Genomic DNA, 69,274 nt, shown 5'->3' on the forward strand with positions numbered 1-69,274 from the left:
TGGGAGTGGTGTAATCGGTGGGAGTGGTGTTATCGGTGGGCGTGGTGTTATCGGTGGGCGTGGTGTTATCAGTGGGAGTGGTGTTATCGGTGGGCGTGGTGTTATCGGTGGGAGTGGTGTTATCGGTGGGAGTGGTGTTATCGGTGGGCGTGGTGTAATCGGTGGGCGTGGTGTAGTCGGTGGGCGTGGTGTTATCGGTGGGAGTGGCGTTCGGCAAAGCTAATGATCTGCGTCTGCTAAGCCTCTGTTCTGGATTCACCATTATAAACATCTCTTGAGTGGTGGATATCGAAGGCAAATGAAGTACAATCCCATAGCGGTAAAAACTTTTATGATGCAGTGAAAGCCATCTACGGCCCAAAAAACTGCTCTGTCTTCACCCTGGAGTTTGACGAGGATCTGTCTTCACCCTGGAGTGTGACGAGGATACAACCCTCATAAAGGACCAGAAGCTCATCACAAAAAGATGAGCAGAACATTTTGAAACAATTTTGAACCAGCCCTCCTCAACAGACCCTCAGTCTTGGATGAACTACCTGTCCGCCCCACCATCCAAGACCTCGATCTTCCACCAACTTGTGATGATGTTCAATGTGCAGTAAGGTCTCAGAAAAACAAGACCCCCGGCGATATCCCTGTAGAAATCTACTTCAGCAGATCTCTAAAGGAAATAGAACACAACAAAGAACAAGAAATGGTGAGAGCACAGACCTCCGCCCATGAATACATTTCGTGGCTCTGTGTGCGAGCATGTGTGCAAATAGTACGTTTGGTATTGCTACATTTGTTAGGTCAAGAGCTTTATGCCAGTCCAAACTCTATGTGACCTTCCCACGTTGAAATATGACCGTTTCAATCCCCCTTATTGACAATGAGTGGGGGGAATTTGTCATTCCTGAGCCTGAGTCAAAAAAATGAATTGAGGTGAATGGGTGGCCGTGATTGGGCAGCTCTGTGGCACCACCCTGAGCTCTCCCCCCACACCTCCCAGTACAAACCCCTGTGTCTCTAGCACCCAACACACAGGGAGCTAAATGACTTCACTCAAAGTTTTGTTTTAATTTGCGGACCTGCCCCATGATTCGGATCCGCTCCTATCCGATCTGGTAGTTTTTGCATAAACCTGCTAACAAACAAACCAATAAATGGACAAACCAATAAACAAACACACTTCACTGCCATACTTACAGTCACAAAATGTGATTCAGTGTCTGGAAAAGCTCTTGTCCAGAGTGATTTCTCGTTCTGAATGTGATGACAGAATTAAACTGAGCAACATGATTGGTAAGGGGATAAACTAATTGCTGAGGACCCGGACCCCTTTGGCAACACCCATCTTGGAAAACAGCTGCAATGGGAGCCTGTTCAGACTGGATAATGAAGTGAAACAAAATTCAGTCTGTCAGGCTAGGACTAGACAGTCTGTTCAAAATCAGGCAAAACATATTTTCCATTTACTATCCATTTACCCCAAAGATTGAAAAAGGCTTTTATTGTATTATTCTCTTGCGTGAAACACATTCAGGACAAAGAAAAGACACAAACACATCATTTATTTGATCATTTGATCAGGAGATTGTTTAGGTAGAAGATGATTAGGAGTGCAACTGTTTTTGCAGTCAATCAGCAAAGCTTTTGAAGCTTCTTTCTCAAATGGAGTGATTGCAAATATTGTTGAAACACAATCAAGAGGTGCTTTTACCTACCACAAGATTTCTGGAAGAACTGCTTTTGACTCTCTCTCTCTCTCTCTCTATGGACTTCTCCTTTGAGGAACCATAATTACACATGGCTTCAAAGCGTATATCATCCATTCATGTCTATACATAAAAGTAAGAGGGGAGGATGTCCAGCTAATTGTGTCGTCCTAACACCAGCTGGATGACATTCTGTTGTTGGAAGAAAAAACTTGGGGAGATTCCTAACTAGAGTCATCATCCCTGTTGGCCTCATTTGATTAACATTGACAAGGTGCCTGTGTGTGGTGTCCATCTTAATTCCCCAATAATGACAGGTGTTTGGCTCAAAGGTAATTCTATTCCATGAATTATCTATAAAGACCATCTTTGACAGTCAGGGTCAGTTGGAGGCGCGGTTTCAATCAGTGAACTGCGCTGGTGCACTGCCTAACCTTCCCCCTTTTATTCCCTAGAGTTATTCACAGACAGGATGTGGAAACACAGGGAATCATAATTATGTGACTCTCAATAGATCCGGGGCAGATAGGAAGGGACATAATTATCACCACACAGGCAAGCTCAGATCAACATAAAGGTACACTTTGATTTACAAAAAAAAGTGTTGCAAACATAGGCTAATTTACTACATGCCATTTTCAAATCAGAAATCCACTCATATTTTTCAAGGAGAATGTGTGTTTTTCCTTCCATTATGTGGGTTGTTGAAAGCCTGAATTACAATTGTGTCATATTCTGTAGAACAAAACTAATGTGATTATGTAATCACAGCTTCAAATGTAAACAAGAAAAAAATAGTGAGTGGAAACAAATTCACTCTGACGAATATTGTGCTTAGTTCACCAGCCGCAGGAGGGTAAGCACCTCTCCATCTCCCTCGCAAGTTGTGTAAGATTCATGAGGCATAATTGATGCCCTAAGATGCCAAACAGCAGAATGCTTGTCAGTTTGTTTGTTTTTTTTCATTCAGAAGTGAGAGGAGCATTGCTGAATAGAGTCTTAATCCATTGGTTTATTTACCATAATAGGCTATGTATTAAAAAGCACACAAAACATACAATATAGTACATACTGTAAATACATACATACATACTGTACATACATACATACATACATACATACATACATACATACATACATACATACATACATACATACATACATACATGCACATACACATGAAAGACCAGCTTAGGCATTCAAAAAGACTATTAAACTAATAGAAAGTGCCAAATGCAAATGCATGCCCCAAGCGAATATGTACTGATTTATATGCATTAATTATTTCCTGGAATTAATGTTGATCCCTGAATTCTACATGGAGATTTACACCACTTCGACCGTCCTCGCACCCTTTTCATGATGTCCAATCATCCTATGCCCCCATACTGTAGTAGCAAATCTTCATGGACATGACAACCAATACTGTCATAACCCACAGTTGACCTCTCATTAACTTATCAGACTCTCATACCCCACAGTTGACCTCTCATTAACTTATCAGACTCTGTGAATATTTCTGCATTTCCTATGTTGTGTCCAACCCCTCTGGCATTTATTAATTTTTCTGAGAGAAAATTACTGTATAATTGCATTTTGTATCTTAGAATCTCATAGTTCTATCAGCAAGAATATTGTGGTAATTTGGGGCTCCAGGTGAACACAGCCGACACAGTGAAGTGACTATAGAGATGTACAGTAATAATCTTTATATAATTACCACACCTTGGGTTTATACAGGCCTATAGCACATCTTAGACCACACGCTGCGCTGCTCCCCTCCCACCATTCAACCCAGCTCCTCAATGGCACAGCTGTCACATCATGAAATTATATATTTTTATCTAATTAGAGGCAGACATTTCACAGAAGTTAATTTGTTCCCAGTTCAAATGATCCATGTTAACCTTCGGCTTTATCTATTTGTCTTTTAATGTCACCTTCAGAGCTATGGTGCAGTGGTTGGGAGTGGGAGGATATGTGAATATATTATCATTATTGGCATGAAAGCCTTTGCACAAACTGCAATTACATGAGACTTTATCCTTGACATGGCTCCTCTCCCCAAGGAGACTGCGAGCGAAGGTTTAAATGAAATTGTTTGGTACCAAACCCCCCCCCCCACACACACACACACACACACACAACTCTGCAAATATTTGAAAATGTCTGCTGACAACTCAGAAAGTCCTTCTTAGTTGGAGAGAGAGAGGTGCAGAAAGCTGACACATTTGCAGATTGCAGCGCCTGACTCAGTGACTTTATCCCTTATAATCCAGCAGTTTATGTGTGGGGAGAAACATGATTTATACATGGCCCCTGATTGGCCCTCAGCAGATGTCCCAATTCTGAAAGCCTTGCTGATTGGAGGGAAGAAAGGGTGAGACACAACAGTTCTAGAGACATCAAAGCCTGAATAGCAGAACTATCCCAACACCAGCCTGGGTAGCAAACAAACATCTTTATTTGTCAAAGAGTGAGTACGTACACATCACACGGTGTAGGCGGCCACACAGAAAGGCCCGGAGACCTTCTTGCTGTGAGGCGACAGTACTAGTACTGCCACCGTGCCACACCTGAGCAATTTTGGGGTTCAGTGTCTTGCTCAAGGACACTTCAGCGCACTCCGGAAGCTGGGATCGAACCGGGGACCTTGTGATCCCCAGCCGGCCGCTCTACCTCCTACCTCTACGTGCTGCCCCAGGTGTGAAACTGAATCCAGTTCATATCCCTCAGAGTTCAAACTCATCCCCTTCAGGTATGTGAAGAAGAGAGCCGTCAAAAAGACATTAAATGGAATGGGGGAAGAACAAATATACATTATGACAAGAGTTCCAGTCAGGGTAAATGGTTTGATACACCAAATGAAAAGCTGTGACACTGGCCTACAGCCCCCTCCCCCCCCCCTCTGTGGGGAGAATAGATTAGCCCAGTGTCAATGTGATTTATGTATCCATTTATGTATCTATCTATCTATCTATCAACAGAAAACCTACTTATGGTGTATTTGTAAACTTGAATGTCTGTTACGCTTGATGCACTATCACTACTACTGAGATTTAGACTGGAATTATTACCAATTGGACAATATGCTACCAACAGTGAAAATCAATACTTCAATACACATAAGATGAGGAAAATAAAGTTTGTGTGTGTGTTGGTGGGGAAGGGGTATTCAGTAACTCAAAAAAGGAGCGATAAAAATATTGATGTTTTGGCCTTGAGGATTGATGACCCAGTGTCACCTTCTCCAACAGGGGTGTGTTACCAGTAAATAGATGGGCAGAGGACACCAAGGTGATAAATGATGCACAAAAAAAATCTCTGATTACTGTCTCAGAACAAACTCATCAATCACAGAGGAGGCATACAAATCTGAATATCTATAAAACACTAAGCAGACAACTGCAATGTGTAGCCCACTTCAACACCAAGGGCATACATCACATACTTTTTAACCAGATTTATTTGGGGAGAAAATATGTATAGCATCTAGACTGTATGTTAGATGATTTTCGGTGATGAGATGTCATGTAATAATAATAATAAGAAGAAGAAGAAGAAGAAGAAGAAGAAGAAGAAGAAGAAGAAGAAGAATAGTAACAATAATAACAATAACAATAATAACATGATAATATAATAATAATAATAATAATAATAATAATAATAATAATAATAATATGTAAACCTTGATTCATCTGATATAGGCAATACAAAGAACTAGTTTATCCTTGGGATGCAGCACGCACCTGTCATTTCATCATTGAGTCAGCCTGCAAGTGAGCCTTCAAAAACACAGGATCCATATCGTTATATAGCCTAATGGAAACTGACAAGACTAGGACTTTTCTATCGGATTCCATACTTTGATTTGAATATGAATGAATCAGTGTAAGCTCTAGATGATCGAATGCCAAGCCTCAAACGAGAGCCAGATTATAGTAGAGGATAATGCATTTGTATATTGATTCGTTGCGTTCCATTTTAATAAAACACTTATTTAAATACGATGAGCCCTTCCTCATCACATGGCATATTTGAAGACTGGAAAAACTGATGTTCCCCCGAGCTGTCCTCTATTTTAGGGTGAAAAGGAGAGACGTTTGATTCTGCGTAAAGCGCGCGTCAGTGCAGGTCCAGCAGACAAAATATCATTACACAACCCAAACATTTATTTGACTCCGTTACTGTTCTTACCAGACTCATTAACACATACGCTGTTAATCAGTTTATGTAGGCTATGGACTAATGAAAGTAGCGGCGTTTTCTCGCGTAAAGGTGTGCCATGGACTGTTTTTCTTCATTCAATTGTAGCTTGTAGTCATAGTTAAAATGCAGGCTGTATAAACTACGTTGACCGTTAATCAAACAGTTTCTAGAAAAAAAGAATCTAGAAAGGCTATTTCATTCCTTACACGGCCTGCTCTCTCTATGCAGTGTTTTCCATACGCTAAATGAAGATGTTCATGCAACCGTTATGTATTAACTTAATATCGGCTAATGATCTCGAATGTATATTATAAGTATGATCCAGAGTGTGAAGTGTTAGATGGGTGACGTCAAGAGAGAGAGAGCAGCGGCAACGCGCGGACAGATAGCAGTACCGTCAATAGCCTACAACCTGCACCGGTGCGTTTCACTGTCCGTCTGCGCCGTTTACAACTTATCCCTGCTCCAACGCGACAGAACCGGGACAACATCGGAAAGCTCCATACAGACGGAGCGATGAGCCAACAAAACAAGTCGGCGAATTTTAACACTAATCCGCCCCCCGTCAACAGCGGTTCCGGGACCGCGGATGAGCTGGTAATCACCTCGACTTTCGGGACGGTGCTGTCGCTAGTGTACATTATCGGTGTGTCGGGAAATGTGTACACTCTAGTCGTGATGTGTCATTCAATTCGCTTCGCCACCTCTATGTACATCTCCATCATTAACCTGGCTCTGGCGGACCTGCTCTACCTCTCCACCATCCCGTTCGTGGTGAGCACTTACTTTCTGAAGGACTGGTACTTCGGGGATGTGGGCTGTCGCATCCTCCTCAGCCTGGACCTGCTCACCATGCACGCCAGCATCTTCACTCTCACCGTCATGTGCACCGAGCGCTACCTGGCCGTCACCAAGCCCCTGGACACAGTCCGGCGCACTAAGAGCTACCGCAAAGCCCTAGCCTGGGGCGTCTGGCTCCTGTCCCTGTTACTCACCTTACCTATGATGGTGATGGTCACTCAAACAACTAAGAACTCGCCCGATGGGGATGTGAAAAGGATGTGCGCGCCCACCTGGGCACCCCAAGCGTACAAAATTTACCTGACCGTCCTGTTCAGCACTAGCATCATGGCACCAGGACTTATAATCGGCTATCTGTACATGCAGTTAGCCCGTACTTATCTAGAGTCTCAGCGGAACACCGTCATTAATCAACGCAATAAGCGATCCCCGAAACAGAAAGTTCTAATCATGATATTAACCATTGTTCTGGTGTTCTGGGCGTGCTTTCTCCCGTTCTGGATCTGGCAGCTGTTGCCGCTGTACCACAACAAGCCCCTGAACCTGGCCTCTCACACGCACACCTGCATTAACTACCTGGTGGCCAGCCTGACCTACAGCAACAGCTGTATTAACCCTTTCCTCTACACCCTGCTCACCAAGAACTACCGGGAGTATCTCAGGAACAGGCACAAGACTTTTTACCGCTACACGTCGTCGTTTAAGCAACGCCCACCCAGCTTGTACTCCTGGGGCAAGTCGGTATCCTCCAGCAATCAGTTCGAGCTGAACTCAGAGACGCTGGTCATGGGGACACTGAAAAGACAGTAACCCTGATGAAGAGAGAGAGAGAAAGAGCAAGAGTGGATGAGAGAAAGATATAGAGAGAGCGCCATCGGACGGCAACAGGTAAATACAAAACTGTCTCCTTTACGCACCGTGCGCTGCTGCGCCTAGTGGGAACAAACCTGGGTCACGTGATGTTTATCTTGACTTTGCATGATGAACGGTCTTTGATATATTTCTGTCTGTTGCATAATTCCATGTTCTAATCACCACATTCGTTTTTCTCGGTTGCTTACATGCATTCATCTAAAGTTAACATAATTCTCAAAACAGTTAACACTGCCCAAAACCAACAACTTTTTTTTTACATAATGCTTGCGCAAAACCTACAAAAGTTCCATGGGCCTATCAAATGATTCCAGAACTATAATGTAACTGTAAACAGTATTAGCTTGGATAACTATTCTTTTACCTCTGCATAATGATTTTGGGCGTTACAGCAGCGAGAATGCTCAGAATAGATCAGGGTAAAGAATATACAGTACATAGAAGAGTACAAATCTCTCTCTCTCTCTCTCTCTCTCTCTCTCTCTCTCTCTCTCTCTCTCTCTCTCTCTCTGAAGAACAATGTTTGAGGAGTTTATATAACTCCTCAAAACTAAACTCCTCAAAAATAGTTCGGAAACAGTATTTCGGTCGACTATTTCTCACCTTTTGGTATTGTATTTTATATCGTTGGAAAGCCTGATTAATCACCATTACAATGAGGTACAACTTGTAAGGATCATGCATTTGTGGAATGAGCAACACAGCTAAACATGTGGGTAGTGCCCCCAACGTGCCAAAATCCCCTGCAATACTCTTCTGTTGGTATTCACTCACTCATTCATTCACTTCACTGAGGAACTGTAGGCTTTCTTCCAGAGATTTACAGGCAATATTTGCACAACGGTACCACAGACAGATCTCTGATCAGATGGTGAGGAGCAGACTGCACATGGCCAGTTTTCGTGCTTGTAAGGCTGCCAGGAAGCCTGCAATGACTGCCCTTCAACACCAGGCCCGTTTGCGCTGGTGTCGACAGCACCGACAGTGGAACCTAAGAATGTGGGGCATGTTCAGTGATGAATTAAGGTTCCGTCTGCAGAAACTGGATGGCAGGATCAAAGTATGGGGACGGCGTGGAGAACGCTATACAGATTGCTGCACAGATTGCGTGATAGCATCTTTCAATGGGGGCAGTATTATGGTGTGGGGCAGTATCTCTCTCACAGGCAAAACATAAGTTGTCATTATTGAAGGCAATATCAATGCAGTGAGATATCGGAATGAGATTCTGGAGCCAGTGCCGATCCCATATCTCCAGAATCTGGGAGCTAACTCCATCCTCCAGGATGACAACGCTAGCCCCCACAGAGCCAGGATCATCACAGAGTACCTCCAGAATTTGGGAGTGGAGAGGATGGAATGGCCTGCCGTGAGTCCAGACCTCAACCCAATTGAACACGTGGGATCAGCTTGGGAGTGCTGTACGTGCTAGAGTGACCAACACAACCACGCTGGTTGACCTTCAACAACTCCTGGTTGAGGAATGGGATCCCATCCCAGTGATCCCACAGCAAAATGTGACCAGTCTGGTGACCAGCATGAGGAGGAGGGGCCAGGCTAGTGACTAGCATGAGGAGGAGGTGCTGTTGTGGCTGCGTATGGATCTTCCACACGCTACTGATGTCCCTGACAGTGTAAAATGAATGAAGTGTAAAAATGGCAATATGTGTTGTTTTTTCCTTATTACTGTGGGAGAGTGCAATCACCCAATCCACCAAGCAACTCAAAACAAGAGTGAATACCAATAGAAAAATATTGCAGGGGATTTTTGGGAACATTTTTTGGGCCGCTACCCACACATTTAGCTGTGTTGCTCATTCCACAAATGCATGATCCTTACAAGCTGTACCTAGTTGTAAAGGTGACTAATCAGGCTTTCCAAAGATATCAAATACAAAATAATGTTTCTAAACTATTTTTGAGGAGTTTATATATATATATATATATATATATTATATTATATTATATTATATTATATATACATACTAAAAGTTGTGAAGTGGCATAAGGTGACAGGTCACATGGGGGGGACACTCATGCGCTGTTATGAATCTGATGGCGGCTGGCACAAAGGAATGCCTGAACCGCTCTGTTTTTCACCTGAGTGGGATGAAGGTTCTCCTCATTTGCCACAGCTCACCATTGAGGGGATGGGAGGGGTTGTCCAGGATGGACTTCAGTTTGTCCCTTATCCTCCTCTCCACCACAGCCTCCAGACTGTCCAGTTGTTGCCCCACGACAGAGCCGGCCCTCCTCACCAGCTTGTTCAGTTTGTTTGTCTCCCCAGACCTGGCGTTGCCTACCCAGCAGGCCATGGCAATATATAGTGTGCTGGCTATCACAGACTGGTAGAACATTCGCAGCAGCCTGCTACACACATCAAAGTACCTGAGGAAGAACAGTTTGCTCTTTCCTTTCCTATGCTGCTATAGAGGGCCTCAGTTTTGTAGCGTTTGATACGGTAGACCATCAGATCCTCCTCTCCACCCTCGAGGAGAAAGGCGTTACTAGCTCTGCATGTTCCCTGTTTGCATCCTACCTGACGGGCCGCTCCTACGAGGTGACATGGAGAGGGTCGTTGTCGGAACCGTGTATTCTGACTACGGGGGTTCCACAAGGGTCTGTCCTGGGTCCTTTCCTTTTTTCCCTCTATACTACATATCTGGGCTGTGTAATTTGCTCGCATGGCTTCTCCTATCACTGCTATGCCGATGACACCCAACTGGTCCTGTCGTTTCCCCCTTCTGACACAAGTGGAGACACGCATAGCTGGGTGCTTGGCTGACATCTCAGAGTGGATGGCGACACATCACCTCAAGCTCAACCTGGACAAGAATGAGCTGCTGTTCCTCCCGGGGAAGGGCTGCCCACACCGGGACCTGGCCAATACCATTGAAGACACAGCTGGGACGCCAACCTGGACTGTGAAGAACCTGGGTGAGACCCTGGACGACCAACTGTCATTCTCTGCACATATTACATCTATCACACGCTCCTGCAGATTCCTGCTCTACAACATTAGGAGGATTCGCCCTTTCCTCACTGACGAAACGGGGCAGGTGCTCATCCAGGCCCTCCTCGCTGGGGTCCCAGCGTCAGCCATTAACCCCGTGGAACTTGTCCAGAAAGCTGCTGCTCGCCTGGTGTTAAATCACCCCAAGTTCTCCCACAACTTCCCTTCTCCATTCCCTATACTGGCTCCCTGTAGCGGCTTGCATCCAGTTTAAAACTCTGGTACTAGCCTAAGGGGCAATGAAAGGAACAGCCCCCTCCTACCTCCAGGCCATGGTCAAACTCTATACCCCCTCCTGACCGCTACACTCTGCTACCTCGGGGCGACTGGTTGTCCCGTCACTCCGAGGCCCCTGCGGTCGATCAACATGGTCACGGCTCTTCTCTGTCCTGGCCCCGCAGTGGTGGATCTAACTGCCCACGGATGGAAGAGTCACTGCCCATCCTTCATCGCAGGCTTAAAACTCATCTTTTCAAGAAGTACTACCACGATCCTCCCTCTTAAGCACCTATTGTATTTTAGATTGCTATTATTGCACTTTGCCTTCAGCACTAGATTATACTCTTTGTCACTTGTTTTAGAAAGGAGATGCACTTGTGAGTTCATGGCAAGTAGTAGTAGTACATTTGGCTTTTCCTACGTTAAATGCAATGATTTGAAATGTTATACATTTGACCAAAACATCTGTACAAATCTACTATGAAAATGAGATATTTTGAAAGTAGGCTATTTATTGACTGTAATAGAAGCATTTAGTTTAGCCTCACATGCTTTACACAATTAGAATTTTGTGAATTCAACTGTTGTGTTTACTGTTGGAAAAAATAAATCAGTTTTCTATTCTGCTTTGATCAATGGTGTCAGGTGTTTTGCAGAAACATACTAAGCATTGGGAGCTGTGTTTTCTGCTTTTATTGAACGTGTTTTCATTTGGATTATGTTTGTACTCAATGATAAATGAGGTGTTTTGATTATTTATGTTACTGAGTCGGCCGTATGAACCCTGGTTTCATACAAATGGTTTATGCAATTGAGAAAAACTGTAACCATATTGGAACATCTCTTATCTCACCAGCCTTATCAATTACCATGTCCATCGGCCCAATTCAGTGCTCAAAATCAGACATAAGATAACAACAGCCCTTATAATAGTAATAGTCAACACACCTGTCTTATCTTCTCACCCCCCTGGCTGGAGCTCAGGCCTCAATTCATTCAGCCTACATTTAAAAAAACACTGCATATAAGACAGCAGAAGTGAATGAGTTTTACAGGTACGCCTGCCAGTAGTGAGTGAATGAGTGCCTCAGAGTTGGCTGGGCTATACTTCCTGACTTCCTGGTGAACGTCATGACTTCCCTCCAGTTGGGTTCCACACATTTAAGGAAGGCGCCTCAGTGCCTGGGTAGTGATTCTTTGTGCTCAGGTATATTTGCTACTCCAGGGTACTGTAGTGTTCCTCTGCCTGCAGTCCACCCCATTCTGATTCATCCGCCAGGAGGATTTTTTTTACTGTGCGTTTTTTATCATAGAAACACCACAGGATTCAATTCCTGTTGCCGGGCAAGAAGAGCTCTCTGTTCCAGGGCGCTTTATAAAAGACAGTTACAGAAACACTCCTGTGGTTAGGAGAAGCAGAGTGAAAGGATGATGGTGCTCTTCCCTTTCGATATACAGTATATGATGTGCTTCATCTTGGTGGCCCAGTGAACTGTGTCTGAGGTGGAGAACGCCTCCCTGTCTCTGAGGCTTCATACAATATCAAACACCAGACTTCACATACAAACTAGAGTGATACGATGACACGAACCAAAAAATCTCTTCCGATCCTCTTTTGATCAATTCAGTTGATCAAAGTATCAGTATACAGTATCAGTAGTTTTCAGTATTAGTGTACCCTCAGGGTGGGGTAAGAGACACTCCTCTATGACTCACCAGGCCAGAGCAGGTGCAGTGTGTGTGTGTGTGTGTGTGTGTGTGTGTTCAGTATGTTCCAGTGGGCTGGGCTCCTAACGAGGGATACATAGCCACACTTCATGTCTTATGTAGAGTCCATAGCCCATTAGCTAGGTAATTAGGATGGCCTCCTGTGATAAAAGGAAGCTTGTTTGTTGTAATCTGCTCTATCAGGCGACCCCACGCCGCCAGGGCAGAGCGTCAGGTTGTCAGAGGTCTGGCATCACCAGCAGCCCCGCTCAGAACGCTCTGGCCTTGCAGGCACACGGGGGGAATTGATTTGTAACAGGTGGCCAGTCTGTCACTCTCCCGTCTAGCCCCTGACCTGCACGGGTGAATTTCTATTATGAATCATCTCCCTCTCTCTTTCTTTCTCCCTCTTTCACCTCGGTAATCAGGTTTTCTAAATCATTTGACATTTGCCAGCATACAATCTGCCTCAGATCATGAGACTGGGATGTGCGTGTGTGTGTGTTGGATATCATTCTCTCATACATGTATGCATTGCGGCTATCCCTGAGTATAGGAGAAGATCTATGTCTTGGGGACTCTACACAGCCCCTGTACACTCTCTCTCTCCTACTGTTTTACATTAATCTGTAGGAAACTCTTATCTCGCCTCATGCACACAAACACTGCACAAAGAGCAGACTATACAAACATTGCAAACATTCAGTATCTTTAAGCCTGCGTAAGGGTGCTCAGAGAGCACAGGGCTCCGCCCATTAATGCATGTTGTTGGTGTAATCGAGTTGAAATGGTTAAACTCACTGCTCAGTATAAATATAGCACACTTGCACCATTGAAGAGTAAGCTTTTTAGTGGTGTAACTGATCAATCAATCAATCAATCAATCAATTTATTTGTATAGCGCATTTCATACCCAGAGGCAACACAATGCGCTTTACAGAGAACAGGGGAGGTGGGCATACGACCCACTCTCTACATATTCCAGATAGTGTTTTTTATTAGAGGTGAAGAAATAAAGACGGTCCGCACACTGTATAAAGTTCCTAATGTCCGTTGAGAGCTTTATACAGTCTGCGGACCGTCTTTATTTCTTCAGTCTATTCGTTTGGTCCAGCACCTGCACTTTTTTGATGTGCACACATTCCTCCGTCCTTTTATTAGAGGTGGTCATGTATGAACACAACTTAACATACTTGTGTACTTGTGTAATTTCATAATCAGCCATTACAGACAATAACAGAAGACATAAGTTACAAAACTATATACAGAAATGAAGTCCAGTGTCCATTCCTCTGGGGGGTAAAAAAGGACGGGCACTAGCCGAGTGTCCATGTCTCTGGGAGGGGTAGAAGGGCACTAGCCCAGTGTCCATGTCTCTGGGAGGAGTAGAAGGGCACGAGTTCAGTGTCCATGTCTCTGGGAGGGGTAGAAGGGCACTAGCCCAGTGTCCATGTCTCTGGGAGGGGTAGAGGGGCACTAGCCCAGTGTCCATGTCTCTGGGAGGGGTAGAGGGGCACTAGCCCAGTGTCCATATCTCTGGGAGGGGTAGAGGGGCACGAGTTCAGTGTCCATGTCTCTTGGATGGTTTCTAAGTTGGCTTATGCTACATCCCTCCATTGAGTTTCGTGAAAATCGTTCTGATAGTTTTTGTGTAATCCTGAGTAAACCTAAGTTCAAGCAGTAAGTTTAGGCCACAGTAGAAAGTGGGCCACAGTAGAAAGTTACCACAGAATACTTACTGGTGAAATAATAACACATTTCTGATAAACACACTTCTACATTGTGTCACCATGACATTACTATGAAATGTAACGCTGCTCAGTTCCGGACGTGTTATAGTCTAGTTAGCCAAGTATTTCCTAGACTACATGACGTTTGTAGGTAGGCTGAATATCAACCGAAAATACAACACTATCACAATGGCACTAAAACAGTATGGGCCAACACCATAAGCCTGGGTTTATCTAGAGTGGATCGTCTGGAGGGAGGTGGGGAGGGGACTCCGCTACACATCAACCAATCACAGCACTAGGCAGCTACTGGGTCAGACGTGGACACGGGTCAAGCTGATTTACGAAATTGGACCCAGGAGTGGAGCTACTGGGATGGTGCTGAGTGGGCGCCGTCCGCATACCCCTGCTCAGGCACGCTGGCCTGGAGGCTCACGGGCGAGCAGGGGAACGCTCAATACTCGATGCCCACGCGCATTCTGGCTGCCAAACAATTTTGCTGTGAGCATTTGGTGACGTGTAGCGGACTTCAGGCCCCCCTCCCTCTGGATGATCCATTCTAGCATCAACTATAACTGACCATTGGACAGTTAAGTGGTCCTTTTAATTAGGCACAAATTAGTGTTGATGTACCGTCTCTATTGTTCTCATCCCTGTTTGTATAGGTTTAGTTATTTGTAGGATTTTATAGAGATCTTAAAGATGACAGTAGGCTATCTGTGGGGAGTAGGGGTAAGCTGGGGGAAAGTTATCTGATCGGTAGGGGAGGTTAACATGCCTGTCTAGCCCAGCTTAAACTATGCGCCTATGTACTAGGCCAACCTAATGAGCTATAGCTCCCCCTTTTGGCATCTTGGCATGATGCAAAAATCGACCAGTCAATTATAGGTGCTGCCATAGACTTCCATGGCAGAAAAAGAATAATACAAAAACCAACAATTACAATAGGGTGCCTCGCACATTCATGTTTGGCCCCCTAATTATCTTGACGTTGATTGAGACTTATCTAGATTGAGGCATTGATTGAAGCTGCTCTGCCCAATCAATTTGTGCTCTATTTCTGGAAATGACAAAATAATAGTAGAAATAGTAGTAAAGTAGCTACTAAGCTTCAGACTTGAATAGGGTCCTTGATTCCCTCAACCTGCAGTGCAGTTCTGCAGTTTGACTGTGGTGTACAAAGTAGTTTATCTCATCATGGTCTAGCCAGAGTTTAGTCCTTTGTAGCTACAGCCCCACTCTCTGCGCATGCATGCCCTAGAATTATATTTGACCCTTTCATCTCTACCCCAGTCTTTCCAAGTTTCACGTCCTCCATCCATCCAAGCTCCTCCCATGTGCACCTTCTCCAAATGTAATCATCCCTCTCCATAAAATGGAGGTTGGCTGAGGGGAGGACATGGAGGTGATGATACACAGCTGCACTGTTTCCTTCCCGTCTTTGTCTCCTGATTGTCAGTTCTCTCCCACACACAGCTGATAAACCTGATTGGTTAGGTGACAAGTTATAGCAGGCACATTATCTGGGGTATAGCACTCGTCCAACTCTCACAGCCTAATGAAATGCTATACTGCATGTCTGATGTAGAACCTGGGCTTCTCAGAATAAGTAGGTGAGACACCCGTGTTGCTGTATAGATGTGTTATTTTATTTGAGATTCTTCTCAACCTGTGGATCTTCTCACAGTGGCTTTCTGTGATAAAGCTGGATTGAGCATCTGACAACCTGGACAGAGGAAACTGATTGAGGATCAAATAAAACTGATGGACAAGTTTAAATGGACTAACTGGCAGGGTGCAATATGATAATTGGCCTTGTTTACTGGTAGCCAATCAGAGAGCGAGCTGCCCCAGCCCCCCATGTACTGAGCGATGATTTGCTATGTTGTTTATTGATAGGCTGCTAATTAATCAATCAACCCATATCAATGATTCATCATTTTACCATAAGAAGTTTCCATGAATTTCTAATGAAGTTATTTTGGTATGGTGGCAAAAGATACAAGATATAGAAATGCCTTTGCCACAGCTCAGCTACTGTTGTCATTCTGATACATTTATAGATATGACTTTAATCCTCCTAGAGCCACAGACCATGGCTAGCCAACAGATTGGAAACATCCGGCAACTTGCTCAGGACTGCCAGGGTGGAAAATGGAAACGGGCTCACACAATGACTTTGTAGGTGTGTGCGCGCACACGTGTGTGCCATGCAGTGTCACTCAGGCAGACTTTTAAGTCCATCATAAAAGTTAGAGAAAATAGCACTATTGGTGTATTGATTCTAGTATTCCAGTGCAATGTTTTTTTGTTCTGTTTGTCCTGTTTACTGTATATGTATTGTTGTAACTTTATTTTAAGCTGCCCTCCTGGCCAGGTCACTCTTTGAAAAGAGATTTCAATTGCAATGAGTTTTTTTCTACCTGGTTAAATAAAGGATATTGATATTGATGGGAGGAGATAACACCAGTGTCAGACTATGGTTGCAGAAAATGATGTGATAGCTAATGTGGCTATGTGAAACAACAATGAAACACAAGTGCATAAAGTACATCAAAAACGGCAAAAGAAAATGATGGTCACTGGGGTGACATTAAAAAGAAAACGCTGACAAAATGTGGCAGAAGCATGGCGCTAAAGGGCACTGGTTGTACCAGAGGACAAGAATGCCACAGATGGCCGAAGGGAGGCCAGGACCAGGTCATTTCAGGTTCTTTCCTCTTTTATTTCAAATCATCTCAACAGACAAGGACTACAAATGATACCTCATTTGAGAAAATAATAACCTTTGTACGAAGAGAGACAAATTACTTTTCAATTGTGGGGGTTCTTCTCAGAAGAAAACCTACCCTGGCCCATTTCTGTGAAAAGACCTTTGTCCTGAAGCAGGAAAGTACCAAATAGTCCTCACTTCTAGCCTGGGTCCAGACCTTTGAATCCACTCACTCCACTGATTTGACTGAGGCCAATCCCAATGTCCACTCACAGACTTTGAGGCGTTCCCGTTAAGTGCGAGAGGGCTTAGTTAGGGCTGCCCCATTGTCAAATCGTCAAGTGCTCAATTTTGACATTTTGAGCACTTTATGGCCCCTTTTCATTACCCACAGGTCATATTGCTGTGATGTGTAAAATGGGTTAACTGAAGAACGGCTAATAAACAAGCAACCCTAATGTTCACGTTATAAAACGAAAAAAGTTTTCATGTTTTTAGCTGCACTTGCTTATCTGCACAAGTAGCCTTATAATTTTTTGGGTTTCAATATTTTTTACATATAGGTTATCAACCCTATGGGTTTGTCTAATTTGATCTGTTTGAAAATATGTAGGCTATGGTTATTACATGGATTTCTGTTGCCATAAATCATATGATTCCCCATGAAAAGCTGCATGACATTAATCATCCATCTTGGTGCAGTATTCTTTGAATTGAGATTTCCAACCAGACTATGGAAAGAGTTGTGAGGTATTTGTGCAGAAATGTGTGGTATCATTCTTGAGCAAATACTTTTGGATTCATCACAAACAAGAACCACAGGCAGTAATGCAGTTAGCTTATGACCACAAAATGATTTCAACAAGTTGAACTTAAATGTGTTGAGGGTAACACAAACGGTTGTGATAATGTAAAGGGGATTTGATTCAGCCCCAAATTAATTTACATGTAGGCCTACAAGAAAAACATAAAGTAAAATCGAAACGTAAAATAACGTCAACATAACGTGATGTCGCAATGTGCTGTCCCATGCCTTTTTAAACCATTTCGAGCCCTTTCAACCTCTCGCAACAAACCACTTACCAGGTGACGTCAATAAGTCTGTGAGGGTTCAGCGCTTGGGGTTTAGGGGGGACATTAGGATTGGGCTTAATTCTTGGTCTGGCATTGTGACATGAAACAGCGGTTTGTCTGAATAAAAAAGGATCTGTCCAATGAGCACCGAGAGGGCTAACCAATTAGCCAATCAGCGACACGGGCGGGACTAACGCCGTCGTCAAGGTGGAAGCAATGTCAGACTGAAGAGTGTAACGTGTTGACAATTCTGTCTGACATCTACCTCACAGCACTTTCCTCCATCTCTCATTATCTTATCCTGATATTGTAGCTCTTCCTCCATCAGATCATAGGAGCATAATACAGAAATCTGCTGGGAACAATTAAAAAAACACAGAACAACCGCAGCGGTATAAAACAATTGGCGTAGAGACCTGGGAAGCCAGGGGAGAGAGTAAATAGGTCAGACACCTTACGGCAGGGTCCACACTGGATGTGGAAGGGCCACAAAGTGCAGCCGGCTTCATTTCGGCGTCTCATGTTAACCAATCTGACCGTTCACACCGGCCGCGGTGCAGGGCTGAGCTCCGCAGCCGGCTTGAGCGTTGCAGCAATCGTTTTCGGCACCCGGTCTACTTTTGCCGCAAGCGAATGTGTGTGAATAAAGTACAGAGTAGAAGAATTGCTCGGTGACCGGCGCGGGAAATGTCCTGGTGTGAACAGCCAGGCGCTCCTGCTCGCGGGAGAGCTGACGCTTTGTGGCGCTTCCTTATCCAGTGTGAACCCGGCATCAGTGAGGGCACAGGCATCTGACCCCAAACTGTGACTAGTGACACGGGCAAAACACATTCACTGGCGGTTATAAAGACCAACAGCAAACAGAATTTCATTAGATATCTGGACTCTAAGTGGTAAACAGTATTTAATGTGTAAAGAATGTACTGGACGTGTGAGAGTGTGTGTGTGTGTGTGTGTGTGTACTACAACCCTGTTTCATTTGGCACTTATTCCTTTTGCCTATGCCTCCCCCACCCCTCCTCTCCTCTGTGTTGCAGGGGTCCTCCAGGCCTGCGGGTGGCACTGTCCCCCACTGGGGCCTCAGGGCATGGCAGGGTCTGCGATGGCATGTGCTGGGTCACAGGTGAAGGACACTGTGATGGCGAATCGCGTGCCCCATGACACCTGCTCAACGCGATGCAAATTCTCTGAGCCAGAGGAGAAGAAGGACACCCGACCTGGAGTAGAGAAGAAGAGAGTTTAGGAACGAGGGCTGGCCGTGGGGAGGGTCGCATCAGGAGAACCAGAGGTAGTGGGACAAACGGACAACATATCTGTATGAAAAGACACATTCAGGACAGAGAAAATAAAGAGGGTTATATACTGTATATGAGGTCAAGATGACAGAATACTGTACAGTAGGTGATATGGGCGGACAGCAGCTAAGATATGTCTGCCTTTGACTGGTGCAGAGAAAAAGCAGAGAGAGATGGAGGGAGGGCGGAGAAGGGGCACTAAGGACAAACAGATGAGGAGCTCCTCTTGGGACAAGAGGAGCGTGAGTAAGAGAGTCCATGCTAGCCCTGACTGACAGCTGGTCAAGCCCCCTCAGCAAAGATGGATGTGATTTTCAATGTTTGAAGTGGTCCCTCTTCACAGAAAACACAAACGTATTTATTCATTAATGTACGGTCACCGGTTGTTTGAATTCCTCAGTACTTCTCAAGCGTCGCTAGGGGAGTGGCAGAGCTGCGCTTGGATGCATCAACTAACAAGAAGTAGCTGCAGGATAAGACCAGTGGGGTATTTAGGCATGGGCAACATGGGTAGCCGCCCAGGGTGGCATCTCGGGGGGGGGTGGGGGTGGGGGGGGTGGGGGTGGGGGGGGGTGGCAAGAAGAGCAAAAAAAACCACGAATATCCGCGAAGTACCCCCCCCCGTCAACAAATCGCACGTCAATCAGAATCGCCTGTCACCGACAGTCTATCATTCACAATCGGAAAGCCCGTTCACTTCACTTTTACAAAACAAAACGGAAAGTGTTCCACCGCGTCGGCTCGGGGCCGGGGGGGGGGGGGCACCGGGGGGGGGGGGGGGGGGGCACCGTGGCGGGGGTTATGAGCTAGAAACGCCACTGGATAAGACTTTCAAGAGACTCCTCCCCAAAGTAGATTCACTGTGTTTCTAACTGTACATACATAATACTGTCCTTCACTGCCAAGTGTTTTAGACAAAACTTTCTTTGGGAAAGCACTGGAGGGGTGTTATTACGTCATTAAAATTGCAATAAAATTTGTGTTTGTTGCGCATACCCTGAGAGAAGAAAAAGTGTGTGTGTGCGTGTGTAAAGTTCTTTACATACGTCCCCATGGCCGTGACTAGCAGGGTGGGGGAAAGCAGTGCGAGGAGTCATTGAATTGACACTCTTAGAAGCTCTGGGAGCAGAGAAACAATCATGTGACAGCTAAAGAAATCAGCGGGAGAGCAAGTGAGACTAAGAGAAAGAATAATGCCAGGAGCTATAATAGATGCAATGTCACGCAGACCTGAGGTGAAAATGGAGGAAGACATCTTCTGAGTGACGGTTTTAGTCATGGTTAGATGTGCTCAGATTTAATTTGAAAATTATCCTCTGGAGTTGCACAAGTAAATACTGGGAATGTACTATTTTACCCATGAAAGGCACAGTTCATAATGCCAATTCAATACGTTGAAGAGATTAAACTATACAATAGGGGGATAACAAGGAGGAACGATCCAATGAGATTTAAAACTATTACAGCACAGATCGTTTCGGACATGCCTCCTGTTTGGTCAATGAGCACCCCCGCTGTGGCATTGTTGCAGATGAATGGACGGTGACGCCGGATTCCAACTTCCGTGGCTTAACAGAACTGAACCATCATCACGACAAAATGTGCCAAGACACCAGATTTATAGTAGCTCAGTCGCATCCCATTGAGTATATTTCATGCAAACACTTCAGCTTTTCTGTCATCAACAATCATTTTTTTGTTTACTTTGAACCCATTTTTGAATGCGGTGCATTCAGAGATGTGCACTAACTCACAAGGGAGCACCCACGCGCTCATTAACATGAAAAACCATGCGCATCCTCCACACTCACTTAATTAGTCAACGAGTATTCCTCCCCCACTGTCATAATCAATTCACTGGTGATTAAACTCCAGGATGTCATCTGATGTCCTTGGAATACTTTTGGCAGCAGTCCTTGCGTGGGAGGATGTCCATGCGATCCATTCAGATACTCGAATTGGCAGTTGGGCGTGCAGAATCATAATGGCTCAGGACTCCCCTGAGAGTTCCGGCAGAATGAAACTTGCAATTACCCAGGTAGCTGTGCAGCTAGGCGAGGCACTGCGTCCTTGGGGGTAGCATTAACGCGCTGCTTATTCTTCCCGTCTTCACTTTCTTCCCAAACTGCACAGTGTGTTCTGCGCCGCTATTATAACTATGAATTATTCATCTGATTCTTAAACTGCATATCTGTATCCAATAAATATGCTTTCAAGCATCTCAGCGTGATTTGTGTGCTGCTGGTATTTACTAATACCTTGTATACCTTGCATGAGAAGCTGCTGCGAGTAAGGGCTGCCCTGCGAAGAGCACGCTGTACACATTCACCACATATCACTAACATGCATTAGTAACACGCATCAACAGATCCCGTGTCCCCAAAGGAAACATTGCAGGATATCTACCCGGCTTCATCCCCAGCTGTCTGATATATCTGGAGGGAAGCTGCACTCAACCCCCCCCCCCCCCCCCCCCCCCGTACCATCCCTAAATCTGACCTCAGAGGTACAGTGTGTACGCATTCTGACCACTACAGCCTGCTCTCTCCCTGGATGCCCAATCAGCCTGGACACATCCAGGCGTTCTCAGGCCCTTCATGCGGAGAGGGTTCACCAGAGACGACGCAATGTTAGGGCTGAGAGAGAGAGAGAGAGAGACTGCGACTAGGCCCTAAACTAGACTGCTGTGGACCTGAAAGGATTGGGTAGTTGTAAGAGCTAGAGCCTGGTGACGCTGTTCCCCCTATCGCTCCACTGCTTAATGCCTCTGACTTTGGGGCCGCTATTTGAAAAATCGTCCATGTTCTTCCTTACTCTTCCTGTCAGGTCTACGCCAGTGCCTGGGGGTCTAGGGGTTTGGGGGTGACGAGGAGTTGATCTGGCATTCAGGGTTCGTCTACAGGAGGGCAGCTGCCAAGGTCGGACTGAGATTGGTGGTTTCTTAGACCAAACTTGTACAAACTTGTCTTGGTACAAACTTGTCTATTGGCCCTCCGGCTCGGTACATGTGGGCCTGCAACGTTAACCTCAATCCTGACAGATCAGTCCATTCCCACCCCACTCCTCTGGATCTCTCCTCCACAGCTATGCACTCCATCTCTCCATCGCATCATTTCTTCTTTATCTTTACCTCTCTCTCCTGTTGAGGTCTGTCAAGCTCCTTCCCTCCTGTCAGCTCTCTCTCTCTTTCCATCGATCCTAGCCCCTCACACACACCTCTCCCTCACTCCCTCCCTGTCTCTCTCTCTGCTTCAGTCATCCTCTATCTCTCTCCTCTTCTCTCCATTACACCTCTCCATCCTTGTCCTTCATATCCACCCCGCCTTCCATCCTCTCCTCTCTTCCTCATCCTACAGCAACAGTGGTGACGCCACTCGGACTCTGAGGAATCTGGGTGTGACCCTGAACTATCGTTCTCCACACATATCACATCCGTTACACGCTCTTGCAGATTCCTGCTCTACAGCATCTGGAGGATTAGCCCTTTCCTCACCGATGAAACGGCGCAGGTGCTCATCCAGGCTCTTGTCATCACTCGCTTGGACTGCTGCAACTGCCTCCTTGCTGGCGCCCCAGCGTCAGCCATTAAACCCCTGGTATTGTCCAGAAAGCTGCTGCTCGCCTGGTGTTCAGCCACCCCAAGTTCTCCCACACAACTTCCCTTCTCTGTTCTCTACACTGGCTTCCTGTAGCAGCTCGTACCCAGTTCAAAACTCTGGTACTAGCCTACAGGGCAATGAAAGCAGATCCCCGTTACCTCCAGGCCATATTCCCACACCCACTCCAGACCACTACGCTCTGCTACTTCAGGGCAAATGGTTGCCCCGTCGCTCCGAGACCCCTGCGATCGATCGACACGGTCTAGGCTCTTTTATGTCCTGGCCCCATAGTGGTGGAACGAACTGCCCACTGACATCAGGACAGCAGAGTTGCTGCCCATCTTTCGATGCAGGCTCAAAACTCACCTCTTCAAGAAGTACTACCAGGATCCTCCCTCTTAAGCACCTATTGTATTTTTAGTTTGCTATTCTTCACTTTGCCTTCAGCACCAGATTATGCTCTTAGTCACGTTTTAGAAAGGCTATGCACTTGTGAGTTCTGGCAAGTAGTAAAACACTGACTTTTCCTTGGATAAAAGCATTAGCTAAATGACTAATTGTTACCTTCCACTTTATGTAGGCTTACGGTCCATATGTTGGTTTGTGCGTTCCGTGTTTTTGTTCTCTCCTTGTGTTACAGGCTTCCTCGCTCCCCAGTGGTCTACCCTGTCACTCATCGTTAGCTGTGGTGTCCATTGTCGGTGTTCCATCTGTGCCATGTCGTCGTCAGACAATCGTCTCGTCTTGTCACTTTACTGATGTCCAATCAGTGTAATGTGCGCCTTATTTAAACCAGCTGGTCTCTGTTTAGGTTTATGGCATTTTTTTTAGGTCGCTGTTTGTCTCGTGTTATCCTGTTACACTTTTTGTTGCTTATGTTGTGGTGTTTATTTGTAAGTCCCTGTGTGTTTGGGTTTGTTTGTCCTGTTCCCCCCTACTTCCTAATAGTTAGTTACAGGGGAGGGTTAGGGGGGTAGGCTAGACACCCATGGGCTTACATTGCTACCCGTAGGTGATTTGATGTCTATGCACACTAGGTAAGCTTCTCTGGTCAGGTGCTACCTTCTGTACTTTTGGGTGTAGTCTAGGCGGGATAGTTAGTTTAGAGATAGTGAGGATGTTGGTCTGAGTATCTTTAGGTAAGTAGTGACAGGGTAGTCCAGGGATTAGATCTAGAAAAGGGGTTTTGTTCCGGTTGTTTATTTGGCACCTGTACTGGTACCCTCCCCTTAGATTGTCCCGAGGAGAGTTGTCCTCATTTTGTCTTTGTCCTTTGTCATTCCCCCTCACATAAATAAACCTATTCTGGTTTTCATTTTTACCTTGTCATCCGTCTACCTCTTTGTTGATATTATTGTTTTTTGCCACTGCCCCTACATGTGCTGATCTGTACGTAGGCACGGCTTGTTGCGTTGCTCCTGTCCCTCTATACCCCTAGACATGCCACCTGGAGATTGGCCGTAACACTAATGTAATGTCTCTAGTTGATTCATATGGTTCCATTTCCCCCTCTAGCTCAGCGCTGATTGTCTGCCTGCAGTTATAAGTCATCGATGACACTTCAGACACAGAGCTAATTACCTCTGTCAAGTTTACCAGCCCATCAGCACATAAATTAGTCCTAACCGACACAAAGACCCCACTGCCAATCAGTAGCAGGAGGGGCAGAGGAGCACTGTCCTTCCTCGCTCTCTCCTTCCTCGCTCTCTCCTCATCTTGAAGGAAAGTCAAAACCTGCCTGCCTCCTTCTGTGCGACTTCAACGAATTCTGTCCCGAGTGTAAAAAAACAACTGTCTGGATATCAATGCATTATGTATGACTTTTGAGTTCTGTCCCTCAATCTCTCTCTCTTCTTTCTTTCGCACAAGCTAACACCAACAGTCAAAATCACAGCGATTCAGCTCCTGGGCTGACACTGTTGTGTCAGCCATATTTAAATTTGTTCTTTAGTATGACCCAGCTCCACTGCACAATTCTGATGCAATTCCTTATCACCAACTGTCATCCTACCTTTCCTTTATCTCTTTTATTCCTTTATTCCTTTCATCCACTCTTTCTTCATTTTAGTCTCTGTCACTCTTCCACCCTCTCTCTCTCTCTCTCCCTCTCTCTCTCCCTCTCTCTCTCACTCTCTGCATACTGAGAGCAGTTCGGAGCGAAGGTCAGTCACACAGTTAAGTAGATTCATGCTCCTGTAGATCCATTTAATAATACAGTACTGCTGTGTATTCAGAGAGCCAGTGCCAGTCTCAGCCCAACGGCAACAGTCCCAGACCCCTGACCCCCCTGTCTGGACGAAAGACACAGCAGAGCACTAGACTAAGACTGGCAGGGGAGATGGAGGGAGAGAGAGAAGGAAAGACAGGGAGAGAGAGGAAGAGAAGGAAAGAGAGGGAGAGAGAGACAGAAAGAGAGGGAGAGAGAGGGAGAGAAGGAAAGAGAGGGAGAGAGACAGAAAGAGAGGGAGAGAAAGGGAGAAAAGGAAAGAGAGGGAGAGAGAGAGAAAAGAAGAGAGAGAGAAAGAAAATGAAGGTAGGAGAGGGAGAGAGAGAGAGAATATGAAGGTGGGTCTGCCAGTTTAGTTCTCAGAAATCTTACTGAATGTTGACCAAGTCATCCATCCATCCAAACACCACAGCAACAGATTGACGGATCACACCCAGGATAACACTATCTACTCAAGAGCTCACAGAGTCTCAGAAAAGCCCTGGGAACATAAAACAAACCAGCTTAATTAACAATAGATTAACACAGGAAGAGTTGACTTTGTTACCTTGCCCTGAATGTCTATGTGTGTGTGTGTGTGTGTTCACCTGTGCGTGGTTCCACAGTCCTGTTGCTGTTGGTGTCCATGAAGATGAAGCGGCCCCCAGTGAAGTCATAGCCATAGTCAGACAGGTAGAGGAGAGACGTGTAGTCAAAAGAGCCATATGTCACCTGAGAGAGACGGACAGAGAGAGAGAGAGAGAGAGAGAGATGGAGTCAGACATAAACATAGGCGTGGCAAACTCATGAATAAAGTCACAGCGTTTTACATTTGTTTCCATATCAGCTTGGTTATGTAGATTAGCCCAGTGCTGGAACAGGACAGCCACTGTGCTGCAGGAAGGCCTCAACTGTACATGACACCCGATCAGCAGAGTGATCGATGGGGGACAAAAACATCGCCAGCAAAGAAGTCAAGAGCTATTTACATTTAAATGAGGGTTGAGCTGGCCAATTAGACCCTAAATGGTGCCGATGACAGATGGGCAGGAGAGTGGGTGTGTTTGGATTCAATTTGCCCAGCTGTCACCAGGCCAAGGGGACTGGATAAGGGGACCAGAATTAATATGGTAGAAGAACAGAGTATTTATGACTGCAGATGATGATGATGGAACCAATAAATGAGCAGTGCTGATAAACAAACACACACACACACACATGGGTGCACTGACATAAACCCATCACCCACCCACTGAATGTTTCATACAAACATTCAGACAGATGCTTCAACACAAGCGTTGTTCAAACAGAGCTTGCAGTCCTCGTAATGGAATTATCCACTGAACATCAGAGAGTTTTCTAAGATCCACAGTGAAGACATAACAGGAATGTCAAACGAGAGATATTAAAAAGAGAGAAAAGATAACATTCTACTACCCCACTGCCTAAGTAGTGATGAAACACAGGGTCATGGGTGGAACAGCTCGGCCTCACAAGACTATCAAGTCTGTTTGATTAATATTAAAATGAATAGTTAGACACTGACTGGAAATAGAGGGAAATGCAGACGTGTTTGCTGGAGAATAACTGAAGTTAACTCAAGAAGCTCTGCTATGAGGCTTCAACAAATCTATGACTGTAGCTATACTTTCATCAACACTCCAGAAGGAAAGGTCATGTAGATAATCATGTAAAATTAAGTGTTTGAAGGCCTTTTGTGGCTTCTGTGATGCTTTGTGAGGATACCTGTGTGTGTGTGTGTGTGTGTGTGTGTGTGTGTGTGTGTGTGTGCGTGTGTGTGTGTGCGCGTGTGTGTGTGCGTGTGTGTGTGCGTGTGTGCGCGTGCGTCTGTGTTACCTTGTCTATGTGTGGGTGCCAGTACTCGTCATGTTGGGTCTTGGCACTAGTGCTGTTGATTCTGGAGAAGAATGTGGGCTTGGTCAGGTACATCAGAGAGTTGTTCAGCCCGAACGTCTCCGCGATCACTGCCTGGATACGACTACGCACATCCCTGCATGCAGACGCACACACACACACACACACACACACACACACACACACACACACACACACACACACACACATACACACACATACACATACACAATTGTTTCTTCCTATGGCGCCAGCAAATGAGTAGAAATTAGTTTCATTATAAATGCCTGGGTGGCTTCTGGCATCACCTGTAGAGCTGGAAATCTTCCTGGGTGAACACCTCACCGATCTGCTCCCCAAAGTACCTAGCAACCCAGCACCCCACGCAAACACACACACAAATTGCACAATTACCCAAGCATCCAAACATGACAGATGAGAGTCAGTCCCCCGTGAGGGAGAAGGAGAGAGAGAGAGAGAGAGAGAGAAAAAGATAGAGAGAGAGAGATTACTCACCTGTAGATGTTGACAAACTGCTTTCCCATTGACAGTGCTCCAGAATGCAGGTCCAGGATGGAGGCCTAGAGAGGACAAAAGAAAACTTCTTAAATCAAATTCACCACAGTCACCATGGAAGAATGGAAAGTTCAAAATAAGTTCAGTCTTATCTTCTCTGGCTGAGAACATGTGAATGTAATTCCACCACAAGGGGTACAGGTGTTCTTGCTTAGACTTGGCTTCGTCTGTGTCTTCTGCCCTGTACTTGTTATTGTGGTTGGTCGAGCACCTGGGGACTGCTGTCTCTCACAAGCCAGATAATTGTTTTTCTTTTTGTTATCCCCTCACTTAAAGTGGTAATCCCGAATAGTCTTCTGTCGGCAGACCAAGCATGGGAGTGCGAGGGTATGTGGGCAGACCAGTCCAAGACCAGACCAAACCAGACCAAGACCAGACCAGAACAGACCAGACCAGGTCAAGACTAGACAAGACCAGGCCAAGACCAGGCCAAGGCCTGGCCCGGCCCAGACCAGACCAGACCAGACCGGACCAGACCAGACCAGACCAGACCAGACCAGACCAGACCAGACCAGACCAGACCAGACCAGACCAGACCAGACCAGACCAAGACCAGGCCAGACCTGTCAAAAGAACGAGGTACCCTAACTGCCCAAGTGAAAAGATAAACCGACGACGATGCTGACAAGGCGTCAAAAAGAAGGTATTCTCAGGAGCCTCCGGTGCTAACTCAGGAGTCTCCTGTGAGATGGAGGCCCTCAGTGCCGCTGATGGTGGAATGCGACGGTTCTGAGGGAAGGGCGTAAGGTCACGAAGGGGTCATGAGGATGACAGACCTCAACGGAAGCCCGAGTCAATGCATGAGAAAGAATGCCTAGGAATGCTGACAGCACCAATCCCTCTGAATTTACAAAACCTGAAACAGAGAGACCCAGGGTTGGGAACATTTGTCTCCCAGCAAACAACTGCTATCAGCAAATAAGGTCCCCCTGTCCCCTTTTTATTGTTTGTACCTCACAAACTATATTGATGTTGCTGTCTTCATTTGCTTGCCTCCCTGGTTTGTTTGTGCTTGTTCCTATTGTGCGTGATATGCTTGTATGTCTTGCTAAAGGGGACCAGAAGTCGGACCAGTCTGACACACTCCCTAGACCAGGCCAAGACCAAGGCCAAGGCCAAGACCAATGCCAAGGCCAAGACCAAGGCCAAGACCAAGACCAAGACCAAGACCAAGACCAAAGACCAAGACCAAGACCAGGACCAAGACCAGGACCAAGACCAAGACCAAGACCAAGACCAAGACCAAGACCAAGACCAAGACCAAGACCAAGACCAAGACCAAGACCACAGTCATTGAAACAGTCATGGAGAAGAGGCTTACACACCACTTACTCATCGGTCAGTCACTCAAACAGAAGGGTTTGCCATAGATCAGAGCAATGGAACTGCCTCTTTTAAAAGTTGAAGTCCTGCCCTAGTCCTGCCCCAAAAGGGGGTATCCACATCGGTGTGCATGCGTGTACTTCCTATTTACTACAATTTGATGTATGACTGCTCTCATGTATCCTAGACCTCTGGAAGTTGTACTAGCCTGCCCTCTAGTTCCCACTGAAGGAACATGCAGTTTGAGAGCATACTGTAGATATAGCAAATAACATGGACATACTCACTCCTCCATCAGAGCCAGCCAGCGCAAGACCCCTCTCAGCCAACCTGGAACAGGAGAATTACTGTGACATGGCAAGAGTGAGTAAGAGCCAGACAGTGATACAGTCGATCACACCATTTTATTGAATAAATTAACTTCATTTGGCTTGGACTATTCGTCAGTTAATTGGTTCCATAACTACCTCACCTCAAGGTCTCAGGCTGTTGTAGCAGATGGGGTCAGATCAAGCTCTCAGACTGTTCTTAATGGAGTCCCACAGGGTTCTCTTAGGCCCACTGTTATTTACTCTGTATATTAATAACTTTGTTCCTCCCCTGCATGATCATTCTATTCATTATTATGCAGATGAGACAATCCTTTATGCTATGGGTTATTCTCTTGATACTGCTTTTAATACCCTTCAATCTGCTTTTAACATTTTTCAGCGGTTACTCATTAGTCACAGGTTAGTGTTGAATGCCAGTAAAACAAAATTGTTTTCTCAAGCAACTGATGTTAACTCTGGCATTATCACGCTACAACGAGAGGAAATTGAGATAGATGACTCCTATAAATACCTCGGTATCTGGTTAGATAACAGGCTATCCTTCAAGACCCATGTGGAGTACCTCACTGATTCAATGAGAAAAACAAGTCCTGTTTTTCCACTTACACTAATAACATGATTGTACAGTCTCTAATATTACCAGTATTTGATTATGGTGACACCTTGTATATGTATGCTACACAGTCCACCTTAAAGCCTCTTGATTCTGTATATCACAGTGTTCTTCGCTTTATCATTGGTTGTAATTTTAACATTCATCATTGTGACTTGTATAACACAGTTGGTTGGTCCTCTCTCTCCAATCGTAGAGACACTGTTTGTTATTTATTTATAAAGCTATATCTGGCATGTTACCTTCTTATTTATCCTTGCTTTTAAGACCTAGGGACTAGGTCTTAAAAGCAAAAAAGCAACCACAGCAAGCCCTCGCTCTATGGAAGCACAACTAGCAATTCATAAAAATAGATTGATGAAAACAACCGTTTTGCGGCAGAAAATACATTTCATAGAAGCTGCATTCTCGGTGCCCCGTCCACCGCCATTACATGGATATACTTGGCTCGCGCTGGATTTTAAATTTCTTCTACAGGCCTCCGAATTACACCAAAGTTATCTTGGTGAGTCAAACGTCTTATAAATATGCCGTAAATAAGGTCCAGGTTGTCGAAAAAGAGCATTCTCCTTTAAGTTGAGCAGTCTTGTTTCTATGAACAAGTTCAAGGATCTTTTAGGTAGTGTCTGTAAAGAGGTATGTACATGTTTTGCTTAATATTGTGTTTTATTGTGACTGTATATTTTATTTATAAATTTTTGTTCACATGCTTTGTTTTATTTATTTACTGTATGCATTTAATGCAAATGTTTTTATTATGTTTTATTTTGTTTTTATTATGTTTTTATTATGCTCTAGGGCGTCATTGTCGAGGGCTCTGCCTTCAATTGACTTCCCTAATTAAATAAAAGTCTCAAAACAATGACCAAGGAAATACAGCATAGGGAGAAAGAATGTACTGAAAGACACACACACACACACACACACACACACACACACACACACACACACACACACACACAAACAAACACACACACACTCACACACACTCACACACACTCACACACACTCACACACACTCACACACACTCACACACACTCACACTCACACACACACTCACACACACTCACACACACTCACACATTGATACAAGGGTTAATATGGTTCACTATTGAACGGAAACTAGCAACTTGTACCTTCATGCTTTGGTAACATTATTTTTCTTAACCTTTATGCCAATAAAGCCTTGAAATTGAAATTGAGAAAGACAGGAAGGGGGGGGGGGGTGGTTCTCACCTCCTGAGGGCCTGAGCTTCCTCCCTGCTCACCACAGAGTCGGTGACAGCCCGGCCACACTTCAGAGGGGTGCATCCTGGGAGACAGACAAAGAGGCATCATGGGTTAGAAGGTAAAAACAGTGCTGAAGGAAGCAAGCCAACACACACACACACACACACACACACATAGAAGTCCATGGAATAGTGTATGTCCATGTCCCTGATTGAGTTGTTAACTGAAACTTTTAGTCAAGTCTGAGCAAGGTGAATAGTCTCTGTTGGGAGAGGTGGATTAAATAATCTTCATGTGTAACATAATATCCGACTGTAAAAAAGGGGGGATATCTGATCTTGGCTTCACACAGCTTCAAGAAGGGCTCTTCAATTCATCATCTCAACACCTACAATCCCTCTCTAAGCCTGTGTTGACTTTAGATATTGGCACTGCATAGTTCCACTTCCTCCTTATGTTATTCAAACTATTGTTTGCCAGGCTTAGGTGAGGTAGAGAAATGTTTTTGGAGATACACCTGGTAGCCCCGATTTATCCTGCCTGCTTAGATGTAACCAACAGTAGCCAGACACTTAAGCATAAGATTGGGAAGGTTTAAACCAGTGATTCACACAGTGCAACTCTTTAAGGGTAAAAAGAGAATAATCCACACTCCGGTCAATCATTTTTATGGCTTTATTCCATAGCAGCTGCAGTCAGTGAACGGACGCGTTTCGGCTGTAAGGCCTTCTTCAGCGTTTCAAGCCGTTCTCACGGAACTGACCTCTATATATACTGTCTTCAATAATCAGTAGCCTACGTCAGAAAGGTGAAGGTTCGGCTACCTGTGCTACGTCAGAAAGGTGAAGGTTCGGCTACCTGTGCTACGTCAGAAAGGTGAAGGTTCGGCTACCTGTGCGCATATGCAGAGGGTCGCACATTTACATAATACAAATACAATACAATACAGAGTTACAACCATAATACAATATATACAACAATTTCATCAACAATATCACAAGAGAGAGACCTTTACAGAAAACAACCTAGCAATAGTTCTTCATTTAATCCTTTCAGGAACTCTGTTTTCAGGGCGTGAATCCAATAAGCCTCTCTCTGTAGAAGTAGGCGCTCTCTGTCACCACCTCTTTTCAATGGATTCACCAATTCAATGCCCTGAAAACGTAGCCTGCAGACTTCATGAGGAGTTAAAGTGCCTCGCTACAGCCGATTTCTCATCATGCAGCCTAATGTTACTCTTGTGTTCAGAGATTCTGACCTTCAATTCTCTTTTTGTTTTCCCCACATAATAGAACCCACATGGACATTTCAATAAATAAACAACAAACTTAGTCCTACATGTGATCCCCCCCTTACATCTATCTTTTTGCCTGTATGGGGTGTAGGAAGTGATCCCCCCGAATCATGGCATTGTAATAGACACAATTATTGCAAGGAAAATTACCAGAGGGCAAAGTAGAAGGAAATGTTGTGGTGGGATATATGTGTGATTCCTAACTAGGCTATCTCTCAGGTTTTTGGCACTTTTGTTGGCAAAAATGGGAGGAGTGGCAAAGGCCTGCCCGACTGCAGGGTCACTGGAAAGGATGTGCCATTTCTTTAACAGACTGAGAGATGGGGGAGAAGGTGGTGGATAACACTATAGATGCATTACAAGGTGGGGAGGGTTTTGGGGTAAGGAACTCTAGATGAGCTGTCAGACAAAATGCTCTCTGTGTATCCCTTAGACCTGAACCGATTACAAAGTTCTGTGGAGTGTCTGTCCAGTTCAGATTCTGTACCACATATTCTCTTAAGTCTCAACATTTGACTGTAGGGTAGACCTCTTTTCAGGCTAGATGGGTGATAGCTGGAGTAATGTAGGTAATTGTCGGTTTTCTATACACAGTAGTCTGCTTTTGTCACCAACACATCTAGAAAAGACACAGATTCTCTGTTGGCCTCTAGAGAGAATTTGATGGAAGGTAATCTAGAGTTCATGTACTCCACAAACTGATCAAGCATGTCATCTGTACCTGAGAAAATGAAAAAAATGTCATCAATATATCTGAACCAACACTTTAAATGGGGAGAAAATGATTACTACCTACAAATACAAGGTGTGTCCATTGGTAGTCCATTCTCCCCCAACTACTCAAATTTATTTATGGGGAAATTTGAAGAGGATTTTGTGTACAATGGTAACCTGTTTTCTGACTGCTGCTATGGAACAAAGCCATAATGATTGACCAGAGTGAGGATTATTCTCTTTTTACCATTGTTCTCGGATCTGCACCCGCTATTATTCTGAACCGTGAGTCGAGCGGGCTTTAGCCCTGTTTGGACGTGGGACTCTTTAAGGGTGCCATCTGAAGACTGGGTCCTTCAGAAACCTTAACTTTGTTTACTGAGTGAGTCACAGGTGATATACACTGTCCTTTTTGTGGCCAAAGTGTAGTTACAGTTGCAGCTTTTTCACCACTAGATGGCACACAACCCTTAGGAATGAATGCCAAGCATCTCTAAATAGAGAATATACTACTGTACTACAAGGCCTCTGTACTCAGTTTGTAAAAGCACCAGTGCTGGGCTGGACTGCACATGCTGACCACAGAAATCACATGCATATTAGGAGCTGTTTGTCAACTGGGCTGGGGTGATATTTGCATAGAAACAGTTGCTCTCTATCTCTCACGCACGCACGCACGCAGGCACGCACGCACACACGCACACACACACACACACACACACACACACAGGGTTTTGACTCACCTGGATAGCGCTTGTAGTTCTCGTAGTCCTCGGAGCACTCCACAGAGAAGACCTTGGGCTCTGGGCCCACCAACTCGCTCTGTCTGACCAGCGTCTCTGTGACGTCACTGTCACCTGAGGCCAGGTAGAGCCAGACGGCAGCGCCACACACAATCAGGGCCAGGAGGATGAGCAGCAGAGAGGTCCGAGAGCCCCTCCACACTGACGCCTGTCTCAGAGCATTACCCCTACACCAGAGAGAGAGAAAGAGAGAGAGAGACAGGGGAAGAGAGGGAGAGAGAGATAGATAGAGAGAGAGAAACAGGGGAAGAGAGGGAGGGAGAGAGAGAGAGAGAGAGAGAGAGAGAGAGATATGGGGGTGGGGGGCAGCAACAACATGACAGCATGTTCGACTCATTTCCATTTTCATGTCGTGCAATGAAAACAGGTAGCCACCGGCAGCCAATGATGTTGGCTTGGCTATTCAGGGTGGGGTTTGGTTGCCATCACCTGCAGAGGACTGGATTCAAAGACAAAGCTAGTTGTTACCTCTTGATCTTCTTCTCAATCCCGTTCGTGTCTGGGACTTTCGAATTGCTTCGCCGTTGTATCGTCATCTTTTTAACACAAACCCCGAGTCAGAGAGCATTAGGCAAATTCAGATATAGTTATTTCTTGCAGGGATAGTTGATTTCTTGGAACACAACGCAGATAATCCCTTCTCTGTAATACCTCACTGACAATCCCACATGACTTCCTGGTGAGAGGCGTAACAGTCTCAATGATTGGTTCGTGGAAAGAGAAGCCCGGGTTTTCATTGGAACACGTCAGTAAGATGCTAAACAAAAAAAACTGCGTTATAAGGAAACAACAACTTTCAAAGCTATACATTTTTCGTCGTTACTCTTGAAACTTGACGTGTAGTTGGTTTGGTGTTTTATTATGATACAGTGCATGAAGAAATTCTCTGAATGCACCTCAATCGATTATTCTCTGAAAGTTCCTCAATTGCTATTCCAGTCAAGTCAGAGGGAGTCGAATGCCTATCTCAATGTGATCTGTTTTGATTTGTTATCTTGATGTTCAACTATGTGACCTCAAACTGCAACATCTAGCGGAATAGAATTAGTAAGTGGTGTATACGGTACATTTGTTGATGGGGCTCTACACATATGACATTGGTACAACAAATAGCTTAGGCTAACTACTGTATATCTGTTGCAGAACACTGCACCTGTGCAGAGCAGCGACTTCACTTCCTAGCCACAAGATCGTCTAGTTAGTATATTTTTTAAAGGTCGACATTATTTTCAGTACAGATGAAACTGTAGCCTGGGTGAATAATTCAGTCCAGTGCGGTGTCAAAGCTGTCTCGGAATGGAAGTTTCACCATGGACAATGGGAAAGAAGCTGGTACACCTGGATTTGAAAGGTGCCCCTCCCAGAATCGAATACTTGCACAAGGTAATTACACTACCATTAAGCAATACAACATATATTTGCAGACAAAGACAGTATAGACACACGGTACAATGTGTCCAATGTGTTGTGTTTCTCCAGCTGATTGAGCTGTTTGCTGACCTGGGTGCAGATGGGATACTGGTGGAGTATGAGGACATGTTTCCCTATGAGGGGGACCTGAAGGTGCTACAAGCCACCACCCACCCTCCATACAGGTGGAGTAAGCCCCTGACAAACGTCTCACGCATGGAACGCATTGTGATACATCTTATGTGATATATTGGTGCTTAGTAGATGCTGCCACTTGGATGATGTCCAATCCACCACATAATGTGAATAATGTGAATACAGTTACAGCCTTCAACATGGTTTTAGTCCAGTACCTTTCTCAGTGTGTGTGTGTGTGTGTGTGTGTGTGTGTGTGTACGTTACTTGTGTGTGTTTGTGTGTGCCTCCCTCCTTCCTGTTTTGAGCTCCTGTTATAAAACTACAATCTTCACCTTCATTTAACTTCCTGAGTCGCACTGCAGAATAGGCCACACCATAATAAAAAATAAAATAAAAACATTCCAGTGAATGTCATAAAGATGGCTGGGATAATCAATGGCCTTGGCAATGTTTAAATCCTGAGTGAATGCAGCCTAGCCCATCTGTGGGTAGGGCTAATGGTGCAGTGGTTAAGAGCATCAGACCAGTAACTGAAATGTTGCTGGTTCAAGACCGGGCTGGGCCACTGAACTACCTCCCCCCATGGCAACGGGCATGCCGGCAGATCCTGTGCTCGAGAGCAAAAAGACAACTTTCCTTCTGGGATCAATAGTCAACATTTATTTGATTAATTTATATGTACAAGGCAGCCCCTTTAAAATGTGACTGTCTCACTGTACCATATCTTACTCACTCTATCCATAACTCTAACTGGCATGCATGACTCCTTGTCCCTCGCACTGCAGTCGTGACGAGATCATGTCCATCCAGGATGTGGCCAAGTCCAAGGGGTTAGAGGTCATCCCTCTTGTCCAGACGTTTGGCCATATGGAGGTGAGAGAGGGGGCCTGCATACAATATACACAGTATCTAAATGCTAACTGTTTATTTCACACGACGTGTGACACTTGATTTCATTATGACTCTCTTGTTATGTCTTGCGATCTCCCTCTCCCTCTCTCTCTCCTCAGTTTGTGTTGAAGCACCGGGCCTTGTGGGGGCTGAGGGAGGTGGGTCAGTGTCTGGGCACCCTGAACCCCCACCTGGAGGAGGGCCGGAGGCTGGTGATGGAGATGCTTTGGCAGGTGGTGGAGCTCCACCCTGGCCTCCGCTCCCTGCACATCGGGGCTGATGAGGTGAGGACATGATGCGCTGATCCATGGGAGATCTCCGCTGTAGGGGTCTAGCATTTCAGAAGGCATTAGAATTCATCAATGCACTACAAAGTCACAGTGGAAATTACCTCCATAACACTACATACCGTATTACTTGATTATATATTTTGAATATATTATGTTGAATGATGCCTTAATTATTATTGTTGAGTACAGTCTTCTGTATGGCCCACGGTCCTCTCCCTCAGGTGTACCTGCTGGGTGAGGGGGAGGAGTCTCGGCACTGGCTGAGCACACCTGGACGCACGGTGCAGCAGCTGTTCCTGAGTCACGTCAACAGGGTGGCGAGGGGTGTCAGGGAGGCGTGGCCTCACCTGAAGGTCATCATGTGGGATGACATGCTGCGAGCAATGGATCACGACACGCTGAGGGGTGAGGGGATGAGAGAGAGTGGAGAGAGTAGGTTGGAGAGAGAGAACGGGGGTAGAGAGAGAGTGACAGTAGGGTGGAGAGGGAGAGTGGAGGGTAGAGAAAGAGAGTGAGAGTAGGGTAGAGAGGGAGAGTGGGAGATAGAGAGAGAGTGAGAGTAGGGTGGAGAGGGAGAGTGGGGGGTAGAGAGAGAGAGAGAGGGTGGAGAGGGAGAGTGGGGAGTAGAGAGAGAGAGAGTAGGGTGGAGAGGGAGAGTGGGGAGTAGAGAGAGAGCGTGGAGAGGGAGAGGGTGGAGAGGGAGAGTGGGGGTAGAGAGAGTGAGTAGGGTGGAGAGGGAGAGTGGGGAGTAGAGAGAGAGAGAGTAGGGTGGAGAGGGAGAGTGGGGGGTAGAGAGAGAGAGAGAGAGTAGGGTGGAGAGTGGGGAGGTAGAGAGAGAGGTTTGATGTGAGGGGGGAGGGGTTCTTTCTTTATAACATGTCCTCCATGTTTCTCTGTGTTCTCTTGTGTCTCCCTCTCCTCCTGTCAGGCAGTGGTCTGGTGGGCCTGGTCCAGCCCATGTTGTGGGACTACAGCCCAGCTCTGGATGTGGAGACCACTGGTGAGAAATGGATGAAAATGTACTACATAATATGTGACTTCAGGAAAGTACACTCAAAAAAGAACAAAGCTATGTAGAGCTGCTATCCTACATTGTTCTTAATCCCTTCAATTGATGCTTTTTAGTGTAAGATTAGCTTTAAACTGTATCTGTGCACTGGCCCTAGATACACACTGTCTCTTTTCTAGTGTCTCTTCTGGAGAAGTACAGCAGTGCAGGTCTCTCTGAGCTGTGGGCAGCCAGCTCCTTCAAGGGCTCCACCTGTGTCCACACCTGTGTGACCAGCACACAGAGGCACGTGGATAACCACCTGCAGTGGCTGAGGGTGGCCGCCTCCTTGCCCACTGGTACACAGCTGCAGGGCATCGCCCTCACTGGCTGGCAAAGGTGGGTGTCAGACTAAGGGAGACTTCACTGAAATCTTTTTTCATGTTTATTGATGTGTGTGTACAGAATAGTTTTTAACCTGCATCTATTTCTGTTGTGTGTTGTTTTATATGTTTGATATGTCTTCTTGCCATGAATTGTGTGTGTGTGTGTGTGGTTTCACCTGTGCCAGGTATGACCACATGTCAGTGCTGTGTGAGCTGATGCCAGTGGCTCTGCCCTCGCTGGCCTCCTGCCTGCAGACCCTCAGCTGCGGTCAGTTCAGTGCAGAGGTCCAGACCAGCGTGGCACAGAGCCTTGGCATAGTCTCTGTGGAGGTGGAGGCCATCGGAGGGTGAGAAAACACTATTTTATAGCATATCATGTAGTTTATCATAGCTTTTAGCATAGCATTTAGCATAGTAGCATATTATGTAGTTCTTCATCACATTTAGCATAGCATGTAGCATAGAGTATCATGTAGTTTATCATGTAGCATTTAGCACACCATATACTGTAGCATGGTATTTACCATGTAGCATAGCATGTAGCTTACCATTTAGCATGTACTGTAGCATAGCAGGTCATGGTATGTCACCTTTTGGAGAGAATACTGTGCATATGGACGAACATGACAAAGATAAAGATCTTGGTCTGGGTGTCTCTGCCCCAGGTCACCTGCAGATGAGGCCTCTCCGTTTGCTGGGAGGAGATTGGCAGAGCTGATAGTGGAGCTCTCAGCACTACTCCACACTGAGGAGCTCTGCCATTTTGAAAACAACATGTGAGTTTATGGATGCAGGCCGGGCCACTAGGGCTGGGTTTCAAAAATCGATTCATTGATTCAGAATGGATTCATGAATCCCAAAATCGATCTTTTATTTAATGAATGAAGGAATGAATAGTTCATTAATTCATTCAATGATTCATTCATTCATTCATTTTTGGAAATCAGTATCAATACCCACCCATACCCATCCCTATTATTGATACTTGGCAGTCATGTAATTAAGGTTACAGATATAAAAAAAAAACAGGTTTTAGTAACACTAACCGAATCGATATTGAATCGAATCGAGATAATCGATTCTGAACCTTGTGAATCGGAATCGAATCGATTCTTGAAATTCGACTAGATACCCAGCCCTACGGGCCACCTGTTTTCACATTCCTGTCTGTAAACATGTATTTAGTTTTTGTGGTAAAGTTATACAGGCGAGAACTCTCTCTCTAACCAGTGAACTATGTGTGAATGTGTCAGGTATGTAAGAGGATGGTTGACCCCCTACCACAAACAGAGGAAGATGGTCAACCCTCTCATCGCCCAACAGATCCAGGGTCAAGCCATGGCGTAAGCTTCCACATATGTTTCCCCATCACCTGACTCTGCACAAGCTTAGCAGACGTTATTAAGACAAGCACGTGTTGCTCCTCAACCCACACTTCTTTCTCACCGCCATTTTATTATCTTTATCACATGTACCACCCTCCTCTCGTTTCCTCTACCTCTTTCCCTCCTATTCTCCCTAACTCTCCCCCATCCATCTCCTCCACCCCTTCTCTCTCCTCAGTCTGCTGGCTATGGTGAAGCAGAAGCTGGAGGCAGTGAGGGTGGAGATGGTGCATCTGTACCCAGACTCCACAGCCCAGGAGTGGGTGGAGCAGCACGTCAACCCTGTGGTGACCCCCCTCCAGAGAGTACTGGAGGACACCAGGGCCCTTCTGCTGGAGATGGTGCCCCAGGACAACCCTCCATCACTGGGTGGCCAGTAGGGATGGCTCTGGGTCCTGCATGGAGCCAGGACTGGCAGAGAGGATGGATGGATTGAGCATGCATATGTGTGTGTGTGTGCGCGCGTGTGCATGTGTGTACGTCTCAACTTTACACGATACATGACTGACAGCAAAATTACTCCAGATTAATGATTAATGAATACCAACATTTTCATTACATTCCTGACAAAATAAATGTAGCAAGTAAAAAACTGCATCCAAATTGAGACTTTTGATCTTGAAATTGGAACTTTTGATCATCCCAAATTCAACTAAGCAATACAGTTGTAATAGAGACAAAATACCCATGTCACACTGGGAAAATGATTTCAACAAGCCTGGCGTGTTACCTGAGGCTGACTCTTTGGTAATCAGCAGTATGACCTCTACTGGATAACAAACAGACAAAAGAACAGGCAACAGTGGTTTAACTTTCACAGACTAACACAAGCAAATAGTCCATCCTCGGCCATGCTTAGCTTGATTACGGTTTACAGTTACACTTGCATGCGTTCAGCTGGAGATAGGGTTGCCATGAGCAGACACACACAGGAGATTACAAACTGGGTGGTCCCAAAAACACTCATGTCTGACTCTGTGGGAACATCTGAATCCCACAAAATGTGTTTTTCACTTTAAAGTACTTATTACAGATAAATAGCAAGGCACAGGTATAGTATGGATGGTATTGTACCACAGAAATTGTGATCTTTAAGAACGCTCCACCCCAGGAGGTCCCAGTAAGTTATGGCAGGAACTGGTTACAAACTGTGTTTCAATGTAATATCCAGAGAACATTAGTTCATAGTCATTGTACCATCAAGGAATGTTGAAGGGTATCACCATCCTGGAGATGGGGTATAAGACGGAATGTCTTTCTTTGTGTTGTTCACATGCTGGCTCCATTCCAGGCTAAGGGTAGAAGATGTCCCCAAGTACAGATCCAGGATCAGTCTACTCTACCTCCAATACTGACCCCAACCATTAGGAGGATGAAACTAATATCTGAACTTGTAGAAAAAACCTATCCTTAACCTCTATCTCCACACTCAGGTCAAAAGGTAAAGGTCCCTGACTGGTTAAAAGGGTTCCTCCTCCTCCTCCTCCTCCTCCTTCTCCTCCTCCTCCTCCTTTTCCTCTTCATCCTCTGTGTCACTGCTGTGATCCAAGTCATCTTCCCGCCCCTCTTCCTCTCTCTCTGCTGCTGCCTCCTCCTCCTCTTCCTCTTCCAGCTCCCAGCGTCTCCTCAGTTCCTCCAGCCCCAGGAACCGGATCAGCAATGCAGCGATGGCTTCCACGTCACTGAGGAAGAGAGGGATGAGGGAGGGGAAAGTGCAAGACAGAGAGAGAGAAAGAGAGAGAGACAAACAAATAAGTTGGTATCCAGCCACAGAGGAACAATTATGTCACAGAACACAATCAAATCAATTGAATCAAATCAATTGTAACATTATGTGCAGTTTTTATTTCATGAAAAAAACAGTATACAGTATATTTGTAAGCGTGGGTCTTCCTTCATTACCACGTGTTCAGACTCTGCACCTCCGTACGTTTCTTTCACCCAGAGCATTATCTGACAGGGCCCCGTGTCTCACCTGCGTGACCCCAGCATAGCGCTCCGTGTGAGGGGGTAGGAGAAGCCCGTGGCCAGCCTCAAAACCACCATGTAGCCCTTTCCCAGGTAGCGCACCTTCTCCTCCTGAACGCACACATCCCGCAGGTGTCCTAAGTTCAACATCACTGAGACACAGAGAGAAAAAGAGGCTGGTTTTTGCAATCTGATCAGAGTCTAAAGAGTTGTTTTAATCTCTATCTCTGGGTCTCTATAGGTCGGTTTACCACACAAAGATTATTATGCACAGAATTATCTTAGATTAAAGCGTGTCGATGGAAATTTAAAGGGCTTTTTGGTCCTCAAATAGGCTTCCACCTGTACCTGAGAAACCTGACGTATACTACTGGTTGAGTATTTACAGACGAGAAATAGCCAATATAGACAGAGGCGCTACAGACATGAGCAACACTCTCTGGAGTGGCTGACCTCTCTCGTGACCTTTCCTCCACAGGGTCAGAACCAGGGTGTACAGACTGCAGGTCTTCAGCTCGATCTGATTCTTAGACTTGTCAAACACAGCCTCCTCCCAATCCTCCATGTTCTGCATGGCCACAAACAGGCAGCCCGTAACATAGAACAGCTTCCACAAGATACTGTCTGCAAACACGGGAAAACCAAGACAGAGGAGAGAAGAGGTGAGACGAGAGAGGTAAGAGGCAGGCAGGCAGGCAGCACAGATATCGTTCTCTCTACATCTCTGTAAACGGTTGGCAGACTGGATGATATTGCTGTTAAACTGTTGTTACCTGAGCTGTAGTAGGCAGCAGCCAGTCCAATGGATGCAATGCCTGGAATGAGAGTAGAGTAGGAACCAATTACTGCTCAGGCTGGACAGAAAGGGGGGAAGGGATGAAGTGAAAGAAGGAAGGGGGGGGTGTAGCAATACTGTGGCCCAGTGCCAAGCATCAAAAACAAGTGATTGCATTCTGCCGTAGCACAGATAAATCAATCATTCTGCACACATACAGTACAAAAACTCACGCACACACACTTACCAACAAGCAGAGACCAAGAGCGTATCCCAGGTGACCTCTTCAGGTGAAGCAGGTTAGGAGTGTGCTGCTCTACACGCATGTAGCCCATCTGGCAAACAGGTGCGGGAAAGACATGATCACATATGTCAAATTTCATTTTGACTGCGGTTGCGCCTTTCTTCTCAGATGGCACCAGGGGTCAACTGCTGTAGATTGAGGGGTTTCCTCTTTGTTTTCCAGTGTTGATATTTTGATGTCGGCTATTATTATACCACAAGATTAAGTCAAGATGTGCTATGGGGGAGGAACAAGTGCACACACTGAACAATTAAGGGCCATTCCCACGACTGCATGGTCCACTGCCTCTCCTTCCTTTAGGCCTACTTACTTTCGATATTAACGCTAGCCTAGGCTACATGAAATGGTCTATGTAGCCTACCATTAGCCTACGTGATCGTTTAATTTCGAATAGCCTACTGATATCTTCGGAACCGGGACACAACCGAAGGTGCTCCTCTAAAACATTTCAAATGCCACTTCATTTGCACATAATACTTTTCACTTATTCATCTGCCTTACCGTATGCTCTCCTTTGCTCAATGTACATCCAATGAAGTATTTTTTTTCCAGAACACCAGCGGCAAACGAGCCGATTTGTATAAGTTTAAAATATTGAGGAAGTTCTATTGATTTACAGTATAGAGCAACATCGGCGCCAGGTGGGTGTTACTTCCTTCCTGGAGAGATCAGCTCTCATTGGACAATGGCCACACCGTCCTCCCCTTTTTTCCCAAGAACTTTTACTATTCTTCTAATGATTCGGGGAAAATGGGCGAGAGATTGTAAAAAGGCCCTTCCCTTTACATCATACGCCGCGCTATTATAATATATTATATTATAATATTATATGTAGTTTTAATCTGTTGCTGTCGTTTTGAGGAACAGTGAATGAGGACATATATATTGTGTGAGTCACGCTGCATCAGACAGCGATATGGATGGTTGTACGCATGCGCTTCTGCGTGAACCGGTCTGAGGACACAATGGAGGCAAACGTTATGGATTCGATCCAAGCTGGAGTCCCCGACTAGTATCACATCTGCTAAATGAAATATTGGTGTAACGGTAAATATGGTTCGTGTGCTGTCTGTCCGTGATTCGTGTTCTGTCCGTGACATTGACTCATCTTCAGATTGTACCATCATCGCCTCTGACAGCGCTGAGTGACTGAAGTTCACCTGCCCTCCTAGTGGCGATTCTATTCTAAATATTACGTCTTCCTCCATTGCAACAGCGGGCTGGAAGGTCTTTTGTCTATATGTGGGATTGTAGGCACAATTTCATTTGGTGAGTTATTTTATGAAGCTATTAATTTCACAGATGGTTCAGTCTAGTCTGCAATGGTCTAAAGGTTATCCGAGTTATGTCTAAACATCTGCATCTGCCATGGTGCAATGGGGTTTTTATTATCTCGGGAGACATTTGAGACATTTTACCGTAAACAAGTAGTATAGTAATAGTATGATAGTATGATTACTATTTTGGCTTCATTTTCTATCCTGTGATTAAGGCTATATAGTGGTTTAGATATAGCCCATTGTGGGTGTTTTTGTTCTGAGGCTGACGCTAAGCAGTAGAGATGATTTGGGGTTTTAGGAAATAATGTCTGTCTGTTTATACCTGGTTTTGTCTCCTTAATCTGAAGGCTGTAGTTAACGTGCTGTTATTATAGACTGTAAATGGATGGATTTGTTTCTCTTTCTCTTGGCACAGTGATGTATGTGTATAGGGTGGCATTTCATTATAATCATAGGGAAGCCACAATCCCTTCATCTGCAGTTTCCCATCATGATTATACAAGCATACCTGCTGCTGCCATGATAAGGAGCTTCATCCTGATTGGGCAATAGACGGGGCGACGCTGTCAATGTAGGCGGTTGTCAGTGGGATCACACACATAAACACACACACACACTAGTGGTTTGGAGTTAAAGCGGCTGCAGTATCATAATTTAATTCCTTCAAGGACAGTAGACCAGTGCAGAAGATTCTCAGGCTATGGCTCGAGTTATGTTGCATGGCACTCGAAATGTATAGTGCTGACCGTGTGTTGTCTCAAATTCACAGTCATATCAAATGAAGATGTCGGAAGTCAACATAGGGAGGCACAAAGAGAAGTGTGAGAATTGCACGAAACAGGTAAGGCAATGTAACGTACCGTGTGATGTAACTAGGTAATCATTTTTGCATGTTTTGGATTTTGGAGATCCTCTCTAACACTCTAACTGATTGATGACCTCCAGTGCAACAAGAAGCAGAGTGATGAAGGCATCAGTGCCCTCCAGGAGAAAGATGTAGTCAATGAAGAGGTACTTAACTTGTATTTATATAATTCTATCAACACAAATTAAAAATGTAGATCCATACCTCCATCAGTGTCCACTAGACAATATGGTGGTTGGTAACACTTGGGATTATACAGTTAGTAGTTTATTAATACACATCAGTAAGAATCTCTCTCTCACTCTCTCACTCTCTCTCTCCCCCTCTCCCTCTCTCTCTACTTCTCTCTCTTACTCCCAGGTGAGTGAGCCGCCCCAGGTGCTGCTGAGTGCATGCCTGTCTTGTGAGGGCTGTGTGTCGGAGGAGGAGAGCCAGAAGATCTCCCAGCAGAATCTGGAGGAGGTAGACCGCATCCTAGCCCTCAACAAGGTACCCCGCACTGTGACGGAGGTGGTTTGGAACCACACTCTCATATCGAGGCAGCCCAGGCTGCGACTTTTAAAACCCAACCGTCGCCATTTGTACAAGGCTGTGCTCTTGGTCTGATGCGTAGATGCCAAGACAATGGCTTGAGTGTTTACTAGGGATTCAGGAACTGGGTTTTTACTCTGCTACGGGGCACTCCTGAACACAAAGGTCTGGATTTGTGAAGGTTTGCAGTGACCCATGCTGTTGCCATTCTCCCTGTCTCTGTCCCTTGTCAGAAGTGCGACGTGTCCAAACACAAGGTGATGGTGGTGTCACTCAGTCCGCAGTCACTGCCTTATTTTGCCGTCAAATTTGGTCTGGACATTCCACAGGCCACGCTCAAGCTCTGTGGATTCCTCAAGAGTCTGGGTGAGCAGGCGAAAAAGGATTGTGTGCGTGTCTGTGTGTGTATGCACACATGCTTGCCTGTGGATATCGAGGGAGTGTGTGATAGTATCATTCGGTCAAAATGTTTGTGTCCTCTGAGTGAGTAATAGAACACAATACTGCATGTGTCAGTATGTGTGTGGTGAACTCATTGGCATCTATCATAGATGCTTGATATTTAGACCCTCTCTTCTCTCTCCCTCTCTCTCTCTCTCTCTCTCTCTCTCTCTCTCTCTCTCCCTCCTTGTCCATCTCTCTAGGTGTGAGGTATGTGTTTGACACCACCCTGGCAGCAGGCTTCAGTATCGTGGAGAGCCAGAGAGAGTTTGTCCAGAGGTACCGCAGGAGGCACCACGACACTCACGCCCTGCCCATGTTCACCTCCTCCTGCCCGGGTAAACGGCCTCCTCATGTTCACCACTCCCACCCAGGTTTACCACAGTGCACGGGGCGGGGGGGGGGGGGGGGGGGTGGTTGGAGATTGCAGTGCAGTGCTGCTGGGGTGAGATACTGTGCAAGGGGCCAGTTCACGCCACTCCCTTCACCCCGGACAGGACGGAGAACAGAGAGGAGAATCATCCCTACATACAGTTCATTATTCTCTCTCTCTCCCACCCGCTCTCTCACCCATCCATCACCTATGAAACACACACACACACACACACACACACACACACACTATCTAATTGACAAGGCACCTTTATTTATATAGCACATTTCACACATGAGGGAAACTCAGTGTGCTTCACATGAAAACGTGTAAATTCATTTTTCAAATTCAATAAAACAAGATGTAAAAAGAATACATGAAAGACATTTAAATTAAAGAACACAATCAAATGTATTTTAGCAAAGTGCAAGGTTTAGAGCTTAGTAAAGGTCAAAGTGCAAGGTTAGCAGTTTAGCAGAAAGCAATGGTGAACATAAAGGTTTTATTAATTGTAATCTAATCTGTGTGTGTGCGTGTGTGTGTGTGTTCAGGGTGGATCCGCTATGCGGAGCGAGTGTTGGGTAGTCTGGTCACTCCTCACATCTGCACTGCCCGGTCTCCACAGCAGATCATGGGCTCGCTGGTCAAAGACTACTTCACCAGACAGCAGGTCAGACCTGGTCAGGTCCTCATACAACTCAACTCAACACCGTGTCTACTGTTCAGCTGTCAACATGTATGCCTTTCAAATAAGCCACTGTGTTCTGTTTATCGGCTCCAAGGCTATGAGCAGGGTTCACAAGGTTATACACGAACACACACACACATACACACACACACACATGAAACTGTATGGTTGGCACACCAAAATTGACATTCCTCACTTAATTTGTGTTTTCGTTTTGTGCGTACAGTGGCACACATTATCATCAGATAAACCCCACCATCTCAGCAGAGTGGGACTAACGTGATTGAAGGGTTGATTTCAGTGAATGATTTCAAAACACCAAGTGAGCCGCACCTCTGTGTGGAGTGTGCTGAGTGTAGCGTTGTGTGTGTGGTGCAGGAGAAGCTGCGTCCGGAGCAGGTGTACCATGTGGTGGTGGCGCCGTGCTTCGACAGGAAACTGGAGGCGATCAGAGAGGAGTTCTACAACAGCCTGCTGGAGAGCAGAGATGTGGACTGTGTCCTCACCTCAGGTGGGCTTCAGGGCTCTCTCTCTCACCTCTCTCTCTCTCTCTCTCCTGCTCTATCTCTCTCTCTCTCTCACCTGCTCTCTCTCTCACCTGCTCTCTCTCTCTCTCTCTCTCTCTAATATGCTCTCTCTCTCTCTCACCTGCTCTCTCTCTCTCTCTCTCACCTGCTCTCTCTCTCTCCCACCTGCTCTCTCTCTCTCTCTCCATCCCTCTGTTCTCTCTCTCACCGGCTCTCTCTCTCTCCATCCCCCTGCTCTCTCTCACCTTCTCTCTCTCTCTCACCTGCTCTCTCTCTCTCTCTCTCTCTCTCAATCTCTACTCTTTCTTTCCCCAACTCTTTGTCTCTCCTTTCAACATTTCCACCTCCCTTTCACAAGTTTCACAACCATTTAATTTCTTTCTAACTTCCCTATTCCAGTCACACTGTTTCTCTCTTTGTGTTGTGCTCAGTGAAACCAGTGAGACGTGTATTTCCAGAGTCAGATATGTAAATTATTTGTCGGCCTTGTGGGTTTATCTCGTGGTCTTGACTCAGCAGTGACATTATTGTGTATGTATGTGTGTGTTTGTGTGTGTATGCCTGTTTGTCTTTCAGGAGAAGTCTTCCACATGATGGAGCAGAGAAATGCATCTGTGGAGGATCTAGATTCTGTTCCTCTAGATCATGTGTGAGTATTGCGTGTGTGTCTGGAATAGTCCGTTGTTCACGCCACGTGGGTGGGTCGGGGGGTGAGAGCGTGCGTATTTCTTTGCATACGTGCACCTGTGTGTGTTATGATGGATGTGTGCGTGTGTGGGGGGTGGTCTGATGAGTGTGTGTGTGTGTGTGGGAGGCGGTTTCTGATCAGTGTGTGTGTTCTGATCAGTGTGTGTGTGTGTGGGGGGGGGGGGGGTTTGATCAGTGTGTGTGTTCTGATCAGTGTGTGTGTGTGGGGGGGGGGGGGGGGGCAGGGAGGGGGTTCTGATCAGTGTGTGTGTGGGGGGGGGGGGGGGTTCTGATCAGTGTGTGTGTTCTGATCAGTGTGTGTGTGTGTGGGGGGGGGTTCTGATCAGTGTGTGTGTTCTGATCAGTGTGTGTGTTCTGATCAGTGCGTGTGTGTGTGTGTGTGTGTTCCAGGCTGGGTGAGGCACCGGCTGACCCAGGGCAGGTCAGATACGAGGGGCGTGGCTCCGAGGGCGTCCTGGAGGACGTCTTCAAACACGCAGCCAAGGAGCTGTTTGGCCTGGAGGTCACCCAGGTCACCTACAAGACCCTCCGGTAGGACAGAGAGAGGGAGAGGGAGAGGGAGAGGGAGAGGGAGGGAGGGAGGGAGGGAGGGAGGGAGGGAGGGAGGGAGGGAGGGAGGGAGGGAGGGAAGAAAGGGAGCAGAAATGTGTGTGAGAGAACATCGATGGTGGGGTGGACTTATACACTATAAGTCATATTGGGACTTGTCATTCATATTGCCTTTATATTGCTGTTCTGCAATCGCTCTCAGATCTTCATTCCCAGTGTACTCATTGTTGTGTTATGAATGTTTCTCACTTCCTCTGGTCTGTGTGTGTGTGTGTGTGTGTGTGTGTGTGTGTGTGTGTGTGTGTGTGTGTGTGTGTGTGTGTGTGTGTGTGTGTGTGCGTGTGTGCGTGTGTGTGTGTCAGGAACCGAGACTTCCAGGAGGTGACTCTGGAGCGTGATGGGGAGACGCTGCTCCAGTTTGCCGCCGTCTACGGCTTCAGGAACATCCAGACCCTGGTCCACCGCATGAGGAAGGGACGCGTGCCGTACCAGCTGGTGGAGGTGCTGTCCTGCCCAGGAGGTAGCCACGGCCCGATTCTAACAACCAGTCACCCCTCCCCCCCCCCCACCCCGCCCACTGATGAGCCTCTATCTTGAGTATTTTACTTGTACACTTTAGTTATTTAGCAGACACTTTTATCCAAAAGGAGTGTTACAATGTATGTCAACTGACTGTACATTCCAGTCATCGTCACTAACGCCTTCTATAAGAACAAGTGGCAGCAGCAGTCACAGTGCTACAAAAAGGAAAAGCACATATTTTTTTCTCCTTCATACACATGCATGATGCTAGGAGTTGGGCAGGGGGGTTGGACCAGTGAACACGGGTTAGGTTGCGGGATATAGTGGGGTTATTTATTTATTTTTCATGCACGTATACATGTACCAATAACGGTTTAAGTAAAATTGGGTAATGGTGCAGGACCATCGGGGATAGTTACGAGATGGAGAGGTCAGTGGAGGAGGAACCCAAGTGTTCCTTAAAGGTGCAGTATTAGATTTAAGAACAATTCTGAAAGATTAAAAAAAAAAAAAATTGACAAAATCCCCGCCACTCCCTTCAGGCCTCCCTCCAAAGCCACCCCTCCAAACTGGGGGAGAACAAATGATTATCGCTAGGCAGGTAGGCAGGTTGACAGGCAGGTAAGCCATCCAGTCATTCCAAGTTAAGTTAATAATTGGACGCACTCATGTCAGTCGTGACTTCCACAGATTACGAATACAAAGGTATTATTTTAGTGTTGGAGAACTTTATTTATTGATTGCTGTCAGGATGAAATGGGACCCACACACTTGAGTCTGGGTCTTGAGTCTCCTCCTGCGAAAGATGGGTAGAGATGGTACTAGGCTGAGGTGGAAGAACCGAGTGATCGAGTGGAAAGTTTGGAGCCAGACTATCGTTTGCAGATACTATGGAGGGAGGGGCTTTTCCCTATAGGTAAACCTCAAGGTCTGGAATCTGCTACGAGTTCGCTGCAATATTAGTATTTGAAGGTGTCAGCCTAGTGCCTCTTGGTGTTGAGATTCTCTAAAATGCACCCTTCCTTCCTCCCTTCCTTCCTTGGAGCAATCACTGATCTGAAATGAGTAGATTGGTGCGAGCCGTGTCGAGGAACACGTGTTGCCACCCATCCCAGTCAGGTTGGATCCAGGAAGGGAGAGAGGCAGGCTGCATTTCGACAAAATTCCGGATCGAGCTTTTGAAGACTCTTAAGTAGGTATTCTGACCACATCCGTCCTCACCTCCCGCCCCCTCTCTCCGCCGCGTGTCTCCCCAGGCTGCGTGAGTGGTCGTGGGCAGGCGGAGGCCGAGGGGGGCGCCCGCGTGGACAAGGCCCTGGTCCAGCAGATGGAGGAGGCCTACAGCAGCCTTCCAGTGCGACTTCCAGAGACCGACCCTGGCCTACACACCCTCTACCAGGACTGGCTAGACGGCCAGGACTCCCCGCTGGCCAGCACACACCTCCACACACAGTACACACAGCAGAGCCCCAGCCACACACACAGGCAGCCCCCACACATACAGTGGTGAGGACAGGGGTGTGCGGTGAGTGGGGACGGGGCTACGGAAGCCTCTCGACCGACAGGTAATGGTTTGAAGAATGAGCATCGGGACTTCCATCCATTCTTGCTAATACGTGGTGGAGTGAAGATGAGAAGAAAGGCGGTCACTTCCTCCTCCGAGGCTCGGCCACTTCCTCCTCCGTGACGAGGTTTACGAGACAGGACTCCTCTCCCCAAAACCACCCTGCCAAGATGGGAGGCGGGAGTGCATCGCTGACCGTCTCTTCCTTTAGGGTTTGGGAAATAAGGACCATAATGCATGCATGTGTGAGGATGGGAGTACAGTCACCATGTACTGCCACTAGGTGGTGATCTTTCCTCACTTTTAGCTGTTGGCTGTAGCAGATGTGTGTGTGTGTGGAGAATTCCAGGGGGGTGGATTCCTAAGTCTTGCCAAACAAAAGGATCCAGAGGGATCCCTATTTTACTCAGACTCAAACTGCTGACTTCAGTTCATTCATCAATTCCTGCCTGAAGCGATCTCATATAGACCCCAGGAGTATTGCGTGACTCGAACTAACAGTCTGTTGTGAAACCAGAGATGATAAAAGTCTGCCCATTGTGGCTCTTATTGCAGACCTTGTTTCAGGATGCAGTGACCGAAGAGCCAGAGGTAATAATCCTACAGCTAGTTCTGGAGAGACTGCCACACGTGCATGTGCTGGCATCCAGGCCTTATACTCTTCACAGAACGCCTCTGCTGTCCATCTCTCACTGTTGACTCAGCTTAGCATAGCATAGCTGTCCTGACCCCTGCAGAGTTGTTAAAATCATGCCATACAAATGGTTCAGACAAATGCCTGAGTCAGACAGACATCCGTGCCAGACGAATGTGTTTAGAAGCACAGTACTGTGCAGATGAACCCAGAAATGTACTAGACGCACACATTGGTGCTTCAACATACGTCATATACAGTGTGTGCTGATGAACTGTCATGGTGAAAGATCCCAGCTGGCACTGTGTTGCTTTCACCAGTCCAGTGTTGCCATATCGATCAAGGGACAAGGAAGGAGACAGTGGGAAAAAGCAAGTAATGGCTTAAAATGATCTCTCTTTTTTTTTTTCAAGCAGAGCATTGTGTTGTCCCAAGTTGTCATGACCGTTTTCAATTTGGATCTTGTGTTTTGTTGAAGACCCAAGTCATTTTTCTTTTATCTCCCACACGCTGTCACACATATTGAGCATTAAAACAGTTATAACCTGGCAATGCTTTTGATGCGCCTCTGTGTCTAAAATGTAATTGTGGAATGGAACCAATTAGACCAAAGTCTGATTCATGTACAATTGTATAGCTGCAATAAATTACTTTCCAAAGATAAGAGTGAGAACAAATTCAGTCAGGAATGTTACCATAAATCTGCTCCTACACGTCTCAACAAAAGGGGAGCGTAAAGGCTAGTTCCCATAAACGCAGAGGCCATTTAGGGTTGGGTTAGGTTTAGAGTTGGGTTTGGTTAAAATAAAGTTATACAGTATGTTGTTTTTACCAAATATTCTTCATTGAAATTGAATAATTCACTACAGGTAAAAGAAAGATGGGAAACTGAAATCAACACAGACTCGAAATATGGACAGACATATGCACTGATGCACATTTAGTAACTCAAATACTAGATCATTCAAATGGAAGGTGATTGTGATTTTTGGGACTAGCAATAGTACCATTACATTCATTTGCACACAACCCCCCCTCCCTGACTCCTTTCTACCCCACCCCTTTTCACCAACTCCCCAGAGACAATGCAGGGCGAGAGGTAATGTTTTTGGGGGCGTGTGTTTGTTTGTTAGCAGGATTATGCAAAAATTGCTGGACCAATTTTCACTAAACTTGGTGGGGGTAGCACTAACAACCCATTTGATTCAGAAGTGGATCTGAATAATGGGACCAGCCATTTTTTGGACTAAGTAAAAAAAATAAAAAAAAGTCTTACTGAGAGTTGGAAGTACGGCCACTTCTGGTTTAAATGGTCATTTAGAATTTTGAAAATGTCAGAATTGATTCATCATCTTCAAAAACCCTCAAAACCACTTTCGGAGAGATCAGCTTCCTCTGTGACTTACAGGAAGTGTGGTTTTCACTTGAGTTAGTTTATTTGCTAACGTATAGAGCCCCACGTCACAGAGGAAGCTCCCCTCTCTGTATACTCATTTGAGGCAGCATATCACTTGTCATTGCAGTGTGTGTGTGTGTGTGTGTGTGTGTGTGCGCATCTGCAGTCAAGGCAATGGATACCTTGCTGCTATGGAGCTGCGTGTTGCCATTTCTCTGCACACCTTCTGCTCTCTCCTGGACAGGTGAGTTGGGGGAGAGAGATGTGGTCCAGGTTGGAATATGACCGAATGAAGCTTCACTGATGACCCTGACAGGGTCTCTAGCCAACTCCTAGACCTAGACTTACAGTCAGAGTAAAAGCGACAAGTGACAAATGTGGTGTAGTCATTGATGAGACTGGAACAGGGTTTTAGATCCATCATCAGATGATGCCTCTCAGCAATGATGATTTTGTTACAGATAGATTCAAAATTCAAGATCTGTTTATTAGCCATGTATATGGTTCACACATACTAGGAATTTGACTAGGGTGAAGGCATACGCTGTTGCAGACGACATAGGACAGGGTGCAGGACAGGACAGTGCAAATGCAGTACAAAAAACAGTATTGTGCAAACAAATTATGATATTACTGTTAAGAAAAAAGGGAGGCACAAATGCAATCTATGCACTATATGCAGAATGGAGTGTAGTGAGTGTATGTAAAGTGTGTGTGCAGTGTAGTGTGGTAGATGAGCGATGTAATATACAGTGTGTGTAATGTGTGTGCCATTGAGGTACGTATGTGGAACAATCAGAGGTCGTGTGCAAGGGGTATAGAGTCGGGGGGGGGGGGGGGCGTCGTCTCCTCTCCCTCGTCTCCGATGGGATATTTGCATGTATGGTTATGTTATACTGTACACTAGATATTCTGATCCACTAGATACAGGTACATTAGTTAAGAGTCATTCAAGTGCTGGATGGCTTGTGGAAAGAAGTTCTTCCTGAGTCTCTACGTGTTTGCCATAGATAGAAACTTTAATTAAATTAAATTTGGTGTTTCAGCAGTGTAAAAATCACAGCACGGCTGGCAAACGCATGAGATACAGAGTATGCCTAATAAGCACAAAAAAGAGGAGTGTGCCATGTGTGCGGTACCCATTCCCTGACTGAAGCAGAAAGAACAGTCCGTTGGCTGGGGTCTTTCGAGATCCTGTTGGCCTTGGTCTTGCATCTTCTGCTTTAGATGTCCTCAAGGGGGGGAATGCCCCCCCCCCCTGGTTGGTTGTTGACCATGTCAGGTTCCTTGGTGATCTGGACGCCAAGGTACTTTCAACTGTCCACTCTCTCTACAGGGGTCCTGTTGGTGTAGTTCCCCTCTGTAGTTGGATGGTGAGCTAAAAGACAGCTTGAGCTCACCTCAACTTCTGCAGGACCACACAAACAGTGCAGTTGACTTCAGAGGTTCGGAAAGTCACAGGATAATATGTCTGTCCTCAACAAACATGCCGTATTAATTTAAAGCTTTGTTTTTTTTTCAGTTTGCTTCCCCTAATGGTGAACTCTACATACTGTACGGTGTTTTTCCTGATCACCAGAAAATGTCCATTGCTGTCTCATGGTAGGGACCTGTAATATTTATTATCTCCCTCCCAGTGACCCAGAAACCCAGAGCCCTCTCCTTGATGAGGGTCAACTCCTCAGCAGAGATTAACTGCTCCGTCTCCAGGCCCGATCCCACGGGGCTCCGCCTGCGTGGACGTTTCCATGGCAACAGAGAAGTGGCGTACCTGTCCATGGAGGGAGGGGTGGTGAACAAAGTGAACATCAACCCGGGGTTCAAAGGTCGCATGGCTGTGCAGCCTGAAACTCACTGCTGTGAGTTCACCTGGCATCTGTCTCTGTTGGGGTTGGACGATACAGACAGTTACTACTGCAGCTGGGAATACCTTGACATCTCCAAGGGGTCGGTGGAGACACTTGAGAGCAACGGCACCATCATCATTGTCAGAGGTATACAAAAAAAAGATTATGTTAAATCGTTCAAACTCTCCCCATTCAGACACACCAACTCAAACACACCTGCAATGCAACATTGAACAGGAAAAAATAACTGAAGAGATAAATGCAGTCATATGCACAGTTACTGTAGATCATGAGGTGTTGCCCACCACATTCTAAGGTAGGCTACTAAAATTGACAGTGAAATTGTACTAATTTTTGTGCTTGCTACAATTGACAGCAACTGGTCTCCATCTCTCTCTCTCACTCCCTATCTCTCATACAGAGAGGGATCCTTGGGAGCGCTGTAAGGATGGCTCCACCCTGGAGTTAATTTTGATCGTGCTGAGTGTAACCGGATTCACCATCATATTCTTCCTCTTTCTAGGAGCACTGCTGCGGATATGCACAAGGGTAAACAGCCTAAACTCTCAATCAATCAATCAATCAAAGCTTTATTTATATAGCGCATTTCATACCCAGAGGCAACACAATGCGCTTTACAGAGAACAAGGGAGGTGGGCAGACATCCCACCCCTACATATTCCAGAGGGAAGCAAAAAAACAGTAATCACCCGGGGGCCAGATAAGTGAGCTGTAAAAATTCTTCCCTGACCCCTCTCAACGTGGCGATCGAGCAAGCTCCTGGAGTATGTTTGTCTACCGGCTAAGAACATTTATAGAGCAATAAATAACATTAAATTACATCTTCAGAGTAAGAGAGGCTAATAACATCATAGGAGAGACATGGCAAACATTGGTGTATGTCTGTGTGTGCATAAATGTGCCTGGGCCCAGATAGAGGCAGGGGTCAGGGGTAGGATCGGGGTAGGAAAAGGATACGGACCCGGGTTAGGGTGAGGGGAAGGGGATCTGAGCCCAGGACTGGTGTATGTCAGTGTGTGTGTGAGTGTGCCTGGGTCCAGGTAGAGGCAGGGGTCAGGGGTAGGGTGGGGGTAGGAAGAGGATACGGACCCGGGTTAGGGTGAGGGGAAGGGGGTACTGGGCCCAGGCCTAAGGCCGGAAGTGGACTGTTGTATGTCTGTGTGTACGTGTGTGTGTGTTAACTAATTTGCTACGACATCTGCAGCAGACACAGGGGTATCTATCGGACTCAGGGTGGTCTGCTGGTGACAGTGGGGCATCCACTGGACCTGGTTAGAAGATAGGAGGGAGGGAGAGAGGCACTAGGGAGAGGGGAGGCAGAACAGGGTTAGTAGCACACAGAGCCATATATAGAGCAATACATTACGTCAAACTACATTTTCAGAGCAAGAAAGGCTAAGAGCATCATGGGAGAGGTGTGGCAAACACTAATGTGTGTCTGTGTGTGTGTGCGTGCCTGGGCCCAGATAGAGGCAGGGGTTGGGGTAGGGTGGGGGGTAGGAAAAGGATACGGACCCGGGTTAGGGTGAGGGGAAGGGGATCTGAGCCCAGGACTGGTGTATGTCAGTGTGTGTTAGTGTGCCTGGGTCCAGGTAGAGGCAGGGGTCAGGGGTAGGGTGGGGGTAGGAAGAGGATACGGACCCAGGTTAGGGTGAGGGGTAGGGGGTACTGGGCCCAGGCCTAAAGCCGGAAGTGGACTGCTGTATGTCTGTGTGTACGTGTGTGTGTTAACTAATTTGCTACGACATCTGCAGCAGACACAGGGGTATCTATCGGACTCAGGGTGGTCTGCTGGTGACAGTGGGGCATCCACTGGACCTGGTTAGAAGATAGGAGGGAGAGAGAGAGGCACTAGGGAGAGGGGAGGCAGAACAGGGTTAGTAGCACACAGAGCCATATATAGAGCAATACATTACGTCAAACTACATTTTCAGAGCAAGAAAGGATAAGAGCATCATGGGAGAGGTGTGGCAAACACTGATGTGTGTCTGTGTGTGTGTGCGTGCCTGGGCCCAGATAGAGGCAGGGGTTGGGGTAGGGTGGGGGGTAGGAAAAGGATACGGACCCGGGTTAGGGTGAGGGGGAGGGGATCTGGGCCCAGGACTGGTGTATGTCTATGTGTGTGAGCGTGAGTGTAGGTGTGCCTGGGTCCAGTTAGAGGCAGGGGTCGGGGGTAGGGTTGGGGGTGGGAAAAGGATACGGACCCGTTTCCCACCCGTTTTAACTCTCTTAAACAATGGTTCATATGTTTTAAAAGACGAATAGGAGGGAGAGTGTGTGTTGGTTGAGGATTTGGAGATTTTACCTGTGGTTGATACACAATAAAGTTTCCCTTTCTCTCTGTGTCCCTGCAGAAAAAGAGGCACTACAACCCAGCCAGTGACAGGGCCAGGGTGAAATGCAGCAGGGGCAGACAGAGACAGAGCCGTCAACACCATCTGTGTCCTAATTGCAATGGAAGAAGACCTACTGTGCACCTACTGTGATGGATCTCAGAGTAATACCGATGACTGAAGTTATAATGATTGAGCTTATTTGAGTTGTTACAGTATCTGTGTATTTACCCGATATTGACCTTCCTTGTATCTTGTCCAAAAAGACAAATTATTTAGACTTTTTTTTGTCTTTAAACCAATGTATTATGCTAATATGCAAGGGAGTGAATAATACTGCAGCTTCCTTAATAAATGTCAATGCTCTACTTTCTCTTCTCTTGTGTCATTTCCTCTATACTGTAAATGTTTATTTAAGCAGAACTGTTTCCATGTAAATCCTGTGTGACAAGATACCACATCCTTTCTGACCTTTGATGTCTGCTGCCTATATGCTGAGCAGACAGTAAACGATTCAAGATAAAACATATGCACATCCAGCAGATTGTTAAAGGCTCTTCTAATGACATATGGCATGTAATGGCAATGGCACTGTAGTGCATTTATATCATGCAATAAGAGTTTCATTTTCGTAACTGGTTTTGTACCAATCCACGTGGAGTGAACGATGAGATAAGACTGAATGCACTGACTGACAACGTTTTGAGTTATGAAATGACATTAAACTGGGGTATTCTTCAAGATTCCCGAAATCAAGGTTGAGCGTAGGGAGATTATCCTGATTGTTAGGGTTTTATTGTTTAGGACTAGCTCTGTGGCCAAGTGTTTTGCTGTTGAACTTTTTTCACGGTTCACGCTCATAGGCGGAACTATATGATCACTCATTCACTACACGGGCTGGTGCAACAAGGTGCACAGACAGAGATAGCCGGGTGGTTATGTTGATTTTCCGCGAATAAAGCGACGATCAATTCCATACCGGGTGCTCAGGCGGGGGAGCAGGAAGCTAGATGAAACGAGCACGATTCCGTCCTTGATTACCTTGCCCGCCCCCGACAGAGACAGACCAGCTCACGGACCAAAAGGTTGGCCAGTCTAGAAATGCTTTGACTAGCTAGCAAGTAGATAGGCTACTGGATACTTCGATGTAACTGGTTGCTAGCTAGCTAAGATTGAATACTTGTCTTGAGAAGATGAGCACTTATAAAGTGGTATTAAGCAATATTAAGATGCTGAAGTTGTTCCTGACGTCGGCCAGGAGCGCCAGGATCATTCAGCGTAATGGTAAGGAACAGTCGCATGTTTTCAATGTGAATTTGCACAGAGCCACACTACTGTGTAACGTTACGTCATGACGTACACGTGTGATTGACATGCGTGGGAACCTAATACATCCATGGTGTGAACCCAGCGTTTCATACTCTTTGCTTAGATCAGATGTAAGTTATGTCGTGCGTGGCTTTAGTTATCTTTTGACATCTTATCTGCCTCCTTGGTCCATAGGTGTTCGGAAACTGTCGTCCACTCCTGCGCTTAACGTTATCCCAAAGGTGTGCATAGTAGGAGCAGGTCCAGCAGGGTTCTACACAGCACAAGGTCTGCTAAAGGTAATGCGGACTCCGCCCATACACACTATCAAAGTCCAAGTTCTTTAGATCCTCTCTCTCTACCATGTTTACTTTGCTATGGAGGAGGTGGGGGAGTCTGGCACAGGCTCATACACTGCCCTGTCACTTTCAGGTTGTAGGCTATGTTTAGCCCACGGTGGCTTTCTGCCCATATTGCCTTTATCACTGTGTTCCAAGCATGCCATAGTTTACTTCTATCATTTATGATTTAATTATCAGACCAGTGCCCTCCTGATGTCCTCTCAAAGGTTTCCATCGCCTCCCCTCAAGAGCAGAGTGCTCTTACCGTCTGAGATTAGCCTTAAGGCTTTTTACAGTACAATCAGATGTAGCTTTCCTAATCAGGAAGTACTTAACATGGCTATGTCATATGGAATCACATACATACATACTCACTCACTCACTCACTCACTCACTCACTCACTCACAATTGTGTTCGTCTGTGCCTTCCCAGGCCCATCCAGATGTGCAGGTGGACATCTACGAGCGACTGCCTGTCCCATTTGGCCTGGTGAGATTCGGGGTGGCTCCAGACCATCCGGAGGTCAAGGTCAGTCTTTGGTCTCTGATTGGCTGAGAGATTTATGCAGAACTGTCTGTGAAGTGAAATGTTTTCTGAAAAAACAAAAAAACAATAGCATATATGTTTCTAGTACCACATCCATTCAAGTACTCTACCCGATTTGATGAGAACAACATTTGTGGATAATGTTCTCTTAAACTAAATCAACTACAATAATAACGTCAACTACAAGAATAACGACTTTTAACTACACAGCTCACTATGTAATCAGAAGAAAAGAGAAATCAACTCTTCCTTCTGGTGAATGCACACCCTTTAGGCACATAACTCACTCTCTTAACCAGGCTCTTAACTCTCTCTCTCTCCCTTTCTCTGTGTTCCCCCTTACACAGAACGTCATCAACACCTTCAATCAGACGGCTGAGCAAGCCCGGTGTAGTTTCCATGGCAACGTGAATGTGGGCAAGGATGTATGCGTGGAGGAGCTTCAACAGGCCTACCATGCTGTGGTGCTGGTGAGAACCCAACAACGCACTGCCTGATGGGTAGTAGAGCTGAGTAGAGCTGAATCAGTGACCACTTCATTGCTAGACCTGAATTACAACCCTTTTTCTCACCTACCAGGAGTGCTCTGTGTTGTTAACTGTGTGTGTGTGTGTGTGTGTGTGTGTGTGTGTGTGTGTGTGTGTGTGTGTGTGTGTGTGTGTGTGTGTGTGTGTGTGTGTGTGTGTGTTGGCAGAGCTATGGCGCAGAAGGAAACAGGAGAATGGGGGTCCCAGGTGAGGACTTGTCTGGTGTGTACTCTGCCAAAGACTTTGTGGGCTGGTACAACGGGCAGCCTAGTAACAGAGAGGTACGTCCACTTGAGGTATGAGATGATACTTCTCTCTGCTTCGGTCAGGGAAAAAGTACCTCACACGCATGGCAAACATGGAGAGACTCAGGAACAGCTTCTTCCCCCAAGCCATCCGGCACCTAAATGACTCTAACTAATGTATACAGTGCCACTATATCTAGTGGGTCAGAATATCTAGTGTATATAACATAACTATACATGTAAATGCAGATGACAATATATCTCACTCCTGGGATTATTTATTATAGCTATAGCATGTACATAACACACCCATGCTCCCCCCCTTGGGTTATTTATATCTATATTCCATATATATAGCATGGACATAATCCATCTATACCAGTATCTCATCTTAATACTGTATAGATTTGTACTTCTTGTGCAATGTGTAAATTGTGTATTTGTAGTTATCTGTAATGAGCACATCTCAAAGCCGGCAGCAACATTTCACTGTGTTTGTACACTGTACATTATGGGTGACAAGTAAAAGAATCTGATCTGATCTACTCTTGCTCTTTTCTCTCCCTTACTTTTTCTTATTTTGATTTCTATATTTCTAACCTATTCTGTCTTTCAACTTTCTCTCTCTCTCTCTGTACTACTGTAGCTGAATCCTGACCTGAGTGGTGAAACTGCAGTGATTCTGGGACAGGGGAACGTAGCCTTGGATGTAGCAAGGATACTGCTGTCTCCTCTGGACATTCTAAAGGTGAGATTATGTTACACTGTCTAATGCTGCCTTGAAGTTGGATAGTGATATTAATCACTTTCCAGGCAGTGGCCCAGTTTCCTACAGCATAAAAAATCTACCGCCACAGTTTTTGAGGATCTTTACATTTACACTAGTCATTTAGCAGACACGTTTTTATCCAAAGCAACTTACAATAAGTGCATTCATCATAGGCAGGCAAGATAACTATTAGTCGGCAGAAATTATAAGTGCATCTCCTTTCTAAACAAGCATCTAAGAGCTTAACTAGTGCAAGAACAACTAAATACAAATACAGAAAGTGCTTAAGGGGCCAGGTTGAGCTTTCAGCCTGCAAAAGATGGGTCGCTGTCCTGATGTCCAGCACTGCGGAGCCAGGATAGAATAAAGCAGTGACCGGGTCAATTTATCAGTCGGCCCCCCTCCTCCCTCTCTGCAGAAGACAGACATCACCCAGACAGCCCTGGACGCCCTGGCAGAGAGCAGCGTGCGCAGGGTCCTGATGGTGGGTAGGAGAGGACCTCTACAGGTGGCCTGCACCATCAAGGTACGTCTACGACCTTTAACCTTTAACCCGTAAAGGGTCATTAGCGCATTCCATAATCGTTAGTGGTTAGCAGGAGGCCCTGTTGATATTAAAGATTGAATGGGGAAAAAACAACCACTGCAACCAAAAAAGAGCACAGGTTTCGATTCAACCATCTGAGATCAGAACACACACCAAGGTCAAATCCAATAAGACAGCTATGTGCCTGGGGGAAACTGTCATGTCAGCCATGGGAAATATGAGTCTGTAACCGTCGTGCATGTTTGCTAAAGTAATGGTGTGACAGAGTGAGGGATTTAATCAGATTTAATTGAAATGCTTTTTTGTGCCAAAAGTATTTGAGGTTTTCCTTTGCCAAGTACTACTAATGTAGTGTTGTTTGGCCCTTAGGAAGTGAGAGAGATGGTGAACCTGCCCGGCACCAGACCAGACCTGGTACCTGCTGATTTTGACGGCGTTGCAGAGGCTCTGAAAGGTGAGAGGTGATTGGCTGGTTGCCCCTCAAGGTGTAGTCCTAACAATAGGAGTCCGTCCTTGGAACAGTTAGGTCTGCTCGCTCTAGACTGTAGAGTGAGGCCTGGAGTTGTCCTCATGTCCTTTGAGGAGGCTCTTGACAAATAACCATCCTTGACGTGCCACACGGTCATGCTCCAGCACTGTCATGCAATCTGAAACTACAGAGGCCCCTGTTTTGTTTTTGTAGCAGAGGTGGGCGGACGTGGGCTTCCTGTTGTCGACATGCAACTGCTTTCACAAAGGAAAGAGACAAAATAACATGCAGTTGTCATTATGCCATGACGCTGTTAACTGGTGTCCTTCCCTGTCACCAATCCTCCAGCTGAACATGCCCCTGCCCCTGGTGGTGGGACTCAACCAGGCCTGGCCCTCACATTCCTAGCCTTGACCTGGTAGTGTTAACTGATAACCCTCTCTCTCCTTGACCCATACATCTGTTTGCCTGTCCAGACAACCTAGACCAGGAAGACGGTTTTTATTCACCTTCAGATTCACTGCCTGACGCTTAGCTTCTTACACCTAGTGTAAACTGTAGTTAGATCTGCCTTTCTTTGCCTATCTGGGGCGTAGTGCCTCATATCTCTGCTTCTGCATGTCTTGGTATGTGGGCTTTCTATACTTGGTGACGACTACTGAATTGTGATTATGATTGAGGACTCCAACTGGTGCTGTTTAGTCTTTCTGTCTTCTCTAATGGAAGATAAAGATTTGGGTTGAAGGAAGGAGCTTATTCCATTGCAAATAGCCAAATTTACTGAGAAGTTTTCAGCCAGCAGCATTCATCATGCCCGGACAAAGGACTTTGATCAAAAAATTCAGAAATGTGTTAATTTGTGCAGAAGCTCCATCGGCTCCCTCCTGTCCTCTGCTTGTCTCTAGCACATTGCAATTTTATTTTTTATTTTTTGTGGAAAGTGTGTCAGACCCTCTACACAGAATCCATGGAGTTATTATGAAAGCTGTGACCATGTGTGTGTGTGTGTGTGTGTGTGTGTCTGTGTGTGTGTGTGTGTGTGTGTGTGTGTGTGTGCCGTCCCCTTATCAGAACTACCCAGGCCCAGGAAGCGTCTGACGGAGCTGATGATGAAGGCTGCCCTGGAGACCCCCGGGAAGGCGGAGCAGGAGAGGCGGAGCCGAGCCACGCGCTCCTGGGGATTCCGCTTCCTCCGCAGCCCCCTGGAGGTCCTGCCCACCGCTGACCTCACCAGAGTCGCCAGCATCCGACTGGCTGTCAACAGGCTGGAGGTGGGGAGGAGTTACCGCGCTTATGTACTAATTACACCATGATGGCTGTGTACCTATTGTGGGGGGGGGTTCACACAGTAACGTAACAATCAAGCTATCTCAATCTCTTCTTTGTTATAATGGACCGCATGTTGTTTCATAGTGAAGCACGCCTGGCTGTCAGATGGATGCGGGTCCTCCTGACTCTCTCTCTCTCTCGCTCCCTCCACCTCTGTCTCTTCAGGGTTCGGGCGAAGGGGCGCGAGCCGTGACCACAGGCGAGGTGGAGGATGTGGCCTGTGACCTGGTCATCAGCAGCATTGGCTATAAGGGCCTTCCCATCGATCCTGCAGTGCCCTTTGACCCCCGCAAGGCCATCATTCCCAACACCATGGGCCGTGTGCAGCAGGCAGCAGGTGTGTGTGTGTTTGCGTGTGGGGGTGTGTGTGTGTGGGTGTGTGTGTGGAGAGGGGGGACTGCCTAAGGAATGAAGGGAACTATAGAATTAACCCTATCTCATTGCCCATTGTGTGTGTGTGTGTGTGTGTGTGTGTGTGTGTGTGCGTGCGTGCGCGCCAGGTCTGTACTGCAGCGGCTGGGTGAAGCGGGGCCCTACCGGGGTGATCGCCACCACCATGAACGACGGCTTCGATACGGCCAGGACCCTGCTGCAGGACATGGGCTCGGGAGCCCTGGATCTCTCCACCGCCAAGCCTGGCTCGCAGGGAATCGCCGCCCTGCTGGAGGAGAGAGGTACTGCGCTGCTCCTGGCATTGACCCTGTGTAGCACAAGGTTTTAACCCTCCCAACTGTTATGGAAAGGAAGAATTAACTTATCTTCGGTATAGTTTATGACCTTAGTGCGGTTATCAGATCTAAGAAAGGGATAGATTTAATAATATTAAATCACCTCATGAGGCACCATCCGTGACCTATACAGGGAACATTGATAACCGTATTCACTAAATTTCAATCAGTCTCTATCGATTCAAACGTTAAGTACTTGGCTTGACTTACAAGTGACCTTATAGATTCATATATTATGACAGGACTACGGCTTTATCAAAGCTATGAGATTCATTGAAATTCTATCCTACTAGTGAATGAAAGGGTATGAAAACAAAGAATATCCAATTGAGGTACAGGGTAAGTAAAGTGCACATTACAAGTCTGAACGCCAATAGTGACTGGAATGTGCTGGGACCAACATTGGTTTGGAGTAGCACAGCCTGTCCAGATAGTTCCCTAACACTTCAGCACACTAATCTATCAACACCCATGAACTGAACAGTCTGATGACAGCTGGTACGAAGAGGATCACTTCCTCAGCATGTCCTAATCGTCACCCGTCAGGATGTGTGTGGGTGTATATGAGGTCTTAGTTCGTGTGTGTGTGTGTGCGTGTGTGTGTGCGCTGGGTAACTCTTAAGTCAAGTAGAGTTGTTAAGTACTAACGTCTGGAACCGTTCTGACGGTGCAGGAGTGAAGCCTGTGTGTTTCTCAGACTGGGAGAAGATTGACAGCGAGGAGACGAGGAGAGGTGGAGCCAAAGGGAAGCCTCGGGAAAAACTGCTGCACGTGGACGAGATGCTGCGCGTGTCCAGGACATGAGGACCACGGAGACGAGGACCACGGAGACGAGGCACACGACTGGGCCTTTCAACAAAGTGCTTGTTGTCTGAGACTACTTACAAAGATTGAAGAGCCAGAGACACACTTGGCCCACACTTTTCTCTTTCTCACACACACACACACAAAACTAAGCCAGCACATTAATGAGGTCTTCTGGCACAGCGTAGACGAAGTGTGGAGATAGACACCACTATAATAAGACCACACACTGCACTCGATTGCTGCTTGGTTCTGGTTTAACGTTAGTCCACCATCTCAGTGTTTGGGGAACTAGGCACCGGCTGTTGGAACACATTGTTAATGAGTGCTGCTGGCTAGCTCATTCTACCTAGCCTAGTTAGCTAAGGTTTCAACTATCAATCCAGCACTTACTGTAAGGCCAATGCATGGAGACAAAGATCGGATGATAAAATACACCTGACAAATGTGGTTCCACTACGCCTCCTGAAAAATGTGATTCCACTACACCATCTGTGTTTGCACTACGCCATCTGACAAATGTGGTTGACTAATCCCAGATGCATTACATTGTCCTTTATACTACATAGATGTATCACAAGATGTGAAACTGGAATTGTGATAAAGTGAGATTAACTTGAAATGTAAGCATTGGAAGCATTGGTTGAAGTCTCATTGATCTTTAAATCAACAGGACTATAGATACTGTATCTCTCTCCAGGCACTATAAATAAATATAGTGCCTAATATCTTTTTGGTGTCACAGGTTTCATTTTCATAGTTAATTGCCTGTCCTGCAGAGTCATCGTTGAGAAAAGTGCCTCTAGGATTGTAAAATCCTTCTTTGGAAGTTGCTTCTGTATTTCTGTTAGGAAGTGATCATTGCTCAAGTAGACCAAGAAGGAAAATGACACTCAGGGTTGTTGTACTTTCATGGAATTAGTTTGAGACAAAGATTCACATGACGTTTACAGAAAATTTAAAAGTTTTAATAATGTTAGTCGTCTTCACTTCTGTTTTCATTCCATGTTTTATACAGATGTACATGGGGGGGGCACATAGCTCGGGAGGTAGAGCGGAGGGCTGGGGATAGGAAGGTACCCGGTTCTATCCCAGCTTCCAGTAATGTGCCGAAGTGTCCTTGAGCAAGACACTGAACCCCAAATTGCTTGACGTGTGTTCTGTGTCGCCGCCCATTATGCATGTCCTGTGTATGTCACAAATGTTTGTTTTATGTTTATTTAATAATTTGCATTATATTGGGTAGATATAAACAAAACATGTTATATAACAAAACTGTCTGAACTGATTTGAGTTAACATTCTGTAAGAAAACATAAAACTGAATCTTACCCTACAAAGATTTTAATTAAATCTGTATTTACAAATCAGTGTGTCGGACAGGCCTAGCTGTCTGTGAACAAAGGACAGCAGTCTGGTGTGTCTGTATAACAGAATATGCTGAAGGTGTTTTTCCTGTGTGTGTGTGTTCTCCAGGATCAGTAGATTCCGTAGGTGTGCTCTTGTCCGTCTCTGTAGCGGTCCAGGTAGCGTAGGGGCTGGCGGTGGGGGTATTTGACCTGAGGAGGGTGGTACACGGGCGGACGCTCAAACTCAAACACAGGCTCCTTCATGTCTGTTGGGAAAGCGAAACAAGACAAAAAGTCAGTTCCTGTATTCAATTAAGATAACATGAGATACCACTATCAGTCCCCAGATGGGAGAATTCAGGTGGAGAATTCAGCAGCAAAGAGAAAGTACAGAACACAAAAGAACCAGAAAAAACTAAGTGTACATACTGTAGTAGGCTAATATACAGTAAATATAACAATAAACAAGTGAAAAAATAAATCACTTTCAATGTAAAGTGACAAGTGTTAAAGGGAGACGAGATGAGAAATTTTAGTAATAAAAGTTCATTATCAATCTACATACAGTTAAAATTGTTGTAATTCCTACACTGTTAACTTGATTTGGATGTAAATACCCTCAAATTAAAGCTTCAAGTCTGCACTGAAAGCACACATTGAAAGTTTTTATTTCAAATCCAGTGTGGTGGTATACAGAGCCAAAATGATGAAAATTGTGTTAATGTCCAAATCTTTATGGACTTAACTAGCTCACAGATGTTGCAGCAAACATTTAGTACATTCTGTACACCATTAAACTAAATAGAAACAGAACAGGGCTAAAGGTAACAGAAAAGGTCACCTTCTAAGTAAAACATGCTGCAATGGGCACTATTTTAAATAGTGTTAGCCTAACATTAACTGCTGACTGGCTATGAAAATTAAACTATCAAACTTCTTTTATTCAATTCAACCAATCATTGGCCTTACCCTGCCCCACATTTCATACACCTCTTTTCTTGCACACAAATTGTTGCACCTTATCTGCTTATAAACAGTTTTATTTATTTACAGAAAGCATTTTGATTTTGAAACGAATCTATACAAATCTCTGATCACTCCAATATGCTAAGTTGGCTCTCCAAGTCGTGTGGACTGGAGCCACAAGCTCTGAGGTTTTGGTGCCAAAAAATCATCTGCTGTGCCACTAAGTTTTTCAAAGAGGAAAACATAAAGACTGGAGCCGCTGCCACCGGCCATAGCTATTCACCATGTAAGAGAACAGAGTAAACACATTTGACATATTGCACTAACAAGACGCTGTGACCTACAGGAAATATCAAGGCCGTGCTGCTGAGATAACCCCTGTTAAGGTCATGGGATGAAGCAGAGTACAGTCGTGAGAGGCCAGTAGAGACCTAGAAGTGATGTTCTAGTTTTATTGTACAGCAATAAAGTAGCTTAATATGCTTTAGATACCTTACAATGTCGGTGATACTCTATATTCCTACATATCACTCTGTTGTATGCGTACATTTTATTTAACCATGTTCGTCTCTAGGGCTGGGTATCGATACGAATTTCAAGAATCGATTCGATTCCGATTCACAAGGTTGTGTTGTGGTTTTCACATGCCTCTGTAATATGATCTTTAGAAACGAAATATAGCTTCCCCACTTGCTCCAGCACGCAGACTGGCTATTCTCCGTCTGTAGGCTACACTTGTGGCTCACATTCTCTACGCTACGGCTATCGGCTTCCATCATATTCTAAGTCATCTTCTATATCCTCAAAATCTGATAAATATTCAGCCATATTGCACACAATATTCCAGGCACCAACAAGCCGATCGTAGCGTAGAGAATGTGAGCCGCGAGTGCAGCCTACAGACGGAGAATAGCGCGCTGTGCGCATCCGTGCTGGAGCAAGTGGGGAAGCTATATTTCGTTTCTAAAGATCATATTACAGAGGCATGTGAACACCACAAGCCCTCGCTCTATGTAAGCACAACTAGCGATTCATAAAAACAGATTGATGAAAACAACCATTTCACGGCAGAAAAAGATTTTTTAGAAGCTGCATTCTCAGTGCCCCGTCCACCGCCATTACATGGATATACTTGGCTCACGCTGGATTTTAAATTTATTCTACAGGCCTCCGAATTACAAAGTTATCTCGGTGAGTCAAACGTCTTATAATATGCCGTAAATAAGGTCCAGGTTGTCAAAAACGAACATTCTCCTTTAATTACATGACTGCCAAGTTATGCAACACATCAATACTAGGGCTGGGTATCGATTCTGATTTCCAAAAATGAATGAATCATTGAATGAATTAATGAACTATTAATTCCTTAATTTATTCATTCATTCATTCATTAAATAAAAGATAGATTTTGGGATTCTTGAATCGATTCTGAATCATTTGATTCAGAATCGATGCATAGATTTTTTTTTAACCCAGCCCTATTCGTCTCATATCTATAAAGGCAGGAATCTCTGTATCTATGTCTGTATGCATCACAATGATCACGAGAACTGGGCACTGTATGAAGTTGACGGTCGGCAGGTGTATGAACCAAGGAAGTGCACTATGGTTGTTTGGATCAGCGGTTCTCGAGAAAGCAAGCAGCAATACCGGACAGCAAGAAATCGGTAGGAAGTTGAAGTTTTGTTGGGAGCGCTGAACCCTGTCTCATTGACACCCGTGGCAGCTGGAGAACTAGCTGATGTGTGTGAGGATGTGCTGTGTGGGTAGACTGGTGGGTACTTACTCAGTGTGTTGTGGAAGGTGTCGGTGACAGATGCATCCCACTGACACTGGAAGAAGGAGAGGCCTGCTGGCGTCATGTGGTCCTGGTGCTTCCTGTAGAAGTCCACCGTCTTCCAGCTCCGCTCCACCAGAGAGTGGCTTTAGGGGGAAGGGAGCGGGGTTAGACGGTACATAAAAATTCAGTCAATGTGGTCGTGCGTGCGGATGTCTCTCTGTGGGGTATCCCTGTTTGTTTCTCACCATGGCGGTTGCCGTCTTTCTTCTGTCAAGTCGACGTGTCCATCCTGTTTGAAGAGGATGTAGATGAAGCGGTGATGGCCTGTGCCTTTGGCGGGAAATGGGGCCAGATAGGAGCACAGCTCCTCTCCTGACTGCAGCGCACCACCAGGGATGTTCCCCCTGAAACACCAGTGTTCTGATTGAGCCATGCTAGAAAAACAGAATGGGATCTCTTGGAGGGACTTCACCCTCTAGCCTCCTGAGACCATCATGATCACGCAAGCTCACATTCTCTTTCTCTCTGACCAGTCTGAGCTTCCTCGTATCTACATCGACTTCCAGAAATTACAATGTGACCGGGCCAATGGGGGACTGCGTTGTAAATAGAAATAGACTCGATAACAACAATTAAACTTTGAGGGTGAACTGGGAACGTCTGGAGGAAGAGCCTGTCCGGAGAGATTTCAATTGCCACCTCCGGCGGAGCTTCTCAGGCATCCCTGTGGAGGTTGGGGACATCGAGCATGAGTGGTCGGTGTTCAAAGCCTCCATTGCTGAAGCTGCGGCTGGGAGCTGTGGCCTGAGGGCCATAGGTACCTCAAGGGGCGGTAACCCTCGGACACCGTGGTGG

At 45.8% G+C, this 69,274-nt stretch overlaps 7 protein-coding genes across 13 annotated transcripts in view; 4 read left to right on the plus strand and 3 right to left on the minus strand.

The window, feature by feature from the left end:
* Window positions 1-6,422: 6,422 nt before the first annotated feature.
* On the plus strand, window positions 6,423-7,517 carry LOC311323788 (urotensin-2 receptor; the record flags this gene model as incomplete). Its single annotated transcript, XM_084456087.1, has 1 exon — window positions 6,423-7,517. The coding sequence occupies one exon, from the start codon at window positions 6,423-6,425 to the stop codon at window positions 7,515-7,517; it is 1,095 nt and encodes a 364-aa protein (XP_084312213.1).
* Window positions 7,518-17,840: 10,323 nt separating this feature from the next.
* On the minus strand, window positions 17,841-34,523 carry ogfod3 (2-oxoglutarate and iron dependent oxygenase domain containing 3). Its single transcript, XM_084456513.1, has 9 exons — window positions 34,366-34,523; window positions 33,838-34,064; window positions 31,093-31,168; window positions 29,198-29,240; window positions 27,528-27,592; window positions 27,320-27,376; window positions 26,994-27,147; window positions 25,745-25,868; window positions 17,841-19,253 (listed from the first exon to the last, which is right to left on the minus strand). Exons 1-9 carry the CDS (start codon window positions 34,431-34,433, stop codon window positions 19,117-19,119), a joined length of 951 nt encoding a protein of 316 aa, XP_084312639.1. The 5' UTR covers window positions 34,434-34,523; the 3' UTR covers window positions 17,841-19,116.
* A 233-nt stretch (window positions 34,524-34,756) lies between these two features.
* hexd (hexosaminidase d) lies at window positions 34,757-39,783 on the plus strand. Of its 3 annotated transcripts, XM_084456619.1 has the most exons (12): window positions 34,757-34,944; window positions 35,136-35,280; window positions 35,377-35,492; window positions 36,231-36,318; window positions 36,456-36,620; window positions 36,848-37,031; window positions 37,555-37,626; window positions 37,815-38,013; window positions 38,186-38,347; window positions 38,666-38,776; window positions 39,254-39,343; window positions 39,564-39,783. In XM_084456619.1, exons 2-12 carry the CDS (start codon window positions 35,194-35,196, stop codon window positions 39,763-39,765), a joined length of 1,476 nt encoding a protein of 491 aa, XP_084312745.1. In that variant the 5' UTR covers window positions 34,757-34,944; window positions 35,136-35,193; the 3' UTR covers window positions 39,766-39,783. The 3 variants fall into 3 exon arrangements, with proteins under 3 accessions (XP_084312745.1, XP_084312746.1, XP_084312747.1); XM_084456620.1 differs by lacking the exons at window positions 34,757-34,944; window positions 35,136-35,280 and having other exon boundaries at window positions 35,388-35,497; XM_084456621.1 differs by lacking the exons at window positions 34,757-34,944; window positions 35,136-35,280 and having other exon boundaries at window positions 35,416-35,460.
* A 1,049-nt stretch (window positions 39,784-40,832) lies between these two features.
* Window positions 40,833-43,053, minus strand: cybc1 (cytochrome b-245 chaperone 1). Its single transcript, XM_084456622.1, has 6 exons — window positions 42,934-43,053; window positions 42,376-42,463; window positions 42,127-42,168; window positions 41,807-41,977; window positions 41,361-41,505; window positions 40,833-41,067 (listed from the first exon to the last, which is right to left on the minus strand). The coding sequence occupies exons 2-6, from the start codon at window positions 42,461-42,463 to the stop codon at window positions 40,845-40,847; spliced, it is 669 nt and encodes a 222-aa protein (XP_084312748.1). The 5' UTR covers window positions 42,934-43,053; the 3' UTR covers window positions 40,833-40,844.
* A 221-nt stretch (window positions 43,054-43,274) lies between these two features.
* On the plus strand, window positions 43,275-51,707 carry narf (nuclear prelamin A recognition factor). 5 transcript variants are annotated; one of them, XM_084456631.1, is made up of 13 exons: window positions 43,275-43,479; window positions 43,649-43,701; window positions 44,482-44,553; window positions 44,658-44,723; window positions 44,938-45,066; window positions 45,342-45,474; window positions 45,753-45,887; window positions 46,474-46,592; window positions 46,989-47,121; window positions 47,714-47,786; window positions 48,236-48,376; window positions 48,757-48,914; window positions 50,173-51,707. In XM_084456631.1, the coding sequence occupies exons 3-13, from the start codon at window positions 44,491-44,493 to the stop codon at window positions 50,424-50,426; spliced, it is 1,404 nt and encodes a 467-aa protein (XP_084312757.1). In that variant the 5' UTR covers window positions 43,275-43,479; window positions 43,649-43,701; window positions 44,482-44,490; the 3' UTR covers window positions 50,427-51,707. The 5 variants fall into 5 exon arrangements, with proteins under 5 accessions (XP_084312757.1, XP_084312755.1, XP_084312756.1 ...); XM_084456629.1 differs by lacking the exon at window positions 43,649-43,701 and having other exon boundaries at window positions 43,275-43,488; XM_084456630.1 differs by lacking the exon at window positions 43,649-43,701.
* Window positions 51,708-57,707: 6,000 nt separating this feature from the next.
* On the plus strand, window positions 57,708-64,325 carry fdxr (ferredoxin reductase; the record flags this gene model as incomplete). Its single annotated transcript, XM_084456215.1, has 12 exons — window positions 57,708-57,995; window positions 58,215-58,318; window positions 58,794-58,889; window positions 59,255-59,377; window positions 59,602-59,715; window positions 60,326-60,427; window positions 60,867-60,974; window positions 61,365-61,449; window positions 62,536-62,735; window positions 62,959-63,130; window positions 63,294-63,467; window positions 64,195-64,325. The coding sequence occupies exons 1-12, from the start codon at window positions 57,905-57,907 to the stop codon at window positions 64,323-64,325; spliced, it is 1,500 nt and encodes a 499-aa protein (XP_084312341.1). The 5' UTR covers window positions 57,708-57,904.
* A 21-nt stretch (window positions 64,326-64,346) lies between these two features.
* Window positions 64,347-69,274, minus strand: part of mrpl38 (mitochondrial ribosomal protein L38) — a 12,367-nt gene continuing 7,439 nt past the window's right edge. The window contains exons 7-9 of the mRNA XM_084456522.1: window positions 68,665-68,823; window positions 68,426-68,562; window positions 64,347-65,939 (exon numbers count right to left, since the gene is read on the minus strand). Of these exons, the coding sequence (XP_084312648.1) occupies window positions 65,803-65,939; window positions 68,426-68,562; window positions 68,665-68,823 (433 nt within the window). The 3' untranslated portion in view covers window positions 64,347-65,802. The remainder of the gene's footprint in view (window positions 65,940-68,425; window positions 68,563-68,664; window positions 68,824-69,274) is intronic.

Source organism: Borostomias antarcticus, assembly GCF_949987555.1.
Source record: "Borostomias antarcticus genome assembly, chromosome: 22".
Classification (NCBI taxonomy): domain Eukaryota; kingdom Metazoa; phylum Chordata; class Actinopteri; order Stomiiformes; family Stomiidae; genus Borostomias; species Borostomias antarcticus.

Excerpts from the sequence above, each read along its gene's own strand:
- ogfod3 (XM_084456513.1), bottom strand. The coding sequence starts at position 34,433 with ATGACGATACAACGGCGAAGCAATTCGAAAGTCCCAGACACGAACGGG. Across the intron at positions 27,148-27,319 it reads GAAGATTTCCAGCTCTACAG|GGATGTGCGTAGTCGTATCC; the intron begins GTGATGCCAGAA and ends GTCTGCATGCAG. Across the intron at positions 19,254-25,744 it reads GACTGTGGAACCACGCACAG|GTCGGGTGTCCTTCTTCTCC; the intron begins GTGAACACACAC and ends TCTCTACTCCAG.
- hexd (XM_084456619.1), top strand. The coding sequence starts at position 35,194 with ATGGAAGTTTCACCATGGACAATGGGAAAGAAGCTGGTACACCTGGAT. Across the intron at positions 38,014-38,185 it reads GCCCTCACTGGCTGGCAAAG|GTATGACCACATGTCAGTGC; the intron begins GTGGGTGTCAGA and ends CACCTGTGCCAG. Across the intron at positions 39,344-39,563 it reads ATCCAGGGTCAAGCCATGGC|TCTGCTGGCTATGGTGAAGC; the intron begins GTAAGCTTCCAC and ends CTCTCTCCTCAG.
- cybc1 (XM_084456622.1), bottom strand. The coding sequence starts at position 42,463 with ATGGGCTACATGCGTGTAGAGCAGCACACTCCTAACCTGCTTCACCTG. Across the intron at positions 41,978-42,126 it reads TGCTGCCTACTACAGCTCAG|ACAGTATCTTGTGGAAGCTG; the intron begins GTAACAACAGTT and ends CCGTGTTTGCAG. Across the intron at positions 41,506-41,806 it reads GAGGAAAGGTCACGAGAGAG|TGATGTTGAACTTAGGACAC; the intron begins GTCAGCCACTCC and ends TCTGTGTCTCAG.
- narf (XM_084456629.1), top strand. Across the intron at positions 44,724-44,937 it reads AAGATGTAGTCAATGAAGAG|GTGAGTGAGCCGCCCCAGGT; the intron begins GTACTTAACTTG and ends TCTTACTCCCAG. Across the intron at positions 47,122-47,713 it reads GGACTGTGTCCTCACCTCAG|GAGAAGTCTTCCACATGATG; the intron begins GTGGGCTTCAGG and ends TTTGTCTTTCAG.